General features: G+C 48.0%; 1 protein-coding gene across 3 annotated transcripts; it reads right to left on the bottom strand.

The window, feature by feature from the left end:
* Window positions 1-17,704: 17,704 nt before the first annotated feature.
* On the bottom strand, window positions 17,705-65,668 carry Gan (gigaxonin). Of its 3 annotated transcripts, XR_013051328.1 has the most exons (12): window positions 65,359-65,665; window positions 40,559-40,673; window positions 36,803-37,153; window positions 33,141-33,358; window positions 32,894-33,015; window positions 30,048-30,160; window positions 29,143-29,292; window positions 27,649-27,785; window positions 26,883-27,011; window positions 26,695-26,787; window positions 19,046-19,155; window positions 17,940-18,961 (listed from the first exon to the last, which is right to left on the bottom strand). XR_013051328.1 is itself a non-coding variant. In XM_006986344.4 (11 exons), the coding sequence occupies exons 1-11, from the start codon at window positions 65,523-65,525 to the stop codon at window positions 18,780-18,782; spliced, it is 1,794 nt and encodes a 597-aa protein (XP_006986406.2). In that variant the 5' UTR covers window positions 65,526-65,668; the 3' UTR covers window positions 17,705-18,779. The 3 variants fall into 3 exon arrangements, 2 of the variants coding, with proteins under 2 accessions (XP_006986406.2, XP_042133688.1); XM_006986344.4 differs by lacking the exon at window positions 26,695-26,787 and having other exon boundaries at window positions 17,705-18,961; window positions 65,359-65,668; XM_042277754.2 differs by lacking the exons at window positions 26,695-26,787; window positions 40,559-40,673 and having other exon boundaries at window positions 17,705-18,961; window positions 65,359-65,572.
* Window positions 65,669-71,483: the final 5,815 nt, after the last annotated feature.

Raw genomic sequence — 71,483 nt, 5'->3', positions numbered from 1 at the left:
GCTACTTGGCAAGTTCCAGGCCAGAGAGAAACCCCATTTCAACAACAACAACAAGGGGATGGTGCCTGAGGAATGATATTGAGGTTTTTTTCCACATCCTGGTACAGAAAAACACAAAAGCAAAAGTCAAGGGCCTTGGAGAGGTGACTCCGTGGTAAGTGCACTGGCTGCTCTTGCAGAGGATTCAGGTTCCATTTCCAGTACCCACACCACGACTGTCTGTAACTGCATTCTAAGGGATACAATGCCCTCTTCTGGCCTCTGTGGGCACCAGACATACACATGGTATGAAGACATACATACATAAAATAAAAATAAATAAATCACTAAAAAAAAGGAAGACCCAGTAGAGGCTTGGGGTGTGGCCCAGTGGTAAAGCACCCACAGAGAGGACTAGTTCTTGGCTGGGAAGACACAGACCCTCCAGCAGCATCCTTCAAAAACAAGTCCTTCTGGGCTGGGAAGGTGGCTCAGTGGGAGAGCGCTTGCCACATAGGCCTGGTGACCTGAGTTCCATCTTTGCGACAACGCTAACAGACCCATGCCCTTTCCATTAGAATAATCGTTGTTTTGCGGTCCACCCTGGGTTTCCAGATCTTTTTCTTTTCCCATGCTTGCACAAGCCTACTCAGACACAAGGATTCAACCCAGCTGCTATTTCTCAGCACTGGGCAATTGACTTTGTGGCTTTGTGCCTTGGTCTTCTTCTCAGCTATAAAACTGAGATAATGATAAGAGTGCTAACTCTGGAAGGATCACGTGATGTGCCAAGTGACTAATATTTGTTTGTATGAAGTTTGCAGAGCCTGCCTGGCATGGATACATAAAAAACAAAAACAAAAACAAAACAAAACAACGGAGGGTGCTCAGTAGTGAGTGTAGGATGCCCATCCTAGGACTCTTGCTTTAGAAGATGCCGACACGTGGGAGGCAGCCTGGAGGTCGGGTTTAATTGGTCTCCGGTGGAGCCCACGCATAGGTAGGTACTTCCCAGGTGATGCTGATATTCCAGGGTAAGAAGTCCTGACAGGCGTCTTGGGTCTCCTAGGGGGAGAGAACAGCGAGCGGATGGCACCTAGCAGGTGTCAGGAAGTGTGAGCTCTTGACTCCGCAGTGAGAAGGTAGGCATCACCCACCCAGAACAAGGTCAGCAGGCTGGTATAAAGCTGTGCTTTGTCCCTGGAGAGTCCCTGATTCTAGTGAAATCATCACGGCCCTCCCTCTCTTTGCCTGGGGCTGTGGAAGTTCTGCTCAGGACCCACCCAGATTCTTCCTAGTCACACCTCAACTACTGCTTTCCCAGCCAGGGCTACAGAACCTAGAGGGCTGAAGGATGCGGAGGCAGGGGGAGGCTTCTGTGCTCCAGCTGGAAGCTTGGGTCCACGCCTGCCCTCAGTCCCTGAAGTCTCTTTCCCAGAAACGATGCTAAGTGGCTGCTTTGGCCATTCACTGCCTAGTTCACAGAGACTTTGCTGGTTTGGATTCTAACAATGAATAAATGGCTGCTTTGAGTGTGAGCAGCGACCATGTCAGCACCATGCCCGTGGCTGTGATGGGGATTGCCCTGGAGGGGTCGGTCTAGCATCGCCCAGCTGGACAGCTGCATGGGTGGCATTGACCGGCCTAGGTCTGTCCTGAGTCAGACTTCTTTGCTAAAACACTCATGACTGGAACACAGAGGAATGCCTGGTGAATAATCCCCCCTTCCTTTAGGAGAGACCCGTTTGGATCTGTTTGTAGGTCCAGGGTTGAGCATCCTTCTTCTACCTCTCCAGGCTCTGGAGCTGAGGACCCCAGCATGGGAACCATGTCAGATAAAGTCTGTCTCCTTACCTGCAACCATTTTTTTTCCCAAACCTGCACTAGGACCCACATTTCTTGGATCTCTGTATGCAAGAGGGGTGGGAGGAAGTACACACAGGAAGTGCACGGAGGTGATCTGATGGGCCTCTCAGTAGTCTCTGGGTATGACCTCTGACGCAGACATGCTCCAGAATCCCCAATATGACATTCCCTTCTGCTGTTTGCATGCCGAAAAGGGATGTGGTTAGGGATAGGATGACCCGGGCTCACTCACAACCTCTAGCCTGGCATCCCGTGACAGAGGGCTGGCGCTGCAAATGCTGGTTGACTTTTTGTTTGTTTGAGACAGGGCCTCACTATGTAGCCCTAACTGTCCTGGAACTTATTATGTAGAGCAGGCTGGCCTCGAACTCACAGAGGTCTACATGCCTCTGCCTCCCAAGTGCTGGGATCAAAGGCGTGCACCACCACACCTGGCAGCTTGGGCATTCTTTAGTCATTCTTCCAACAAACATTTATCGAGTACCCAGTGGGTGTCGTTTGAAGTTCTGGCGACTGGCTGCAGTCCACAGCTGCTGGAGCTGATATTCCAGGGAACAAGTGGGAGTGGGTGGGTGGCTGAGGAAGAGATAACACAAACGGGTAAACAGAGATAATAAGGATTACGAGTTGGTCACTAGGCTGCATGACCAGCACCCTCACTCATTTCCTCCCAATCTCGCTTGGGGACTCTGCTCAGCTGAGTGCTTCTTCTGTTACTGCTCATGTTTGAGGTCCCTCCCGGCCTCAGGGGCAGCTGGTGGCTTCACTGGGCCTGGAGGGTTGCTGATGGCCTTGTTTACCTTGGCTGGCATGGCTGTTAGCTGGTCTCTCTGTGTGCTGACTTGTGACCCAAATGGTCTAACCTATAGGAAGGAGCTCATGGTCTAGCCTTCAGGCTTCCTCACAAGGTAGCCTCAGGGTTTCAGGAGGGCCAAGGAAAAGATGCAAGGCCATTTTAGGTCCAGGACAGGAAACTAGCATGACATCACTGCCATAGCCCATGAAATGAGATGGAAAAAGTACCAGCCTAGAATTAGGAAAATTAATTCCCATAAACCACATAATAGGAGACAGCAGGGTCAGAAATTGAACTTCCAGACTTTGCTTAGTTTCAACAGTGTTAGACTCTTTTTGTTTGTTTGTTTGTTTGTTTTTTGTTTTAAACAGGGCCTTACATAGCTAAAGCTGGTCTTGAACTTCCTACATAGTTAAAGATGACCTTGAACTTTGGATCCTCCTGCCTCTACCCCTCCCAAGTCATAAGTAAGTTTAAAAGCACTCTGGGCTACATAGCAATTACCAGGCCAGCCTGAGCTACATAGCAAAAACCCAAACAAGATAAAACAAAAAAGGATTCTGGCAAATGTTGAAACGGCTCATTGCAGGGCTTGAAATAGCAGGTGTAGCAGGAGACAGCTGCCATTGCTCAGGCCGCCCCCTCCCCCCAGCAGCACTGGGCAAACAGGAGCCATGGCCGTGGTCTCAGACCACTGCACTGCCCCACCACCTCCTTCCTGGCCACAGCTGATAAGTGCACCCACCCCGTGGAATATACATATATCCACTCTTACTGTGAAAGCTCAGACTGGGACTCGGGGCTCCTCTTCTCATACACAGTTTAGGAGTGGGTTGCAGAGAGAGAGGGTGAGAAGTTCCCCACCTGCACCCCAGGCTGGGAATTGCTAGGGAAGAGCAGGCTGGGCTGTCTAGGGCCAGTTTGAAAAATGGGTGTGTAGCAACTAGTGTTGACTCTGGAGTGGTGGTGGGGGGATGTTCACCAACCAGCAGTCTTCTTGTTTGGTGGTGGTGGTGGTGGTGGTGTGTGTGCGCGCGCGCGCGCACGCACGCGCGCACACACACACATACACACACACACACACACACACACACACACACACACACACACAAGTGTGTACTGCGAGTTGACATCAGGTATCCTCCTCAATCATTTTGCACTTTTTTTTTTTTTTTTTTTTTTTTGAGACAGGGTCTCACTGTAAAGTTCTGGCCGGCCAGGAACTTGCTAGGTAGATCAAGATGGACTCAAACTCATGGAGATCTACTTGCCTCTGCCTCCAGAGTGTTGGGATCACTGGCCTGTGTCAACATGCCCAGCTACCTTGATTTTTGAGATAGGGTCTCTCCCTGAACCTGGAGCTCCACAAGCAGGTTATACTAGCTGGTCAGCAAGCCCCAGGGATCCTTTCATCTCCGCCTCCCCAGAACTGAGAGTACAGGCTTATAGCACTCTGCCTGGCCTTCTGATGCCCGTCAGTCTTGTGGCAAGTGCTTTCCTGACTGAGCCATTTTTCCAGCCCTTGTTTGGTTAAGACAGTCTGACCATGTAGCCCAGGATGACTTTAAACTCAGGGTCCTTCCTCCTAAGTGCTGGAATGACAGATATATGCTACCATACCCAGCTGCCCTGAGTGTGATGTTGGGGTTTGGCCATGCCATAGTGGTTTTCTTTTCTTTTTGTTTGTTGTTTGTTTTGAGTCAGGGTCTCTCTATTATGTAGCTCTGGCTAGAACTATGTAGACCAGGCTGGCCTTGAACTCACAGAGATCTGCCTGGCTCTGCCTCCCCGGTGCTGGGATTAAATGTGTGCTCCACTACATCCGGGTATGCCATAGCGCTTCAGTACCTCTTTCAAGTAATGGGTCAACATTGTCTGTATGAACACAGCACAATTCCACGTGCTGATGTCTACACATTTACATTCCTTCCTCCTTCCCTTTCTTCGACAGGCTCTCACTGTCAGGTCCAAAAGAAACTTGGACAAGTGGCTATCTCTGGTGCTTATCAGCATACCAATGTGCTTCTGGCCTCCAGGCTCCCTCAGTATCACAACTACCTGTGGCTCTTCTCAGCTCTTCTCACCCCACCCCTGCCTTAGACCTCCAGCTCATGAGCTCCTGCTCTCTCCAGCTCATGAGCTCCTGTTCCCCAGCTTCTCCTTCCCATATAACCCTGCCACCTCAGCTATGGGCTCTCTTCTGTCTTCTCTTGGCCCCTCTCACTTGGTCTCCTTTGCCTCATTCTCTTATCTTCCTCTCACCCCATCCCCTCCTCCTCTCAGGGCCTGCTCCATGCTGCTGGCCACGTTCAACCCACTTTCCTTGCTCTGGGCTCTCCCGGATGCTGCTGGCTGTATCCACCCTCATATCTACACTAAAAACTTTCCCCTCAACCATACTTGGATGCGGCCATGTTCTCAGTTTACACACTCACTAATTAGCCCAGGCTAGCTTTGAACTCTCAGTGATCCAGCCTCTCAAGTGCTGAGATTACATGGCCATCTCCACCCAGCTTTTTTTCCTCTTTCTTTTCTTCCTTTCATGCGTGACAAGCAAGCACTCTACCAGCCAGTCATCCTCGACCCTTCTGTTAGAGTGAGAAATCTCATTTTTAATTATTTGTTTTGTTTTGTTTGAGACAGAGTTTCTCTGTGTAGTCCTGGCTGTCCTAGAACTCACTCTGTAGATCAGACTGGCCTTGAACTCACCATCACCTGGCTTCATTTTTATTTTTTATTATTTTTTTCTTGGTTTTTCAAGACAGAGTTTCTCTGTGTAGCCCTGACTATCCCAGAATTAGCTCTGCAGACCAGGCTGGCCTGGAACTCACAGAGATCCGCCTGCCTCTGCTTCCTGAGTACTGGGATTAAAGGCATGTGCCTCTACCACCCAGCTTTATTTTTAATTTTTTAAAAATAATTAATTTTGCATGTGTGTGAATGTTTTATCTGCATGTATATCTATTTGCCACACGTGTGCCACCATGTGGGTGCTGGGAATTGAACCTTGGTCCTCTGCAGGAGCAGCCAGTGTTTTTAACCACTGAACCATCTCTCCAGCCCCATTATTTTTAGTTTCTAAAGATGTATTTTTGTGTATGTAAGAGTGTATGCAGCCGGGCGGTGGTGGCAAACGCCTTTCTTAAGTTCCAGCACTTGAGAGGCAGACCCAGGCAGATCTCTGTGAGTTTCAGGCCAGCTTGGGCTTCAGAGTGAGTTCCAGGAAAGGTGTAAAGCTATACAGAGAAACCCTGTCTCGAAAGACAAAAAACAAACAAAGCAAAAGTGTACGCATAGGTCTCTGTGTGCGTGAGTACCCGGAAGCTAGAAGGGAGGACCTGGTGTCATCATCGCTCCCTACCTACTCCTTTGAGGCAGGGTCTCTCCCAAAACGTGGGGCTCATGTTTTCTCAGCTAGGCTGGATCTGAGTAAGCCCCATCAGTCCTCCTATCTTTGCCCTCCTCAGGGCTGGGTCACAGGATGCCTGGCTTTTTATGTGGGTGCTGGGATCTGAACTCTGGTCCTCATGATTGTACAAGTGTCTTAACCACTGACCCATCCCCCTAGCTCTAAATGAGAAGTTTTAAATTACAGCCACGGCAGAGTGTAAAGTATTCATCCTTCACTTTCAAAAGCAGTGCTGTCAGGCCACGTGGCCCGTGTCCATCAGGCTGGATGACTCAACAGGTTCCTTAGATTCTGTGCCCAGGTAGACTGTCCCTGCTCTGGTTCAGATGATGACATGTGTCTTAGGGTTGCTATTGCTGTGATGAAATACCATACCAAAATGCAAGTTGGGGAGAAAAGGGTTTATTTGGCTTTTTGTTTTATTTATTTTTTCTTCTTTTCAAGACAGGGTTTCTGTGTATAGCCTTGGGTGTCCTAGAACTCACTCTGTGTATCATGCTGGCCTCAAACTCAGATATCTGCCTGTCTCTGCCTCCCAAGTGTCAGGATTAAAGGTGTGAGCCACCACTGCCTGGCTCCAGTACTGCTTTTAAAGACTTTATTCAAACTGTTCACTAGCAACCTTCCTCAAGATGAAGGGGCTTAGAGCCCACAATACCAGAGAACTCTGTTAGGCCAGGTGTCCAGACCTACATGACACTGTGTGGTCCCAAAGGTAAATGATCCTACTTTCCACGACCAGGGTGAGTCCGAAGACTGTGTGTGCACAAACCCAGTCTACTTGGTTTGGCCTTCAGAGAGATTCTCTAAGTTCTTGATCTTGTGACATCAGTGTAGATATGTATTTGAATTGAATTTTTTTCTTTAGTGATATACATTGTGTGTGTGTGAGAGTGTGTGTGTGTGTAGGTCAGAGGACAACTTTCAGGAGTGGGTTCTCTCTTTCCATCATCTCAGCCCTTGGGACCTACCTCAGGTCTTCAGGCTTGGATGTTTTGTTGTTCAGTGTCCCTGATTGCTCAAGGGTAACTCTCTGTGGTCATTCATGGTTAGACTTCTACAACAAGTAACTAATGGTCTCAATGTCTACCACCCATGTGATCCACGGCAGAAGGCGGCCCTCTTTCAAGACTGGTCCATGCTGTGTCTCCAATGCCGACTGGGAGATATAAAACAAGGGGGCGTGGAGCTGGCTTAGTAGAGAAAGTGTTGCTTTGCAAGGATGAGGACCGGCACCCCAGGGGAGGCAGACAGAGATTCTGGGCTCACTGGCCAGCTGGCCTAGCCAGCTCGTTGAATTCCAGACCAATGAAACTTAGTCTCTCAAAATTAATTAATTAATAAGTAAAATATAATGGCAGAAAGTGCTTAAGAACAAAAGGTATCCAAGTCTAACCTCTGGCCTCTGCATGCATGCGTTCACACACACAAATAAATCACACAGTGATTCAAATATCTTCCCCATCAAATTATTTTATTAGGTTAATGAAACAGCTTGAAGACAATTCATTTTGTTCAGCACTCTTCTAGAAAATAGTTCAAGTTGTAAACGAACTTCCAATACATAAAACAGAATTACTTTACCATACACAAATTTCAGCTCAAAATACAACACTCTGTTTTCTTACCATTATAAAATCCAGTCAATACAAACTACGTAAAAAAGATAAAACACTTTCACTGATCCTCGGAACAAGAGAACAGCACAGTGGCCATATTTATTTCCCCAGGACACAGGTCTAGTGCTGGGATGAGCGACCCAACCCCACAGTTACTTACAATATCCAAACCCCGTAAACAAAGTGCTGCTACTTAATTTAAGAAAATTACCATATCCTTCCGCATCAGTGTTGCTTGTAAACCATAAAGTAACTGTGTAAGAAAGGTTACAAATTAGAAGATGACTTCGGACTTTGCTATAAACACCAGCAAAGGAATAGAAAATTCCACGGAACAGATACATTTGGCCCACAAGGCAGCAGACAGGGACAAGAAAACTCAAAATTTTTCTACTCTTCTACTGAATTTGGACAGTTTTCTAAGTTGCATCTTTCTGGCCCCTCAAATAGTTTTCACTTTTTAGAGAATGCATTTATGCATGCCCATTGCCAATGCCTGTTTTTCAGTGGGAGCACTGTGCGGAGAGTGTTCGGCTTTACCATACATTTCAGCCTGACCCGAGCACAGTCTTCCTGGGAACTTCACTAGATAGTTACAGTTGCAAGATTTAAATGAAAAGCGTTCTATAGGTACCATGCCAAGAAATACAGATGTGGTAATGAGACAGACTTGTGTTTGGAAAGGACAGATTTTGGTATGGTACTTTTGAGACCTGGTATTAAATGGTCTTTATGGAGTTCTCCGTATGGCAGGAGAAGCGTCAGAGAACAAACCAGCAGTGTGCTAGGAAGCAGCTCTTTCCAAGAGTGAGCACTGCAGGCCACTCTATTGAATGAAGCAGGGTCCCAAAAGGGCGGTCCCGAGCCTGGGGACAGACTGTCTTATTTAACTCCATTCACACTCTTTTCAATGGAGTTTCCTGTCCTAGCAGAAGAGAGACATGAGTGACAGGACACCAACAAATCGCCATAGTCATCGCGTGTTGTGGGTAGATCTTATTCACAGGTAGAAACAAAGGCCCTGATCACTGCAGAATGAGGTCTGCCTGGGCACTCGCCAGCCTGGATACTGACGAGGGGTGAGTGTGGGGCAACCTCTATGGCGGCACTTTCTCAACCTGGGTCTCGACCCCTCTGATATTTACATTACGATTCATAACGGTAAAAAAATTACAGTTATAAAGTAGCAAGGACATAATTTTATGGTTGGGGATCACCACAACATGAGGAACTATGTTAAAGGGTCACAGCATTGGGAGGGCTGAGAAGCACTGCTCTATGGGCTGGGGGCCCCTGGGCCTGTGGGCATGAACACCAGGACCCACTGTGACGTATGCTGAGCTCTTCCACCAAAGCCACCATCTTTATTTATGGCTGTCACAATTTACAGATAGGACAACATGGTCAAAGCAAGTATCGCCATGTGCTGCTGACATGGAGGTTTATGGGAGAGAGAATACAAATGGAAGCTGGGTTGTTCTGAGTGGGTTCAAAATGAAAGGACCCCATAGGCAGAAAAAGCCACTGATTACTAAATTAAGCCAGCCCCGTTATACAGCTTGTGCTTTCTGTTCTTTTCTATTTATTTAGTTAGTTGTTAGTTTTTGCTTGTTTTTTTCTGAGACCGGGTTTCTCTGTATAGCCTTGGCTGTCCTGGAACTCACTCTGTAGACCAGGCTAGCCTGAACTCAGAGATCCCCCTGCCTCTGCCACCTGAGTGCTGGGATTAAAGGTATGTGCCATGCCTGGCTTCTTTTCTACTCCCCCCGCCCCCCACTGAAGGCTACAGTGGTACAGTTCCCAACGTAAAGTTCTTCAGCCTGGAATTTAGATGACCTCTACATGATGAAGCTGAATTCTAAGGTTCCGTCCAGAAGCAAGTGTTACATGATAGACAGGGTGAGGTGAGGGCTTAGTTGCTTTTTAAAGCTGATGATACTTTTGCCCGGGATACCAGTTCCTACATTATTTATTATTAATTAGCTTTTATGTGTGTGAGAGTGTGCTATGTACGTGTGAGCACTTAAGGAGGTCAGAGAGGGTATCAGACCCCCAGGAGCTGGAGTTACAGGTAGCTGTGAGCCCCCATGTGAGTGCTGGCAGATTCAGGTCCACTGAAGAGCAGCAAGCACTCTTAACTGCTGAGCCATCTCTCCAGCCCTACACTGTTCATTATTGTTTTTATAAAGCCTAACAGTCAAGTTCAGTGGGTTATTCTAGGTTACAATTCATGATCATCCTCATCACCCTGGTCATCAATATCACTCACATATTTTCTTGAGTTTCTTTTGAAGCAAAAACCCTTGTGATGAAAATATGAAAACGTGGTCCCTTTCTCATTGCAGACAAGCTATTCCCATTTCTGATTACTCACAGTTTGGTACATTTAAGTCAGAGCTAAACAAGAGTGGAGGAGATGGAAGCCTGGCCTGCTCTTGGGAGCAGGCCAGGGGATGCAGGAAGGAATCCCACAGTGGTTTTCGGGCCAAGCTCAGAGGGAGGGGTCGGACAGCCTCTGTGAGGCGACCCCGGCTCTGAGTACATCTTGATGGACAATCTGGGACCACACAATGCTGTGACAGAGGCTAGATGCTGAGGTAGTATGTGTGGCCCGGTGCTGGCCCCGACTCAGAGAGAGTGCTTGGTGGCCTCAGGGCAGGTGTGGAAGGCTCCTATTGTCTCCAGTTGCTTGAGGCTGGAGATGGGTTGGGGCTATGCTGGGTGCTGACCCAGGAAGCTGCTGGGACTGGCTGGCAGGCGGAAAGAGCCAGCACAAAGGCATAGTCAGGGGCTGAGAAGGCACGCCTTCTGGATAGGCAGCGGATCCCATGCTCCCTGGTCCAGGGAGCAGCCAGAGTTACAGCTTTCTCCTTCCTTTTCCTAATTTTCCTTTTACATTTACTTATTAATATGTGTGTGTGAGTGTGTATGGAGGCCAGAGGACAACTTGTGGGAGTCGGTTTTCTCTCTCTACCACCTGGGTCCTGGGAATTCAACTCGGGTCGTCAGGCGTTACCTGTAGAGCCCCCTTACTGGCCTTCTTTTCCTTTCTTATTCATGACACAACAATTCAAGCGACCAGAAAACCAGGCAGGGACAAGTGTGGGAGGTGTGAAAACGGCAGGAGAGTGTGCACGACAGTGCCTCCTTCTGGACAGAAGGCCGCAGACTGCTGAAGGGAACTGCACGGGCTGTGGGAAGGACCCTGTCTTCAGACTCCTTCCGGCAGCATCTAGCTGGCCTCCGGGGGCCATGAAGACAGCCCAGGACACTGAGGATGGGGAGGGGAGCTGGGGGCTGCTCTCACCCGCTGAGGCTGCCCTCTTGGGACCACAGTGTTCCCATTTCTAGGTAGGGTTGGAGTGAATGGCCGAGGGTCTCTACAGCAGGCTTTCACCAGAGGGGAGACAAAATAGGAACCTAAGAATGGGGTCCCTAGAAATGTTTCACAAGAGGCAACCAAGATCCAGGCCAGCTCCTAGGGAATGTTGGCTGCGCTCATCAAGCACCTCCCGGGCAGCCAGCCCAACTTGGGAGGCACGGCTGTCATTTCCCAGCTTAAGGCAGAGTAGGCAGCAAAGAGTTCAAAACAAAAATGTGTGTCAACCAAAAATCAGGGTTCTGGCGGAGATTATGGCTTAAGGAAATCTCTGGAAACAAGACTTTTCTGGAAAGTTGGACCATGAGCACCCTGGTGAAGGAACTGCCATGGTGGCTGGTGGCCAGTGGCCACAGTCAAGGGACCAAAGGGATGACAAGCGGGGCAGAGGGGCAGGGCTTAGGGCAAAGCACAGGAGGGACACAGGGCTACTTCCCAAACCCTCGGAACGACAACCCCCCTTCACTCAATACACAGTCTCAGAGCCTCTGGCTGGCGAGAGCCCTGGATGCCAGGGCAGAGCACCACACCGACTGTCCTGTCTGCAGAAGGGCCCTTGGCGGTACTCACAGAAGCTACCCCTCGGTCCTGCAGAAGGGCCCCCGGTACCCCAAGGCTGTTCTAGCTGATGGGTCTAAAGATGACAGAAGAGCAATCCCAGCATTTGGGAGGAAGAGGCAGGAGGCTTAAGACCTTGTCTCACAAAATTCAAGAAAAGAAGAGAAACTAAATTAAATAAGAAAGCAAGACGATGAAATTCTGTAATTCTGCCTAGTGGCCTGAAATGTTCTGGAGTGTCCACACCTCCTTCATATGCTGACCACCAGGCCAGAACCTAAAGGCCTTTGTAGGGCCTGGTCACTTGCTAAGTGGCTAGACGGTCCCAGGCTGCTCAGGCCTCATGCCGCACGCTTGCCTAGACCCTCTGGGCTGGAGGCATGGCCTTCACCACGGACACAGAGGGAGCAGTTTCCACATTAACATCCAAGTTGAGGAAGCAGAAGCTTGGGTTTGTCACCTCAACCGGAGACGTAGAAACTACCCAGTTTATTTGGTCGCTCTAGATGACAAATTTGATATTTTGGTGAAAAAGAAAAGTTCCACCTTGGTAAAGGATTTTAAGGAAATTTAGAGGAATCTATTAGGCAAGCTCTCAACAGAGGGTGACTGACCACTTGTTTTTGTTTTTATTTTTTGAGACAGGGTTTTTCTATGGATGTAGCTCTAGCTGTCCTGGCGCTGGCTATGTAGACCAGGCTGGCCTTGAACTTACGGAGATCTGCCTGCCTCTGCCTCCCAAGTACTGAGATTAAAGGCTTAGCGCTGTGGATATCATTCTATATAAATAAAACACTGATGGCCAGTGACCAGGCAGGAGGTATAGGCGGGACAAGGAGAGAGGAGAATTGGGGAAACAGGAAGAAGGGAGGGAGACACTGCAGCCACCGCCAGGACAAGCAGCATGTAAAGATGCCGGTAAGCCACAAGCAACGTGGCAGGGTATAGATTTATAAAAATGGGTTAATTTAAGATAAAAGAACAGTTAGCAAGAAGCCTGTCACGGCCGTACAGTTTATAAGTGATATAAGCGTCTGAGTGATTATTTTATAAGTGGATTGTGGGACTACGGGGCTTGGGGAACCTGGAGAGAAGCCCTCCAGCAACAGCTTAGGGCACCACACTTGCATGAGGTTTTAAAATGTACCAGGATTCAGTTACTCTAAGCAGGCGGGGCTCTGAAGGGAGGGCTGGGACCCAGGGAGAGAGAGAGCTCTGAGGGGAGGGCTGGGACCCAGGGAGAGAGCTCTGAGGGGAGCACTCAGAAGAGTGCAGTACTCAGCATAGGGCTGAGGAGAGGGAGGGTTGGGCTCTGAGAGCATCATAGCATTGTTTTGGCCTCTACTGACTACCCAAGTCTTCCATTTAAGTAGGCTAGGTCCGACAGTGACCTGAGAAACGGCCATTCCTATGAGAACTAACTCCTGAAAGAGCGTCTCTAACTGTGGAGCTCCCTTAGCAACTCCATTCTGACTTGGGGACCAGGAGAGACCAGAGGCTGGGGCATTGAGAGTCTGTTACTGGTGGTGGTGTGGAGAAGGTATGAGCAGGAGAGTCCCCTGTGACAAATCAGACAAGTCATGATTTAAAAACAAAACAAAACGTGATTCCAGGTAGCTGGGTCAACCTCGATCTTGAACCTGGAAAACATCTGTTTCGTTCTGACATCTGGTGCTACCAGAACTGAAGGAAGAAAAGAATGTAGTGAGGAGCCAGTAAAAGAAAAGATTCCCAGGAAACGACAGCACCTTGCAAGAAACAGCAGCCTGGAGCGTCTACATTCCAAACACCATGTCAAATCACAGACACACGCTCTCTTCTCTGATCCTAACAAGGGCAGAAACTAAGCCCTCCACTTTACACAGCACTGCTGTGTGAATACACTACTTCTCCGCTACAAGAAAACATAGCCTTTTAAATGACTCTTTCAAGTTCAAGTTCAGTTTCAAGTAATCTCTTTGCAGTGGCCCCAGAAGAATTACCGCTCCTCCAGGTTTAAAGTGCCTATTTAGAAAAAGTAAGAAAATGGAAACTACGCCTTAGAGGACTGAACTTCGCAAGGCTGCTCACTGCTTGCTTCCAGGCGTTTGTTACAGGACAGAATGCTAAATTCTTTTCCTCTGCCAGGGAACCAAATGCAATGCTACATCACGAGGTAGCTGACAGAAGATTTGCTTTTCCCCTATAAACGCCAAGAATGGGATGACTACAAGGAATTCCCATCCAATTCAACAGGAAACGCCATAAAGTCAGCATGGAGACTTCCCTGGTGCAGCCTGAAGAATTCAGCACCAGGGTCTAAGGTGTGCCTGGTGGTTCTCTGTACCTGGTATGAAGCAAGGCCCCTAAGTCTCCTGTCAGTGCTAAAATGCTCAAAAGAAAAAACAGAACTCATGAGGCGGGAGGCAGAGCCACTCCGAGTTACAAACCACAGAGGAGCCTGCAGTTCAACTCCCCCGAGACCCGGCAGCAAGAGTGGGACACCCACCTAAGCTCAGGCTCCTCTGCAGTCGGGCCATAGACCTGCTCTCATCCCTGCCCCAGAACGGTACGTGTACATCTAAATGAACCATCAGGAGCCTTTGGGGACAATTCAAAAGGCAGGAAGACCCCTCAGCACGCCAAAGCAGTTTCCTTCCCCACTGACTGCATGGGGGCAAATTCAATGAAGTGTTAGCTTTAGTCTTTAGGAACAAACCCTGCCTTGCTTCCAGAAGACACCCAGTAAAGCCTGAGACTGTCAACAGCCAACAGGCGGGGAGAAGCAGAGGGTTTCCAGTTTCTTCAGCTAGAAAGGTTCAGTCTAGGAGCTGAAACCATATTACGAATGATGTACATCTTCCGACTGAAAAACACCTGCATGCCAAGAAAACCCAAGTTCTTGTTGGACTGGTGGGACTACCACCCTTAAGAGCCCAGAGACCTGGCTTCTGCTTTTGGCTGCTGCTCACACTCGAGTGTTCGCTGTAGGAAGAGGAGAGCACACTTACCCACCTCAGACGTGGCAAAGCTTCTAAGCCCAAGCAAGATGCCGTAATTCAAGCTGACGGTGACAGGATGAACATGATGAGGCACACTGGGCATAGGGCCTCAACTGTCCTACAGGAGCACATGGAGACGCAGGCATGCGCTAGGAGGCCACGAGGCACCTGGAATTCTTGATTCTGTTCTAGTTTCCTGCGCCACAGGAGGCCGGCCCACCTGTGTACAGAGCTCTTCACTTAAAGCTCAGCAGAATGGAGGCGAGCAGTCTCTGCCTAGGGAAAAGCATCCCGTTGAAGGCTAGGGTGCTGTGACTCAATGCCTACTTGCAAACCCAGACCAACTCACTCTGACTTTACAAGGCAGGAGGGAGGCCTGTGTCCCGCCTGCCTCCAAGTGAGGTTCTCAGAAATGCGGGCACAATTCTTGGGAGCCCCCCCAGTATTTGCTGGGTGATCCAGGCAGGCACTGTCATGCCTCACCCATCACTGGCTTCCTTAGCGCTCTTTTGGCTAAAGGGAAGTCATTGTAAGAAACAAGCCTTGCTCCACCTTCCAGTGGGTAAATCTCAGGCGGTCCTGGTGCCGCTAAGTTCATACAGTGAAAGCCACCTCACTTCTTCCCAGAGCACCCAACGTCTGCATCTGACCGCAGAGGGACTGTGCATAAGACAGCACTGTGGTGTTTGTCGCCCTCTCCGGAGGACTTCTGGGACCCTGGCACAGTGCACTGGGCAGGAGGTACCAGGTGCAGCCCTCAAGGAGAGCTGTTTCCCTAGATGACTGAGTGGCATCCTGTGAAAACCCGAGGCACCACAGCAAGGACAGCTCTACCTTCACCACCTCCACAAAGAGAATGTGTTTCGGAGACACCGCTGAGGGGTGGCCTCTCCCCACTTACACAGAATAAAATGACACTTTCAAGCCACCGGAGATGTAACAGAACACTTGCTCCAGCACAAAGAAGACTCAGACACAGCCCCACAGTCTTCTGGTTGCGGCATGGTGTGAATATCCAAGCAGAGCCATGACCCCTCAGAGCAATCCAACAGCAGCAAGCTCAACCCCTCAGACTAGCCCTTGCTAGAACCAACTGCTAGCTGGTAAATTAATACACTTTTTAATCCCGCTAAGGAAGAGAGATGCAAACCCAGTAAAAGTGACTACTGTCTACAGCAGTTCCACATTTACACACAATACATGTTTGACACAGCCCTGGAACTGAAGGTCGACAGACTCAAGGGTTTATCTGAAGCACCAGGAGACAGTAGTTTTATAGCTTGTGACTATGATTCAAAAGTAAACATATACAGACAGACTTATCAAGTCATGTGGCACAGCACGCACACACATTCGTTCAGCTAGCACACTTTTTCTTCTCACAGAACGTAAGCACTCTTGAGATTAAAAAACAACACTTCATTTTAAATTAAGCACTTAAATCTTTGAAAAATCTATGTTCAGATATGTTAGAGAAACAAACAAAAACAAACATATGAACAAACAAACCCACTTTAGACTCTAGCCTAGGAGAGTACCTTGGTTCCACCACTGCAGCCTAAGACAATGACCTTCCAATGAAAAGAAATTGCACTTCCCAAGATGTTTGCGTTTCAGATGTTAAGATCTAGCCTCAGTTGCCAAATACAACATATACCCAGTCAAAGTGCCTCACCGAGAAGGGAAGGACCACTCACTCCGACTTTACCAAGACACCAGTGGAGTTGTAGAACACAAGCCTGCGCCACGGGAGCTACAAGCTACTTCTCCACACTAAGAGAGAGTAGGTACAGGAGGTATGACTGACTTTGAAACGTCATAATAAAATTAATACAGCCCTGCTTTTCAACAGGATGGTTTCTCCCCCCCCCCCTCTCTCTCTCTCACACACACACACACACACACACACACACTCACTCACTCACTCACCTAAAAATAATAGTTTGGCACTTAGCAGCTTTTGTTGTTATTGCATCCCATATTAAGTTGCAAATTTATTTTATAAAACAATTTCTGCAGCTACAGTGTCAATGAACTGAACAACCTGTTTGTTTTTGTTTGTTTGTTTGTTTTTAAGTGAACTGACCAAGTCAACAGTCACTAGTGACATCACCATTGGACCCATGACTCTAAACTCTCTCTCCTTGGAGAGACCTGAAGCAGACTGAGAAGAATTTTAAAACTCCAGGAGTTCAAACAAACAAACAAATAAACAAACAAACATCAAAACCCAAAACAGAGCAGTTAGCCAGCTGTCCTGATATCGATTTCTCTCTGCTCTGCAGGTCATGGCTCTGTCCTATGCAGGTATTTCACCAAAGTCAACTTGTCCTTCTGGCAGTTTCTCTCCTCTGCAGCCATCACGGCAGCAACAGGAGAAAGTGCTTCCTCTGCTGTAGTTTCTCTGATGGAAGCTCCCCAACGGGGAGACGTACCAACAACACGGCTTATACGAAACACAACCCAAGCCTGACTTTGACCGGATGGCATAAATGTGTGGCATGTCTGACCTGCAGCAAAGGATAAAAACTTAGACCTTCTCCTGCCAAGTTGCTTCTGGCCAAGGCAGAGTGAGGGCGCCACTCCCAGCCCTCTTTACATCTACCCTTTGGCTTCTTTTCCCAACTTTTTGTAGTGCCAATCACTCAAGACAGTGTAGGAAAATCCCTGCAGAGAGGCCATGCCTTTTCAGGTCCACAGGCGGGAAAATAGGATTAATGCTTTATATGCATTTTCATTGTATATAAATATCCCACATAGGAAGTTTCTAGAAGAAATTTCTGTTCTCCAATTTATAACCAAAGGATGTACTTATACATTGAGCAGTCACTAAGATATAATGTTGCCTCTTCTAGCCATTCTCTAAAGAAACTTGTAGAAAACAATTAGAAATGAGGAACTCTATATCAAGTTGACAAGAAATTCGATATTGCATACAGCTCACACTATCAAGTAAGTAATGGAGTGCACTCAAGTCCCTGATTTCCCACCAAGGTGGCACAGACTGAATGAAAACAGACTATCTTACAAGATAAAGTCCACCATCTACAGAATTTCTTTACTATGGGAATGGGAAGGAGAGAAAGAGTAGAGGACACTAATGGGAAGAGAATGAAATTAAGTTGAGGTAGTTTATTCTACCAGCCAAACATTACTGGGAGTGAAATTCATCTAAAACTCCTACCAGTGGGAGCAGCCTGTCACACAGACAAGATTCTAAACACACCTGCATTCGAAGACAAGTCTGTAAGTTCTAAGCAGCAGTAAACAGGACTCAGTGTGCTTTCAGACAGAGTATATGAAGTTTTTGATCCCTATGTACATTATCTGGACAGCTTTGTTTTTTTTTTTTAAAGTGTTCCATTATTGTTAGTTGCAGCAGATTTCTATCATTTGCCCAACTCTACAATCTCCTCTGCGCTAATAGCCTGGAGTATAGAAAGTGGTTTTGCTTTTCCAGGTGGAAAGGAAGAATGGTACAAGCTCCCTCCCGAGCTGACAGTGCCCGCCTGGAACTCTCTCATGTCGCAGGGACTTTTACGGTGAGCGTTCCTTTAAGCTCACATCAGGGCTGCAGACTTGAGCTCCTCGGGTGACTGAGTCTTTACTAAGACAGACTGTGGCCAGAGAGGAGTTTTATCTCAGTTTCAGTTCATCAGAATATAGTTCTTCAAGAGTCTTTAGACAGCACTAGTAATGAATGGGAACTAACTGGCACGAGCCTCAGTTTACTGAGTGGGGACAGGCATTCTACCCCTCCACACAGTACAAGGACAACCTTGTCTGCTGGGTACACTGGTTTGCATATATGGATTCTGTTGTTTGTTTACCACAGCACACACACTAGGACACAGTTAGTAAGAGTTCCCTTCTGGGAAAATGCACCTTAGGGCTTTAACTTTGATATTTCCCATGACACCAACCCCCCTCTCCCTCCTCTTGACACTCACTAGCCTCCACGGTTTACCAATGCATCAGGCTGGAGGAACTGTTCCTCCCGGGTAGTTTTTCAACAGTTACATGGTCTCCAGACAAGAGCAGAAGGCCAAGCTTCTAAGCATTAAAAAACCACCGAAGAGTAACCATACTGAAACCCAGCACACAGCAAGATGGAGCTGCTTCTCGGCACTTGCTGACGTCCAGCCACGTGATGCGCTTGGGGCAGGATCTCGCTTTTGGCTCCTCTTCCTCTTCAAGGGGAATGGACCCGGATGCGGAACAAGCCTTGCTGCAGCTGCAGGCGGAAGAGCTTGCAGTTGGCTATGCGCAGAGCCGCACAGCCGGTGCGTCGGAGGTCGGATGGCAGGAGCGGCTTCGTGTGGTGCCAGGTACCCGTGCTTCTCTTAAACTCACGCACATAGTCATAGTTGGTACCTAAACCCAGAGAGGGAGCAGAGCTGAGCTGGTGCACCTGAGCCACCGGGAGCCGTTCCCAAGAAACCGCGGCAGCTTGCTCACCTGTGTCAAGGTCTCCGATAACATAAATACTGGCTCCTATGGGGACAGCTCCATAAACGAAGGACGAACTGGCAGGGATGCACAGGTTCTGATCGTTAAGATAGATCCACCTGAAAGCAAGGCCGACAGACACAACTCAGGGAACCAAAGGACGAATGGCATGCTCAGGAAGACAAAGAGGTACAATGCAACTTGGCACTGCCCCTCTTGACCCCACTCCACCTGCAGGACCCTTGGCTGTGGTTACTGTCCAGACGGACAGCAAAGGCTCAGACGTAGTGACGCCCACAGAGTGGGACTGCCTCTGCTGAGCACCACAGCTCCTGGGACTCATTCATGTGTGGCTTACATCACTCACATACTATTGCTCCCCCCAATTTAAAATTTTAATTGTGTGTGTATATCTGTGTGTCTGTGTGTAGGTATGTGCATATGAGTGCAGTGCCCACGGAGGTCAGAGGTCAAAGTCAAAACTCCTGGAACTCCCTGATGTGAGTGCTGGGAATTGAATCCCAGTCCTCTGCAAGAGCAGCAAACGTCTTAACCACTGAGTATCTATCTCTACAGCCCAGGAGTATGCTTAGTGCTAAAGTCCCATCACACTTGCTAGCATTCACCTGGACGCCTTCTGGCTTGGGCTGCTGTAGCTACAATGGTCAGGGACATTAGATGAGTCTTGTTTGGTTCTGGTTTTGGTGGACTTATAGAACTGCTGAATTCTGCAGACAGGGCATGTGCCATGTAAGTGATGAGAAAATGTCCCTCTTACCCCAAATACAATGCTGCTCTGTTTTCTAGTTTGTGAGGCCTGGGAATCCCAGCTGCTCGTGCCCACTGGGTCTTGGTGCCCTCAGTCCTTTGAAGACTGTGCCATTGTGCCAGTGAGAATTTCCTTAAAGTCTAACTATGCTAGGTATTTTGGCATGAGCTTACTGGCTAATTCATGTACCTTCTTTTGCAAAAATGTCCATTCAAATAAAAATAAGATAAGCCCTTAAAAAAAATCTAAAAAAAAAAAAACAAAAAAAAAAAAAAACCCAACCAAAAACCTGATTAACCTTCAAGTATCAAAGTCAGGAAAGACAGGGGCTATCACAGGCTAAGGGACAGCAAGGAAACACAGCTCCTGTCGGCAACTGGACCCCAGGCTGAACTGAGGCAAGGGACACGTTGGTGGAAAGCGGTGACACTGAGCAGTCTGTAATTCAGCTGGTACTGAACAGCGTTGACATCTGTACTCTGGTCAACGCGGGCACTGGCATTAGAAGTTACATGAATGGCTTATGGGAATGCCTTGACTTCCTGAAACTTTTCTAGAAGTCTAAATTACTGCAGGGGCTCGAGAGATAGATGGCTCAGTGGTCTAGAGCACTTGTTGCTTTTGCAGAGGATCCAAGTTCAATTTCCATCACCCACACGGTGGCTCACAGGCATCTGAAATTCCATTTCTAGGGGATCTGATGCCCTCTACTGACCTCCACAGGCACACATGGTATACGGATTACACAGGCAAAGCACTCCTAAACATAAATAAATATACACAACGACTGCAAACAGAGGTGGCTCAGCTGCTGAGGTGTCTGCTGCTCAGCCTGTTGCCTCAGTTTGATCCTTGGGAATCTACCCTGTAGAATCAACTCCTGCAAAGGCTGTTCTCTGACTTTCATGAGACAGATAAAATCCAGGCTTTGCCATGCAGTGATGTTCACTCAGGACACCGTGGCCCATTTCCCACTAATAGCTTACAGGCATGCCAAATCATAGCCCGTGCCTAAGCGGCCTTGAGGCCCCACTGTCCAGGACGGTGCATGCAGTTCGGTGGACACTTTGCCTACCCACTCTGCTGCACAGCAGCTAAAGAGCCAGGGTGGCAGGTGAGTGAACTCTGAGGTCAACCACCGACACAGAAACATCTCACATGGAGTATTACTCATTCCAACGAACGCTTCCCTGACTGTTACGAAACAGGTAGCTTCCTTATTTTGAATTCCAAGAAACAAGGAACCAAGTTAATGGTCCAAGATTATAAAACAAAGCTAAGCCCCCACCATATTTCCCTTCCCTCCCCTTCTCTGTCTCACCTTCCCTCTTCCTTTCTCTTTCTGTGAGACGGGGCCTCGGCTGGTCTCCAATGTGCTAAGCTGCCAAGGACGATCTTAACTTCTGATCCGTCTACCTCATGAGTGCTGGCCAACATCCCCGGTTTATACAGAGGATGGGCCTGAGAGCTCCATCATGCTCTCTTCTGAGCCACATCCCCAGCTTATGATCGGGTGGTTTGCTGGGGCTAGGAATATGGAATTTGGCCTCACACATTAAGTATGAATTCTCCTTGCTTAGCCATATCCCAGCCCAATGCCCGCTGCCATCCCTTGTCAATGACTATATACATTATTGCATTTTCTCTGTTTAGGTTGCTGGTGTGGTTTCTGCCTCCAGGCTAGACCGTGACTGAGAGCGATGAGGTCACGAGCAGGGTTCATGTCCCTACTCACACCTTCCCAAGTCTTACTAAGGCAGCTGAAGAACTCTGCTTTGCAACCATCAGATCCAAATGGGATGACATGGTCAGCAAGGGCAGGCAGTGTGGAGTTTCTACAGGATATCAGAATGACCAACACACGGTCATACATGGCTGCACAGGTGAGCTGCTGGCCCCACCTTCTAAGACTGAGGCAGAGGAACTTCTCTGTAGGTCCTTGCAAATAGGATGAAGAGAAAACAGCAACTAGCTCAACAGCTGCAGAGCAAGGCCTGGGATGAAAAGACACACCACATCTGGACAACCCAGGACACACCACATCTGGACAACCCAGGCACCCTAGAGAGCTGAGGACACTGCACACTGCCTTCCTCCCCGACTCTGCGTCCTAAGTTTTCAGTAGGTGTTGATGTTGGCTTGAACTAGAGGTTCTTCCGTTCTGGTCTTTTGAGTACCAGGGTTATAGTGTGTTCTACCATGCCCAGCCATTTCTACCTTCTCTCAGTGAACTGAACGGGGTGACAGGCTTCACACGCCTGCACTGTTTCTACCAATTCCCCTGGGATACAATGGGTTTCTCGTCTTTGGAGGGCAGGAGAGTTCCAGGGATTTACTTAGCCCTTCCTGCCACAATGGCCCTCAACCCGAGGTCCGCAGCAGCTGTCCAGGTGTCAAGCATCCCTATTCAACTGTACACTCAAAGATGAAAAGGTGGCGCCAGCGGCGGCGGCGGCGGCACACACAGCTTCAAAGGTAACACAAGGGTCACGTGTCAAGGCAGGAAACTCAGGCAGAAGCCAAAGGCCAGGACTCCCTGGGAAAGGAAGAGGCCACAGAGATGCCCGGGCCTCAGGCCACTCAGCAGACACTAAGCACAGCAGGGCACTCACCCTGCAGAAACCTGGGGAGGGAGAATGTGTGTGGAGCACTGCTCTGAGATGTGGAGAGAGTCCACAGCGGGGTGCAGAAACCTGGGGAGGGAGAATGTGTGTGGAGCACTGCTCTGAGATGTGGAGAGAGTCCACAGCGGGGTGCAGCAGGAGAGAAGGTGGGTGGGTGCCCAGGAGACCCCCTGTCGAGTGTGAAAGGTAAAATGTGGCAGTGACATGAGAGTGAGAGACCCGAGGGCACCTTGTCAGAGTGTGGGGACAACTAGGAAGACAGCAGAGAGACAAAGCAAAGGACACAGGAACTTCCAGAAAGAGAGAAGTCCCTGCTTTCCACATGTCTCCATGTGTCATTACCATGACTTGGGAGTAAGGTTTGGCCTTTTTTTAAAAAAATTCAGAAACCACAGAAAATAGTAAGATAGGGCATTTTTTCCAGGAAAGTTTTAACCTAAAAATAGGGAACAAAGACAGGAAAGACAAGAGATTACTTACAATCTGAATGGTCTGCAATCTAACGCAGACTGCTCGTCTGGCAGCAATTTCCACAGCATGCAGAGAGAGCTCACCCGGGAACTCGGCCCCACTGCTGGGCGGTGTCTTTCTGCCAGCATTTACGGGAACAGAGTGAGGCCAGTGGGGTGGGTACACTGGAGGACTCTGCAGCCAGGATGCCAGGTCTGCTGCATGCTCACCCCCCTGTGCTCTGGTGTCCTCCCACGGAAAATGGGACAGGGCAGTGTCGGTGCCTCAGAGGGGAACAGAGGAGCCCGGGCAGCGACTGTGCAGCATCTGGTTTTGCTCATGTTCAGTGTTTTACAAATGTGCAAGCGTCCTGTGTGTCACTGACAGGAAGTCTTAGCAGCTGCTTTACTGTTTATAAACTACACCGGGGAGCCTGGGAACGCAAAGGCTGCAGATGTATGCATTTTATCTGAAAACAACAGCAACAAAAACCCCCGTGAGACCGGGCTTCTCTGTGTAACAGCCCTGGCTGTCCTGGAACTCACTCTGTAGAGTGGGCTGGCCTCAAACTCAAAGAAATCCGCCTGCCTCTGCCTACTGAGTGCTATGATTAAAAGTGTGCGTCACCACTGCCTGGTGAAAAAAATTTTTTTTTAAGATGAAGGGTGTGGTGGTTTAAAAGAAAATGGTCCCCAAAGGGAGTGGCACTATTAGGAGGTGTGGCCTTATTAGAGTAGGTGTGGTCTTGTTGAAGGAAATGCGTCACTGTGGAGGTGGGCTTTGAAGTCTCATATGTTGAAGCCATGCCCAGTGTCTTAGACCACTTCCTGTTGCCTGCAGATGTAGGACTCCCAGCTCCAGCCCCAGCACCATGTCCCGTGCTGATGATAATGGACTGAATCTCTGAACTGTAAGCAAGCCATCTCAATTACATGTTTTTCCTGCGTAAGAGTTGCTGTTGTTATAGTGTCTTTTCATAGCAATAGAAACCCTAACTAAGGAAAGGGTTTTACTTCTTTTGTGTGTGTCTGTGTATGTATTCATGTGTGATGGCGTACTTGCACTTGTGTGTAGGTCAGTGCCACGCCTGGCTCTCATGCGGGTGCTGGGACAGAATGAAGACCCGCATGGTTGAGCAGAGAGCGCTTTGCTCACTGACCCGCTTCTCCCCTCAGCCCCTTTGAAATACGAGAGCGGCGTTGGGAAGGTGGACAGTGGTCAAAAGTGCCGACTGCTCTTTCAGAGGACCCGAGTTCGGGTCCCAGCACCCATATCTGGTGGTCACGACAGCTTCGGGGGATCTCACACCCGCTTTTGACCTCCCTGAGCACACACACAGAGCACACATTCACACAGACACAGACACAAATAAATAATAAAAAATAAATGTAAAGTCAGGCATGATGCAGGGGCAGAGGTAGACAGATCTCTGTGAGCTCATGGCAAGCTTGAACTGTACAGAGAGTTCCAGGTCAGTCAGAGCTACAGAGTGAGACCCTCAAGGAAGAAGATTAAATACAGAACAAACCAACCAACTAACCAACCAAACAAACCAAATAGAAATAAACACACAGGAACAAAGGAGCACTGCTTTTACTCACAGGGCCATAGTTTCGTACTGAGAACAGGTAGTCAAGTTCATCAACAACAGACATGCAGCAGCCTGACTGGTAGGAATACCAAGCATGTCCCGGGACAGCCAGGAAGCTGGACAGTCAGAATGGAGTCCCACCCCCGCCAACAGACAAAAAAGAATAAAAAACGTAAGCAAATGACTTCAGACAAGTTGCAGCTCACGCTAACTACACACTGAGTCAGTCGTCACGGAAAAGGTTTGTGTCAGTGTTTTATCAAAAGCCAAACATGCTGCCATTGCCTGCTAATCCAGCGGGACAGACTGTCTTACACTCATCTGGGCAAGAGATTAATACACCGTTTCCTACTGCGGCAAGCAGCCCCCACACTGGCACATCAAAGAAGAAACGTAACACGCCTCTCCTCTGACATCCTTTATGCCCTCCCCCACACAGCAAACACTGTCTAAACTGCCTCATTTTCTGTCTGGTAAATTCCCCTGACAGTCTACCCTAATAATGGGAAGTAAAAGCATCTCTGATCATATCCTAAATGGGAAAGCACGTGATGGATCAGGCAACATTTATACGATGTCTAACACCCTGTATCTGTTCATTATTCACCCCGAGCTCAAAGACAGGAAAAGAGCCGCTGTCTTATGGCGCCCCCCTTTGGTTACATGACGGAAGCACATAAGATCAAGCACGATCTTCCCCTGGGAAATGAACAGGCCACTGCAGTGAGAACACTGCCTCGTGCTTAGGAATGGGCAAGTGTGTGAGAGGAGGGAACAGGACCTACCAGAGAAGGACGCTGTGGCCTGCCAGGCATTTTTAAAAAGGTTTTTCTTAAGCTGGGCGGTGGTGGCACACACCTTTAATCCCAGCATTCGGGAGGCAAAGGCAGGCAGATCTTTGTGAATTCGAGGAACTCTATAGAGCGAGTTCCAGGACAGCCAAGACGTTTTTACAGAGACACCTTCGCCCCTCCCCTGGCCAAAAGGATTTTCTTTTTACATTTATTCATTTACTGTGTGTGTGTGTGTGTGTGTGTGTGTGTGTGTGTGTGTGTGTGTGTGATGACTGACAAGCTGTGTGGAAGTCAGAGAACAACTTGCGGGGATCAGTTTTCTCTTTCTATCTTGGGGGTCCAGGCAATTGAAATTCAGGTCATCAGGCTTGATGACAAGTGCCTTTACCTGCTGAAACATTTCTGGTCTGTCAGTGTTTCAGTATCTCAGACACCAGCTTAAGTGACATATGATGGAGTGTCTGATGCCAGCCAGGTTTGATGCTGGAGGATAATACGGCTGGCCACATGGACCTTGCCCTATATACATTCCCGGTAGCAGTTACACAGTCAGGGAGATGTTCAGAGTACTCGGGATCAAGGACTGAGGAGTGTGCTGAGCCTGGCAGATGAAGGCTTTTAACAGGTAAGCTGTCGTTTTGGAAAGGACCAAGTTAACCAGAAGGACAAGGGGCATTTCAGGCAGCCTGGCACTGAGCTAGCCAAGGGTTCAGTGTGGAGCCTCTGGGCGGACAGCAGCAGAAAAAGCAGATGAAGGCCCTGTCATAAAAGGCCACCTACGGACAGGTGTGATGGTTCTCGCCTTTAACCCTAGCACTTGGGAGGCAGAAATAGGCGTGTCTCTGAGTACTGATGCCAGCATGGTTGACATACTGAGTTCCAGGACAGCCTGGCCTACATAAAGAGACGCTGTTTCAAAATAATAATAATAATAATAATGATGATGATGATGATGATGATAATAATAATAATAATAATAATAATAATAAAAACTTTACCCTAAAAGCTAGTGACCAATTATAAGCTACTAAGGTCAAGTGTGTGCTAAGTTCCAGGTTCCATGATGTTTCTTTAAGTTACTATGGTAGTTTGAATAAGAATGGCCCCCTTAGGGTCATATATTTCAACACTTGATCCCCTGTTATTGGAACTGTTTAGGAAGGACTAGGAGGTGTAGCCTTGCTGGAGGTGGTGTGTCACTGGGGGTGGGCTTTTTGGTTTTAAAAGACTGGCCATTCCCATGCTCTCTCTCTGCCTCCAATTTTCAGATCAAGATGTGAGCTCTCAGCTGTTCCCACCACCATGCCTTTGTTCCACTGTCATGGATTCTAGCCCTCTGACACTGTAAACCCAATTAAATGCGCTCTTTTATAAGTTCCCTTGGTCATCATGTCTTATCACAGCAATAGAAAAGCAACCAAGGCACCTACCAACTTCTGAAGTCACTGAAAAAACATCTAACATGTACTGGTCATACTCCCGAAACAGAATTCAGTGAAGTCACTGGAAGCTGAGACACATCTCTGGAAGCACAGAGGGCCAGGACAGGTGTGAGGGCCTTGAGACTGTCCAATTCATGGAGGGAGAGAACCGGGGCGGAAGCCTCAAGACTGCTTACCTCTTAAATTCATCATGATAGAACTCAGACTTGCAGGTGACCATCTCGCTGCCCTGGATGTCCTCTCGACTTCTGACTCCTCCAAACACGTACAGCTCCATGGCAACCCCGCAGGCCACTGCTCCAAACCTGCAGGGCCACAGAACACAGGTGCTGGCTTAGACCTCAGGGCCTCAGCCCCAACTCCTTACTCCGCGTTCTTCCGTTGTTGGTCTTTTTGAGACAGGGTCTCATTACGAACTCAGGGTAGGCTGGAACTCACTGTGTGGACCATACTGGCCTTGAACTCACAGCAATCCTCTTGCCTCAGTAGTCTCTCAAGTGCTATGATAACAGGCATGTGCCACCATGCCCAATCCAATTGCTTTTGTCTTTATGTGTACAGGCACACGTGGAGGCCCAAGGCTGACGTCTGTAGTCATTCTTGGATTCCTTATTCATTAAGGCAAGGCCTCTCAATTGAACCCACAGTTTGCCAATAGGGCTAGTCCAGCTAGCCAGCTTTTTCAGGAACCCTTGCCTCTGCCTTTCCAGTGTGGGGACTGCCTGACATTTACTCCGGTACTGGGGATCTGAACTCGGGTCCCCACACTTGGGCAGCACACCACACACTTGAACACTGAGCCACCTCCCCAGTCTTTACTTCTTGTTGTGACTGCAATGCCATGTTATACGTGCATATGGGCCTTCTGTTTTCCGAGACGCCATACTCGGAGGCTTCAGATACATCAACAGTAGCACACTGACAGGCACACACTCGCCTCACCTCCTCTCTTTCAGTGGACAAATGGCAGTCCACTGCTGGGTCCGCGGATCGTAACACTCCACAGACTCAAACAGTTTTCCATATGATCCTCCACCCATGGCATAGATTTTCTTTTTCATAGCTGCATAGCAGCCAATCTGAAAGGAAAAAAAAAAAAAACAGTGGTGGGGAGAGGTACCATTTGTCATCAGAACTGGATGAACAGAGAGCAAGTGACCAGAGAGCAGTCACATGTAGGACAAGTTCCGACTCCTCACAGCCAAACAATGACGTCCCCTCTCATGACCCCCCAGGGCTTCAGAGATGGAAAGAACTGGTGATACGTACTAGAAATCCCCAGAAAAGGAGTCTTCTTCCATCTTTGGCAAAGAAGCCATAACTATACTTTCTTTACTTCTTGTGGGGCCATGCTGGGCATGGAGCCCAGACCCTTGAACATGGCAGGCCAGTGTTCTGCCATCACACTGGACCCCAGCCCATAATCCTATACAATATCTTTTTGATGGCTCTCTGCTTCCACCATGTAGATTCTGGCACCAGTACTCCAGTCATCAAGCTTGGCAGCGAGCACCTTACCCACTGAGCCCCACGTTTACCTCGTGATGTCCCCATAATCTAACTTTTCACAAGAGCTTTTAAACACCGGGGATGTAGACAGTGGCCCAGCACTAGCTTGGTATGCACAAGCTGTGGGTTTTGTACCACACTGGGTGAGACGGGGGAGTGAAGGGAGTTTCCAGAACTTATCTCCCTTAATCAGTATCTGAGCTCCCGAGAAATAAGAGTTTTGGACCAATAAGCTGCTCAACTGCTGTCACAATTGTCTAGTTGGATGGGTGCACAGTAAGAGAAGACAGGATATCCATGACATGAACCAGAGTCACAGCCAGATGGACTGATGGACAGCTCTGCCTGTAACCTGAGACTAAGTGAGAGAGGCTCGCAGGAGGCAGCCACGGCAATGGGAGAGATCAGGCTAGCCACCAAGTATCTTCTACAGACCCTGCAACACAGCCCTGCTGCTCGGAGGCAGACGGACACTCGCACAGGCTCTCTCCTGTGATGTGACTGCTGACGTGAAGTCGAGCTGCCAACAGAGAGAGCCAGCATCCTAGAGCCTGACCCTCCCAGCATTTTTCAAAGGCAGGCTTAGGAAATGAAGAGCTGTGCTGGGGAGCACTATGTGAGGCCCCAGGGGCGACCAATCCTTCCTTCCTTCCCACTGCAACAACCGAGCCCAGTAAGAGACACTGACTTTGAAGTCAGCTTGGAAAGAAGCCAGATGCAGCAGATGTTGCACTCACCTTTCTTTCTTTCTTTCTTTTTTTTTTTTTAAAGATTTATTTATTTATTATGTACACAGAAGAGGGCACCAGGTCTCATTACAGATGGTTGTGAGCCACCATGTGGGTGCTGGGAATTGAACTCAGGACCTCTGGAAGAGCAGTTGGTGCTCTTAACCTCTGAGCCATCTCTCCAGCCCCCTGCACTCACCTTTCTAACCATGGTCAAGTCGGGTTGCTTCGTCCAGGTTTTTGAATAAATATCGTAACACTCCATGGAAATCAACTCCCGGTCACCATCCTCCCCTCCGAGAATGTACAGCATCCCATCTATCTCCACGATCCCAAAGTTGTGTCTTGCCTGGAAAGACATCACAAACCTTTGTAGGAGAAAGTGGATATTCCACATGTACTAAATGTCACAGACATTGTTTTATTCCAGCATTCCAGCAAAGAGGAGCCTTCTTTATACTGTTTTTCCTTGGAACACCTCCTCATTATGTGTGGCTTCCTCAGCACCACAGACAGATCAGTCACTGCTCAGGACCAGGGACAAAAGATGCAGGCCCATCAGCAGAGATGCTGAGCTTAACCTACAGAACTCAGAAGAACGCCTACCTCCCAAGACAACTGACTCAGTGGCATTGATTCTGTGCAGTTATGGGCAGGCAGGAGACTGTGAGAGACAACAAAAGCCAGGTAGTGTAGACTATCTGTGGCCAGGATGGGCAGCATGGAGGACGGGGCATGCCAGATTATCAGGAATTCCAGAAGTATGAGGTGCTTATCATTCACCCGCAGCCCAAACAGAACCGAAACAATCCCTGGCTTGTGGAGTCTCTGTAGGAACATGAAAAACCAGCGTGTGCAGAGGTGGGGAACACCATAAAGAAAGGAAGGCAGTGGGCAACAGTAAGGGAGGTGGTGCTATGCAGGAGGCCAGAAGGAGGCGGGGGGGGGGGGGGGGGGGGGGGGGAGGCAGGAGAGGGAGATTAGGGGAAGCAGGGCTCCAGGCAGGCGCAGGCCAGGCTGCCTCTTCTTTCCCTACACTAGACCCACACCAATAAAAGTGCCAAGGAGAAAAGAAACACACCACGGAGGCCAGCTGCACCGTACCTCATTCATGGGAGGAAGAGCAGTCCATGTGTTGGCGTCTGGGTCATACTTCTCTCCCGAGCTCAGCGTCTGCTTATTTTCATCTTGGCCCCCCAACACAAACAAAAACCCTTCTGAAAAAAAGCACAAGGACAAACAGGACACCTTCAGCATGTGCTATGGCGCACTCAGAGCTCCCTCCTCAACCCCGACAGTCTTCTTGTTTCTCGGTGACAGATCCAAACTTATCAGTCACTCTGGCCATTCTACTTCAGTCAACAGTCTTTGAGGTGATTCTCACCCTACATGAGGAGAAGAAAGGTGATGCCCCTCTTTCGTCACAGGCAGCTCAGGGCCACCTCAGTCCATTACATTATTCCCTAGCTCTGTGAGTCTCAAGCAGCATAAGGCCTCCAGTCCACATCTATTCTCAGGATCACAGGGATACTCGGCACAGGGCACTTGACATTCAAAACAGAACACAAGACTCACTGTTGAGCCTGCTACTCGGGTAGTGGCGGAGGAAAGCTCAGTAATGGAGTACATGGCCAGCACAGACAAGGTCTGGAGTTGTATTCCCAACATTGTAAAAATGGGGGAGGGAAAGAATAAGTAAGTGGGCCAGCTGGAACCGGTACTCACTTGCTTTTTAAAATTACATTTGACACGATGCACACTCTCTCGGTAAGTGCGGCTCTCCCTCCCCAAAGCTGCTGCTGTCTGTGGCAGACAGAGGCTAGTGCAGAGAGCACAACTGGCCAAAACGCAGGAAGGAGATGATCGAGGGGTGCCCTGCCCTAACTGGGGCATCTACAACACAAGCCCTGCATCTAAGGCTCGGGGGACATCATGGAAGAGAGGGTGGAAAGACTGTAGGGGACAGGTGGCTAGGACAGCTGCTGCAAGGCAGTGTCTTTTAGACAGGACAGGGAAGCTGCACCAGTGAACTGTCAATCTGGTTGCCTGAACAAGACCACAGCAGTCCTCACGCCCGCCAGCATAGATGGGAAACATTTCGTAAGGCTCCACATGCTTCTAGATGACGCACTAGAGGCAGTCAATGACTACTGAGGGAGAATCCGTTTTCTCCAGGGATGAGCCCCTGAGAGGTTTCCCAATCCTAAATGGTCAACCCTAGACACATGTACATATTGACAACACTAACTGACTCAGGAGATTTTGTATATATATATATATATATACTTACAGAAGAGGTCATTCATTTGAGATGGGGTCATAGTGGGACATGGAAGAGTTGTAGAGAGCAGAGGGAAAGACAGGAATGTACCATTATATTTATATGTATGGCATATGTATGGCATTCTCAAAAAATTAAAATTAAAAAAATTTCAAGTGTGTGTGTATGTGTATATGTGTATGTGCACATGTCATGGATCACATATGAAGGTCAGAGAACAACTTGTGAGTCCCAGGGAACGAACTCAGGTCCTCGGTGTGGTAGCAAGTGCCTTTTCCCACTGTGGCCAGCTTAACTGACTTAAACCTCCTGCTTGTCTAGGAAATTCCAAGCTTGAACTCACTTTTGGAACAAGAGTATTTTCCTGTGACTATCAGAAACACCTGTAAAACCTCTACTGAAGAAAAAGAGCACCTTCATCCAAGCTCCAGACTACCTGTCATGTTGCAAGGCATTCATTATTCCTACAAATAGGAGCATCCAGCACAGCCTCTCAGGCACATCAAGAAACGTGCTCTCATGGAGTTCAGGAGCAAAAGCCAACATTGCTGCAAAGACCTGAAGTACTGGACAACCAGAGAAGTCAAAGCAGCAACACCTGCCACCACCCTGAAAACACACAACTACTAAATGACCTCACACCGAACAACCCCGAAAACACACAACTACTAAATGACCTCACACCGAACAAAGATTCCCAGAGAAGCAGAAATCAAAACATCCCATGGACGCAATAGTAGATTCTCAGAGCCAAAAAGTCACTGAAGATAAACCAAAAGCAGTCATTAACTCTGCCACAGAGAGACAAAGCCAGAAGCAGAGAACAGAGGGGAAAGGTCTGACGTGCCTGACGAGACTTCTAAGAGCAGAGGCAACATGGGGAGACAAAACAGATGAAGAAGAAAAAGAGCAGGCGAAATGCCTTAGCAGGTAAAAGAGCTTGCTGCAAAGGTTGACAACCTGAATCTGGTCCCTGGAACTCATATGCCACCATATCAGGTGGTGATGGAGCCCAGACCCAGGGCACTCTGCCATCTGAGTGTAGTGGGTAGTCATTTCAGCTTGGATCTGGAAGTTCCAACCCCCATTGAGACTCTGGCAACTGTCACGCCTACGATGCGGGGCCAGGGGAGGTGCCTGGAGACCCGAGAGCTGGATGGGCCAGCGCTCTCTCTGTGCGCTCTCTCTGTGCCGGGACCCTGAGCTGTGGAGGTGGACTGAGCAGAGCTCCAGAGAACACCGCTGGACTGTGATACATTTTTTCTAGACCCTGCGACCTACCTATCACTTAATTTGTGAGTTACACCATTAAATAAATATCCTTTTAACTACGTGGAGTGGCCATAATAATTTCACCAACATCTGGCACCCAATGTGGGGCACGAACCCACGACCCTGAGATTAAGAGTCTCATGCTCTACTGACTGACCAATATCTGAGCCATACCCCCATCTTTTTTTGGGGGGCAGGGACAGTATGCAACTACATATCCCTAACTGACCTAAATTTATTATGTAGACCAGGCTGGTCTCAAACTCACAGAGATCCTTCTGCCTCTGCTTCCCAAGTTCTGGGATTAAAGGCGTGTGGTACCACACCAGGCAAAATCACATCTGTGTTATCTGCATAACCCTGAGATGACATGTGACTTGGTCAGCGCATACCACACCTGCTGAAAGAACGCCATGGTTAATTCTTGGCATGCTCAGAGGAGCCAGTTCAATCCACAGCTGCCGATTAGGGTCGTAGAGAGGGCACATACATCGCATGGCGGCCGTGGGTTTCCGTGAACTAAGGAAATAATACATAATTGATGTTTTACAGTTCTGCTCATAACATCCACTGTCGAAGTCAGTAGTCTACAGATGGTTAAACACTTCAAAACACACCCCTCTCCCAAGGCCCTCCACACTCACACTCTCTCCTCCCCTCCAATGGTCACTATGCACTCTGAGTAGCCTCTGGGCTTGAAGCTGGCGAGCATGGCCTCCCCCTGCTGCGGCTGGCTCAGAGGGATGTTGCTGCACTCTTTGACGATCTCTCGTACCAAGGGCTCGTTCAGCATCTGCTCCCGCAGGTAGCTGGAGTCCAGCCCCGAAACCCACAGTGCTGACATGACATCCTTCATGTGGACCTGCAGAAGGGAGGAGAAGGGACAGGAGAGGGATGACACAGGTCTTCTGGAACACACTTCCTGACTCTCAGTAGATGGTGGCTGCTAACATCACTGCCTGAATATGTACACCAGCCTCCTCTTCTGCTTTTCTTCTTTTAAAAAAGAAAAAGACGGCTGGGCGGTGGTGGTGCACGCCTTTAATCCCAGCACTCGGGAGGCAGAGCCAGGCGGATCTCTGTGAGTTCGAGGCCAGCCTGGGCTACCAAGTGAGCTCCAGGAAAGGCGCAAAGCTACGCAGAGAAACCCTGTCTCAAAAAACCAAAAAAAAAAAAAAAAAAAAAAAAAAAAGACGACTTAATTTTATTTTTACTATTTTATGTGTACAAGTGTTTTGCCTGCATGTGTGTCTGTGCACCACACACACGCTGGTGCTTGAAGAGTTGGTAAGCCTCCATGTGTGGCTGGGAATCAAACTCGGGTCCTTTGCAACAAGTGCTCTTAACCGCTGGGCCAACTCTTCAGTTCCAAATATTTTGTGTGTGTGTGTGTGTGTGTGTGTGTGTGTGTGTGTGTGTGTGTGTGTGTGTGTGTGTGCGCGCGCGCGCGCGCGCAGGTTCCTGTGGGCCAGAAGAGGACATCCAATTCTCTGGAGCGGGAATTACTGGCTGATGTGAGCTGCCCAATGTGGGTGCTAAGAACTCAGCTCAGGTCCTCTGGAAAAGCAGCAAATGTTCATAACTGCTGAGCCATTTCTCCAGCTCTCCCTTTTTAAATAAAACAGTAAAATTTTTTACTTTTAATTATGTGTACAGAGCATAGAAGGGGTGTCAGAGCTACTGAAGCTGGAGTTACAGATGTGGCTGTGAGCCATCTGGCTGATGTGCGTGCTGAGAACCCAACTCTGGTCCTCTGTACGAGCAGCAAGCATTCTTCACTGATCAGTCATCTCTCCAGGCCCCTTCTTTCTTTTGAGACAGGGTCTTGTTATGTAATCTAGGTTAGCCTCAAACCCACCATCCTCCTGCCTCCAAGCCCTGGGATTACAGGTATGTGCCACTCTGCCTTGCTCTCCTTTTTAATTTTTCTTGTTGTCCACAGTCTCTGGGAATTAAGGTTTAATTACAAAAAAAAAACAAAAAAAACCCCCAAAAAAACAAAAAACAAACAAAACAAAAAAACCAAAATAAAATTCATTCATATCGCAAAGTTCCAAAAGCCTTCCACACACCGAAGGGCCCCATGGCAGTGGGTAATCTGAGTGAAAGTGGCCACATTGCTTTATCTCACTGTCTGGACGGACTGTGACTAAGCCACACTCACGGAAGTATCAAAGTAGTGAGTACAGTATGGTAAACTTGGAAACAGATCAGCATTAATATTGTAAGAAAATCAGCAAAGCCAAAGGTAAGAAAAAAATATCCCCAGAATTGTGTAATAATTCCTGCAATGATCACGGTTCAAAACTATCTCATAGCTTTGGGTATTTTGGGTCTCAGGGGCCATCTCCAACACTTGGGCATGCTCTGGGTGATTCTGGCCAGAGACTCGATCTCAACCATCCAGTGGGTAAAGGTGACACCCTTGAGTAACTCAGAACATACTTTTCCATGCTTAGGGAATGGTCACCCTGAGCACCCTGAGCAAGAAGACCCTGAGCAGTGTCTCCTAGTGGCCTGTGAGTCTTTCCCTTCCTCAACTACCTAACATGGAGCAGGACACGAGGAGGCCTGACCGCAGCTAAGACCATAAGCGTGGTTTCTGAGTGTACACCCTCACAGGCTTACAAAATTTAACAACTATGAGATAATCACTAAGAACTGAGTCAGTCATCGCCAAGGACAAAGAACAGTGTAATCCTGCATCCCAAAATCTACTCTCTGAAACCAACCCAATACATTTCTTATTTGAAACAGGTAACTGGAGAGAGAGAAGAAGTGAAAACAAGCTCTATTCCTGTTGGATCCCAACGGGGACCTAAAGGCTGATGTTCTCGAAGACTCTCCCCAGGCGTCACTCCTGGACCTTCTCCATTCGGTTTTTGTTGTTATTTGTTCATTTATTACTTTTTAGACAGAATCTCATATAGCTCCAGTTGTCCTGGAGCTTACTCTGTAGACCAGGCTGACCTTGAATGCAAAGAGATCCACCTGTTTCTGCCTCCTGAGTGCTGGGATTAAAGGTATGTAATGCCTGACTTCCCTGTTTAACTTTTTTTCTTTATTAATAATTTTTTAATTCATTTTACATACCAATCACAGATCCCCCTCTCTTCCCTCCTCCTGCCCTGTTTAACTTTAATCACAATTTATTTCTTTTCTAAAAATTAATTAATTAATTTCACATCCCAATCGAAGCCCCCTCTCTCCCCAAATCTACTGTTTCTGTTCAGAAAAAGGCAGGCGTCCCATGGGTGTCAACAAAGCATGGCACATCAAGTTGTGGTAAGACTAAGCATTTCCCCGTGTATTCAGGCTGGGCAAAGTGACCCAGGATGAGGAATAGGTTCCCAAGAGCCAGCCAAAGCATTAGGGACAGACCCTGCTCCAATTGTTAGGAGTCCCACAAAGAGATCAAGGTACACAACTGTCACATACCTGTAGAGGGCTACGATTTATTTCTGTTAAAATCCAAGGCTCTCAGAGATCCTAGGCCTGACAACCATAACGTTAGCTCACCTCTGCAAGAGCTGAGAGTCAACCTCTGAGGCCCTAGGAAGCTGTAACAGCTGCAGGAAGGAACACTGCTGCCCACTGCTGCTAGAAGCTAGGATTCTAAAGGCTGTCAAAGGCCAGGACCACTGGTAATTAAAGCCCAAAGCAATCAGCCTCCACCCTGAGCATCTGAGCCACAAGTCTAACTGACTAGCCTGGACAAACAGACCCCTGGCTCTCAGGGCTGCGAATGTGAGCCTTTGGGTCTGTCCAGTACCTAGGCCTTGGGCACCTGAGGACCTGGGATTGCCAGCACCTGGGAAGAGCAGAGGATCTCAGTCAGATGACGGCTAACAGTCTGACAGCTTTAGCACTAGACGGAAGATGTTTTCTAGATATCCTTTAATTCACAGCTTGGTGAGTCTTTCAAGATGAAGAAGACAAAACTGCTATGATTTGTGATAAAATAAACAAAGGGCTGGCTCAGTTAGCGAAGTGCTCGCTCTCCAAGTGTGATGACCTGAGCCCCAGCTCCAGAATCCATGGAAAAACGCTGGGCGTGGTAATGTGCACCACGGCTGGATCCCAGGGCTGGATAGGCAGAAGCAGTGGATCTCTGGGCTTGCTGGCTAGCCAGTCCATCCGCATTGGTGAGCTCCAAGTTAAGGAGAGACTCAAGAGCTGGCTAGTGTTCCTAAGTGACATCATCGATGGTTGGCCTCCGCCTTCACACACACCCCTTCCATCACACAAAGTAAACAAACGCATTCATGAAAAGGGAACCCGAGGCCATGTCCTGAGTGGCAGGTACCTTTCTCATCTCTGTGTCATGTGCTATCCACCGAATCACTGCCTCGAACACGTATCTTTCATTGCCAACGTTCAGCTTCTCAAGGGAGATCACTTCTTTGAGCTTCTGCGGACTCAGCTCCAGGAACTCCTCTGTGTTGCTGACGTCTCGGAAGTGGGTCTCCAGGTACTCCGTGGCCAGGTAGTGCACGTGGTGCAGGCAATAGTGCAGCGCAAAGTCGCGGATGCCGATGCAGTTCTCTGCGGCAATGCAGCCCTCCAAGAACTCACAGCACAAGGTTTTCAGGTCCGTCAGCAGCAGCAGGTCAGCTGCCTGGACAACGTCCTGGATCGTATCTTCATTAAGCCTGATCTGTAAGAGTACCATAAACATTTTATATCTGAATGCAGACATAAAACCCAAACCACTAACCTAGTTCTGGTCCACAGGAAATTTCCAATTTTTTCTTTTTAATCTTTATTTTAAAAAATTTTTTTCTTTTTAATCTTCAAAGACTTATTATTAATTATGTGTATGTGCACACGAGTGTGGGTACCCAAAGGTCACAGGCATTGGATCCCACTGGAGCTGGAGTTACAGGTAGTTGTGAGATACCAACAGAGGTGCCAGGAACTGAACTCAGGTCCTCTGCAAGAGTAGGAAGCACTCCTAACTACTGAGTCATTTCTGTTGCCCTCAAATTCCCAAAGTTGTAGGTCAAAGACTCCTGGCAGTGTTCACCATACTGCACATCTTTCAAGAGTCTGAGGCATCAAGGGGCCTGCCTTCTCTCACAGCAGATGTGTGTAGCTTTTAGCCTGCCCACCTGTCCGGGCCTTCCCTCCCGTGCCAGCCAGCATGACCTACACTCCTCCCGTTGAGGAACCTGCCGTGTGCTCACATCTGCAACTCACACAAACACCTGACTGAGTGTTGAGGAAAGGCACTACTATTAGTGGGAATCGGAGTTATCTCCATATACATCAAGGTTCCTGTCTGCCAAGTGCTATGCCAAGCGGGTGCAAGCCACCAAAGCGGTGGCTTTGTACCTCCTCGGCAGCCTGTACTCAATGCCAAAGCATAGGGGCCTCCAACCACCTTCTGGAACAAATCCCTAATGGATAGGTTTCCCTCACTCGAGTCTACCTCTGCCCGGTTTTCTCCAGTGTCCTCACTGATGCTTCTCTCCCTGACTCACGCTTCTCCGTGCAACCGTAAGGCAATGCCACACCACAACTGAGCTCCCCGAGGCTTTGCGCTTTGCGGCTTTGGAAATGAGAGCTAGGGGTCCAGCACGAAACATTTTACCACATTCTATACAGATTTAAATAAGTGTTATTACCAATTGCCCTAGAAACTGAGCACAGAACTGTGGGAAGTAATATACTAAGTGAGGGAAATTTCCCGTGCTGGGGACATTACTTTTTCTTCTTTTTGTATCTTTGTTGTTGTTGTTGTTGTTTGGGTTTTTTGTTTGTCTGTATGTGTGCTGGCTTGTTTTATGTCAACTTGATACAAACTAGAGTCATCAGAGAGGAGGCAGCCTCAGCTGAGAAAATTCTTCCATAAGATCAGGTCACAAGCAAGCCTGTAGGACATTTTCTTAATTAGTGATTGATGGGGGAGGACCCAGCCCATTGTGGGCGGTGCCATCCCTGGGCTGGTGGTCCTGGGTTCTGTAAGAAAGGAGGCTGAGCAAGGCATGGAGAGCAAGCCAGTAAGCGGCACCCCTCTGTGGCCTCTACATCAGCTCCTGCCTCCAGGATCCTGCCGGGTGTGAGTTCCTGTCCTGACTTCCTTCATTGATGAACTGTAATGTAGAAGTATAAGTCAAATAAACCCTTTCCTCTCCAAGTTGCTTTGGTCATGGTGTTTCATCACAGCAGTAATGACCCTAAGACAGTGCGTGTGTACTTGACATCTCTGCGTGGGTGGGTGCGTACATGTTAGGATACCTGTGGAGGTCAGAGGACCACCATGCAGGTTCTTCAGAATGAACTAGGCTATCAGCTTTGGCAGCAGAGCCTTTACCCACTGAGCCATCTGTCCAGCCCTCCTCCTCCTCGGCTATTTCTATTTCTATTTTTTTTTTTTTGCACTGCTCGGGATGGAACCCAGGGCTTCCTGCATTCCAGGCAAGAGCTCTACTACCCAGTCACATCCTCAGCCCGAGAATGTCAAATTTAGTCAGAAGACAGGAAACAACTGCAGATACAAACCCATGATGAAACACTAAATCACATCTCATAAACCAAACAGCTAATTTGGAAGTTTATCAGAGCTTGAGTTGCCACCTGGATTCTAAAGTTTAAACGGGGACAAATTCTAGCAACCAGTCTGCAGACAGTCCCTGGGCTGCAGTGGACGCCTGCACAGAGCACGCCCTCATCACTGCTCATAACTGCGCTGACATCACCCTGCAAGTCAGACCTGGCTGGTCAGATACCCGGCTCCTTGCTGTTGTGGAGTGCTTCTAGGATCTCAGGGCCATGCCAAAATGACTCTAGCTTCGTTCATTTTAACCATCACACACACATGCACACCCACTGCCTTGTGCTTAGGGAAAAGAGTTTCCCCTAAACCATGTTTCCCTAATACTATGAAATCACACCACACACTTCAACAGGACTAGAATCTCCGAGTGTGTGGATAGAACAAATGCATTTAGAAAAGACAAGCAATTCACTCCAAACACTTAGAAAACTACTGGGAAAAACAGACCTTTCAGAAAAGGGGAGGTGGGGAAACAGAAGCGATGAAGAAGGGTCCAACGGAGAGGACAAGGTGTAAGATCTTGGAGAAAATGTGGCAGAACACACTTTCACACACCTACTCTGCTCTCTGGCCAATATACCAGAGACTCAAAAGAATCTTCTTTTCTTGTTTTTGTTTGTTTTTGTTAAGACAGTGTTTCTCTGTAGCCCTGGCTGTCCCGGAATCCCCTCTGTAGACCAGGCTGGCCTTGAACTCACAGAGCTCTGCCTGCCTCTGCTTCCTGAGTGCTGGGATTAAAGGCGTGCTTTTTTTTTTTTAAGATTTATTTTTATTTGTGTATGTGTGTGTGTGTGTGTGTGTGTGTGTGTTTGCACACGGAGGCCAGGAGATCTCCTGGAGCTGGAGTTCCAGATGGTTGTGAGCCACCGGCTGCAGGTGCTGGAGAGTGGACGAGTAACAAGCTCTCTGTACCTTCTCTGTAGCTCTGCTAAGCATCCTAAGAGTCCTGTGCTAGAACTTCAGTTACAGAAAGAGGAAAAGAAAGCAGTCCAGTCGCTTCCCACTTCGTGCCTGGGTGTTATCACATCTCCAGAAACAATGCGGCACAGAGAGGAGAGGGAACGCAGGAAGACAGGGCAGGGGAGGGAGAAACGCAGGACCACAGCGAGTACTAAAGGGTGGGTTTCAATGTAAGGTGCCTTTCACGGCAATGACCCACAGGAAACTGTTTCTACAGAACAAGTCCCAGTCCCCAGAGAAGCTCCTGTTTCCATGCAGACAGAGAAGGTTCTGACAGGGTGGAAGCCATGTGAGGTGAGATTCAAGACATGGTATCAAGAGTCAGCAGTGAAGGGTGCATCATGTCCTTCGACTCTCAGCCTAGAGGGTGGAACTCAGACGAGCATAAACTGGGATTTTTTAGGGACAGAGTCTGGAAGAACACGTATGTGGGGCCATCGCCGGGAAGATGCCAACAGATGCCCTTGATGGCAGATGACGTGACAGTACCGCTCTGAAAGCTGGGAAGCCTCTGCTGTGTCTGGACCCTGGGTCTCACCATACCTGCCCACTGAAGATGTAATCCAGGATCTCTCTCATAACCATTACCGATATCCCTTCAAGTTCAATCTTATAAGTGGATCCGTCATCTTTTGGAGGATTATAGTTTAACTTTGTCCTAAGAAAGGGAAAAAAATGTAAAATTTCTATGAACCAACAGAAACAGCTCTAAATATTTATGCACTAAACACTATAATACAACATGTACTGAGCAGTAAGTATACCTCCACTTAAGGAATTTAGCTTCAGATCAATACACACAGCTTTAGCATTGGTCCTAGTATATACATGTTACTTAATATTTTTAAGGGTTTATTTTTAATTATGTGCGTGTGTATGTGTGTCCACATGTGCAGGTGCTCATGGAGACCAGAGGCATCAGATCATCCGGGGCTGGAGTTCCGGGCTGTTCTGAGACAATTGATATGGGTGCCAGAAACCAAACTGAGGTCTTCTGCAAGAGCAGAAAGCCAGTGATACACAATGAGACACTGTCTTTAATTAAAAAAAAAAAAGTGCTGGAGAGCGGGCTCAGTGGTTAAGAGCACTGGCTGGCTGCTCTTTCAGAGGACCTAGGTTTGATTCCCAGCATCCACATGGCATCTCATACCATCTGTAACCCCAGTCCCAGGAGAGTGGAACCCTCTTCTGGTCTCTGTGGGTACTGCATGCATGTGACACACAGACATACATTCAGGCAAACATGTATACACATAAAAGAAAAATAAATAAAATCTCAAAAAAAGAGAAAAAGTTTAAAAAAAAGGAGAGATACATTAAGAAAATTAGAAGATTAATTCAGAAGGCTGAACATTTAAGAATAGGACTGCCTGGGAGTCAAAGAAAAAATACCTAGTAAGTACTCATGAGTGGAGAAAGACAGACTCAATCCAAGAATGCTGGGAATGGGGATGGATTCTTACGAGCTCTAGAAGGAAAACAGGCCACAAGGGAAGGAATGGGGGTCAGAACGGCTTCCTACTTTACAAATAGTAAGATGTAATACCAGAGAAAGCTTCAAGATTCTGAAGGAAAATAATTTCCAAGCAAGATTTTGACAACCAACCAAACTGTCTAAATGTGAGAAAAAGCCAGATGTGGTAGCACAAACTTCAAATCCCAGCACTTGAGAGGCAGAGGCAGGCAGATCTCTGAGTTGGAGGCCAGCCTGGTCTACAGAGTGAGTTCCAGGACAGCTAGGGCTACACAGAGAAACCCTGTCTCAAAAAAAAAAGACAAAACTGCAGGATAGAACAGAGGCATTTCCAGGTACACATAGTCACCAAATAATTTACCAACCTTCCTGAGAATACGGTTGGGAAATATGTCCCAACCAACCAAAGTAGTCAACAAAGAGAGAAGACACTGCCTGACAGAGACACGATCTGCACCGTGCTGGTGTACTGCCTGCCTCTCAGCCCAGGAAAGTGAAGGAAGCAAAGGGTGACTGTGACGAGCAACCCCTGGGTCACAGCCAGGTACCAGGACAGGTGATCTTCAGGAAGATGGAAGGCATGTATGTCTCCCAAGCACATAGAAAGCAGGTATTTGGACACTTTCTTCTCTCTGGCATGGAAATCCCTGACTACTTACTGATTCCAGTTTCTACTGAGCTAAGGATTTCCTGGGCCTCCCCTTGTGACACTGTAGAGTCTATCTGCATGCCTGGTACTAAAAACGAAGCTTCAGGCAATCTTCAGGCAAGAGATGGTATGAATAATCCCTAAGCGCACCATGTGCAAGCATGTCTCCTAGCAACCTTTCACCTGGGATGTCATGACTACCGACATCTGTCGGAGTCACTGTGCTGGTGGCACTGCCACTCAGCTCCCAATTCACCCTCTTTGCCCGCTCTGTGAAAGTGGGTCTGGGTCTCTTCAAGTGTTTTTTCCCTCAACTGGGGTAATGGTCAGCTTTTCAGGAGAAGGTGGAAACGAATCAACAAAAGTAGAAACAAGACTGTAGGACAGGAGAGCTGTGCTTCCTGGTTCTGGGGTGTCACCTGGGAGCCCCTGCGGTGCAGGTTTTTCCTGGCCTCTGGATCCTGCTTTGCCAGGCTATCCAGGGGCCACCTTTAGTCACCTCCCCAGAGCAGCTTTCTCAGGCACCTTAGAAAACCAATTTCCAGCGAGTTCCATCAGTGTGGCTTTTCTGTCTTGCAGTGAGCCTTAGGCATGCCTTACACAGGTCGGCCAGAGGCTGTGGCTGCTGCTTGGATCTGTTACTTCTATATTTTAAAGTTTCCTTTTTGACTAGCCAACCCATGGCTACCCTGATCTCCTGTTACAGTGAATAATTCTTACATTAAACTTTCTTTGTTCAGGGCCAGGGAGACTGCTCAGCAGATAAAGGAGCCTGATGATCTGGTGGACAGACAGAAATGACTTCTTCATATTGTCTTCTAATCTCTACACGTGCTGGGGCACACCCGTTCACCCATTCTACCTCTCCCCAAATAAATAAAATGAAAAAAAATAGTAAAAACACAACCCCCTCCCCAACAAACAACAACAAAAACCAAACCAAACCAAACTAGAGCATTTAATTCTCTTGCAAAGGACTTGGTTCCCAGTTCCCAGCACCACATGGTAGCTCAGAACAATCTGATCTATTAACTCCTATTTTAGGGGATCCGATATCCTCTCCTGGTTTCCTTGGGTACAAGGCACACACACTGTGCACATACATACATAAAGGCAAGGTACTCACATATAAATAGGTACTTATAAAAGTAAATAAACCTTAAAACCCAAACCAAAACAACAACAACAACAAAAACCAAAGCAACCCCCCAAACTTTCTTTTTCAAATTACTGTGTTGTTTCTCTCTCCTAGCTGGATGAGCACAGGGCTATTAAAAACCTGCTTAGCTGGGGGGAATTTTCCTCACCTTAATGTAATGTCCAAGCAAGGCTTGGCTGTGCTGTGTGCAGCAGACACAGCAGGGCGAGAGAACTGGGCTACTAGCCCCCCACAAACCACTGTCCCCCCTTTTACAACCTATTTTAAAATAACTCTGTTACGTGTTTTCCCAACAAGAGGGGATCCATTTTAAACTGTGTCATGTTCTCCCAACAGGTGGTGGGAGACAGATGGCTAAAAGGGAGAAAAATGACAGCTGGAATGTGAGCTATGCCACTTCAGGCTTTTTAACAATTGGTCATTTCCAGAACCCATGACAACTGAATTGTGTGCTCTACACATCTGGAGGCTAAGGAACAAAACCAACAGTAACTATGGTGTAAAGTCACCTGTCCTCCTGTCCTCTATCTGCAGCACCAGCTGAGCAGACCCGATTGCTCCCTCCTGAGAGACCAGTTCCCAGGGCAGCTGCTCCACAGCCACAGATTCACAGAGCCTCCTCCTGGGACAGGCAGCACCGACCCTCACCAGGACACACAGAAATATTCCCTTCACTGTGACAGACACAATCAAGTTCAAGTTCTGGTGTGTGCATATGTGTATGTGTGCCTGTGCACATGTGTGTGTCCCCTCCCCTCCCCGTGGCAGGGTCTCATGTACTTCTAGCTGGCCTCAAACACAAAGACAACAATCCACTTCTGATCCTCCTGCCTCCCCTTGCTGAGTGCTGGAATCCTACGTGTGCATCACTCCACCTACCTGACTTAGGTGGTGCGGCCACCCAGGGCTTGGTGCACGCTAGGCAGATACCCTGTCAACCGAGTCACATCCCAGCACCTCTGCTGAGTCCCAGGCCTGAGCAAGTCTTCTTCCTATCACTGTAACCCTACTAGGAAACTCAGCAGGTTTGGGAAGAGAAAATGATGCTCTTGACTGTCCCCCTAAAACTCATGTGTTGAAGGGACAGTCTCCACTGTACCCAGTCTCCCATGCCTTTGGGAGGTGACTGGATCATGAGGGCTCTGGCCTCATGGGTAGCTGAACCATTTGTGAACTCAGATTGATGGCTTTGGAGTGGGAGTCTTTCTTTGGCTTTGCTCTTACGAGCATTTCTTCTTGACATGCAGCCTCAGCAGACTTAAAGCCACCAAGGCCTAAAAATATGGGCTCAGGCAGACCTTCCTACTAAGTTGATTTTCCTGGGTATTTTATCACAGCAATTGAAGTGTAACCAACACAATACTCAACAATTATTTGTAAAACATTCTGAACTGTGAGCTGCTGTTAAATAGTTGATGTGCGGCCACAAAACAGACCACTACCTGATGATTCCAGGTGCAACAGAGCTGAGGGAGAATCAGCCATACAGACAGGACTTTCTAATAATTTGCTCTGAAGCCCTCTTCCGACCTCTGCACACATGTGGTGCACATACATACATGAAGTCAAGACCCACATAAAAGCTATGGAAGGGGGACAGTGTCAATGGACAGTGACAAGCAGTAGCTCTAAAGGGCTTTTCTTCTCTGCTGATGCAGACACTCGCCTCTTCAGGCAGAACACAAGGGAATGTACTGTCCAAGGAGTCAGGGCATTGCTATTTAGGGTGATTCAGGGCATGATTCACATGGTTGCGATGATCTGTGTCCCCTAGAATTCTGCGGCTATTAAGCAAGCGTCTGAGGAGCTCAGAGACAGCCTGTGCCAGCACTTTTTACCCAAGGCTAGCCATTTATTTACTGGGGAATTTATTTAACAGGTGACACTCCCCACACACTCCTTTTTCTGTTGTTGTAAGTTCCCAAATGGTTTAGGGCAGTGAAAGTCCTGTGTGTGACACTGTACTGGCAAACGTGTATTGACACATTTGTGCAAACTCACAAAATACACTCCCACCAGATGGAGCCCAATGTGAGCCATGGTCTGGGTTACCGTGCAGTGTCAAGGCAGGTTCGTAAGATATAACAGATACATCATTCTAGTGGGGATGTGAGGGTACTGGGCGGGGGGGATATGCGAGCTCAAGGAAGATCCAGCATTCTCTGTATCTTCCTCTCAATTCTGTCCTGAGCTTACAACTGCCTTAAGACATGGTCCAGTTAAAAAAATTTTTTTTAAAGTTGTGTCTGAGCGTAGCTTTGTGCACATTGAGTGCAGTGCCCACAGATGCCAGAAGAGGGCACTAGATTCCCTGGAACTGGAGTTAGATTGTGAGCTGCCTGACTTGGGAGCTGGGAACCAACTCAGATCCTCTGGAACAGCACTCCACACTCTTAACCGCTGAGTCATCTCCCCAGTCCCTAAAGGCTGTAATTTTTTTTTTTTTCAAAGATCTTTCCTAGTTAACACTTGAGCCAGTATCATTGCTGCTAACTTATCAATCAACAGATGGTACCCTCTGACAGACCTTTGATAACACCGTCTCCAGGAGGAACACAGCAGCTAGCCTCACAGCTCCTCCACAGATGCAGGAGCAAAGCATCATGCTGAGGTCCCAGGAGTGACAGAGCTCTCAGAGGGAGGCCTATGCAAGAGGGGGCCGTGCACTGGGAGCTAGAGACCCAAGCAAGCTTCAAGCACAGGCCCACCACATCTAGGCAAACCAGGGGATCTTAGCATACTTTCTGTAGCCAAGCCACAAGAAGGGGCTCAAAAGGAGCAACAGGAAGTCTGGGGGGCTGCCCATGCAACATTAAAGAGGAGGAGGGGAAGAAACTGCACCAGGCTACTGGACTCTGAATGTCATTTTTATAAAACACTTACGTGTGTGCACCTGTGTGTGGGGAAGTGCATGTACATATAGGTGCCTGTGGGGTACCGAAGAGGGTATTGGGTTTCCTGGAACTGGAGTTACAGGTGGCTGTAAGTCATTAGACATGCGTTTTGGGAACTGAATTCAGATTCCAAGTAAGAGCAGCAAGTGCTCTTAACCACTGTACTGTCTCTGCAGCTGCCAGATGTGTTTTAAAGGGTGACATCCCAACGTCTGTGCTGCCCCTTCACACTGATTCTCTTCCATCCATTCGCCTTTTTACCCAAGAACTATGGTGCTTACTTACTTTCAAAAATTTCCCTCATACAGATCCTGGAATGACTCATACTTTGAATGACTTTACTAGTATTTCCCTGGGCTGACTTCCCGGAACCTTCTAGAGAGCTGCTATAGACAATCAGATATCTGGGTCTCATCCTAGACCAACTAGGTCAGCCTCAGATTACACAGTAAGTGTAAGCCATCCCCTGGCTCATCTGGCCTGTTCCTGCTGCCTGGAATGCTTCTTGGGCCTCTCCCCCACACCTGCATGATCTGATTCTTCCCCCACAATGCTTTGATTTTCTTCACAGCACTGATCATCTCCTAATGAACTGTATCTGCTTCACATCACCTGCCATGAAAACAAACTGCTCGCATCTGGCCTGTGATGTCAATACAGCCAACTCCACAGGATCTAAAATTATTTAGATTAGGTTAGCCCCCAGGAATGCCTGTGAGGGATCATCTAGATTAGGTTAATTGAGGTCGGAAGACCCTAATTCTGGGTGGCACTATTCCACGGTCTGGGGTCCTGGACTGGATAAATTGAGAAAGTGAGCTGAGCACCAGCGTTCATCTCTGTTTCGTGACTGTGGATGACATGTAAGCAGCTGCCTCAAGCTCCCACCACCCTATCATGCCTCCTCTGCCATGACTGACTATAACTTCAAACCATGAGCCCATGTAAATCTCTCTTTCCTTCAGCCGCTTTGCCAGCAACAGGGCAATTACCTAACACACTACCCTACCCCACACCACTATTCATGGTACTTGACACATAAGAACTTGACATTAAGCACACAACCAGAGTGGGAACTAATGAATTTGAACCCTGCAGAACCAGTGACGGAAATAAGATGAGCACAGCTGTTTGGACAGGACATGAGCGGCCAGCAGAGCAGCCGAGAGCACTCACCACCACGTGCCAGAAGGCCAGACACACTGTGAAGTCTAACGTCCAAACACTCACTATCAGCCGGGCTGGTGCCCTCACATGGAAGCTGCATGTAAGGCTGGGTGAGAAGGAAGTTTGTATTTGTGAGTTAGCAAGTTGGACCTAATCTTTCCATGCTTCCATGTCCCATGCTCATCCTCACTAGTGGCCTGCTGAGAAACCTGAACTGAAAATGCAAGTGAGACTCTAAAAGGCTTCTAGAGCCCAGGCCTCAGCTCAGGTACTGTCCTGAGGAGGATGAAGAGGACCACTGGATCCTGTAGAGGTTCAGAAGCAGCTCCTGCCACAGCTGAGGTCCCACCTCCTCTGACACTCTCCCCAGGCTGTGGCACAGGCTGTGCTCTGATGCCACGCAAGATAAATGTTTGTCTTTGAGAGTCATGTGACTTGAAGGAAAATGGAATCAGGAGGCCATGTTTTCTGGAGACTGGGATTGCAGCATGTATTACAACTTAACCGGGAGTTGGGGAAAGGGTTGTTGGTAAAGTGTAGACCGGGAAGCATGAGAACCTGAGTCTGGATCTGAGCTCAGCACCTCTAAGAGGCCATGTGTGGTCATGCATCTGGGAGCCTGGTGGAAACAGGCAGATTTCTGAAGTTCGATGGATGGCCAACCTACTAACGGGTGAGGCTGAGAGACTTTGTCTTAAAAAAAACAACAACAAAACAAAACTAACACTTTTAATTTATTCTTTGACAATGCCATATACATATACAATGTAGTTTTTAAAAAATTTACTTATGTGTATTGGTATTTTGTCTACCTGCTGCCCATGGAGACCAGAAGAGTGCAGGATCTCCTAGAACTGGAGATGGTTGTGAGTGGCCAGATGAGTGCTGGGAACCAAACCTGGGTACTCTGGACAAGTAGTAGTTCATGCTCTCAACAGCAGAGACATCTCTCCAGTCCTGTACAATGTATCTTGATGGAATCCACCCTCATATCTCTTTAGACCCCACAATACATGCTCTTCCCACCTTCATGATCTTTCTAAAAAAACAGTAACCCACTGAGTCCAATGAGTGCTACATGCATGAGCACAGGCAACCAACCAGGGGCCACATCCCTGATAGACATGACTCCTCTTCCCCAAGCAAACAATTGCCTCTGGCATTATTGACAGGCTTGGACTTGTGCAGGTCACCACAGCTGCTGTGACTTCGTGAGTGCATCAGTCTGTTTAGTCCAGAAGACAGCACTCCATAGCACTTCTCGAAATCCTCTGGCTTACACTCTTTCTGCCCCCTCTCCCGCAATGGTCCCCGAGCCTTGTGGGAGTAGATATAGATGGAGAAATACTATCTGAAAAGGTAGGGTGGATTGCACATGACATTGACCTCTGGCCTCCAGAAGCATGTGCACATATGTACACACACACACATAAACTACACGTGTGTATATACACAAACAGGACAGCTATGGAAACATCTACAGTGTATTCAGGAGTTTGGGGACAGAGAGGTAGCAGGCAGCACACATGGTACCACAGGAATCATGGGAATGAAGATTCACAAGAGACAATGACCTCCAAGCAGAAACAGGCACACCCAAAGAAAATGACACAGCCTGTGACCCCAACAGTACAAACAGTTTGCCTCAGTCTTGTGCAACTGACTCTTCCTTGTCTCAGGGAGAATGTGAGGTGTTGACAAACTTCAGAGAACCAGCTGCTACTTCCCTCCCTCTAGCCGCTATGGCAACGGCACTTCTAAACAAACAGTGTCAACAAAATCAAATGTGGCCTCAACTCCTGGAGCTGGGGTTTGAACTCACTCCTGTCAAACACTACAGTCCACAACTCTCTTTTTCCAGCCTGCTCAAAGTCTATCCTTCCACTGGATGATCCCCTTACTAAATGGTACTCTTTCTATCCAGCTGTGTAAGAAGAGAAACTAGCCGACACTGGAGGAATCAAGACGTTACAAACTGGGTGGATGAGGAAACTAGCAGGGGACCGTGGGTACGTACCCTTCCCCAGCTCTGCTTCCTGGACAAAGAGAAAGAAAGCTGCATCAGCCAAACGATGTCTCCACCTGCGACCCAACTAAAAACTGCTGGTGCTGGGACACCGCTGACATCATGGGGTTCTGATCTGCAACACCCAAGAGGGCATACTCTCATCATGGCATGTCACCAGAGGTTAACCTCTGCCCAAGTTGAGGGGCACCCTATGAAACAACTGACTCATTCCCAGCCAGCATCCAAGTCCAAAAGGAAACGCTGAGGACTGCCACAGACAGACAAACCCACCAGGGACGCTCCCCATCTTTTGTCCTTTAACTGTGTTCCTATGTATGTATGTGTGTGGGGGCGGACACCCACAGAGGCCAGAAGCAGGTGTTAGATCATCTGGAACCAGAGTTATAGGCACTGTGTGCTGCTTGAAGTGGGGGCTGGGAACTGAACTTGGGTCTTCTGCAGTAAGTGCTGGAAGCTGAGCCATCTCTCTGGCTCCCTTTTCTTGTCTTTCTTGACTCCAACTCTGCAGAGCTGGCCAGTTACCTTGTATAGCACCCTTCAAGTCAGGGCTGGCTAGTTTGCATGGTCACACTGTGGTTGTAGGTTTGGGGCAGGAATGCTATGGAGGTCCCCTTATCTACTGGGGAGAACCTGTCTCCTACTGGTCACTTGGCTAAATGGTTCTGATAGGGTTCTCCATGGCAAACACTAGTTTTCCTTTCATAGGTAACGAACACACCGGAGATGATTTGGAAAAAATATCAACATACATACTGAGCTCTTTTAGGTTGCCTAGCCTGGCTCTGAACTCATGATTCTCTTGCTTCAGCCTCCTTTAGTGCTTAGCTTCAAGGTGTTCTAGTCCAGTCACTGCCAGAAGTTAACTGAAATTCCTTTGTAAGAGATGTATGGCATCTCCTCTCTCCCATTTGTCAACGTATTCATTCATTCATTCACTCATTCACCCACACATGGATGGCTGTTTACTTTATTCTGAGTATAATCTAGCACGGTTCTTTGTTGCTCAAACTGCTGTAGCTCAGCCACTGGAGTCTTTCTGAGGCTGGCTCTTTTTGGTCCCTTCCTACTTTCTGGCACAAAGCACTTCAGGCTTATAGAGTATTTTTCCTGCTCTGGCTCCAAGCCAACTAGGTCTCCGAAGACATTAGAGTTTTAAATGTTATGTGATTCCACTCTGGAAACCTCCCTCTGGCAGCAACAGGGTGGAAGACAGATGGGGACTGGGTGGGGAGGAAGACAGGCCAGTGGGAGCCGACACAGCCTAGAGCCAATGGGAGTCGGAGCCTGAGTGGGCAGTTATGGCGTGGAGGAGACAGACTCCAGAGATGGGGTAGAAGGGATGCCTTGGCATTGATTAGATGCTGAGGAAAACAGGGGAGGAGGCCTTTCTGCCAAGAGCTCTCAACTCCCTCCTGGGAAGTCTGGTGTACATCAAAGGCAATGGAGGGACAGTGAGGTGGCTGTGGGTTTGTGTGCAAACCCCGATGACCGACTCCATCCCTGAAATTCATATCCAGGTGGAGGAGAGAACCAACCACACAGAGCTGTCCCTGACCCCCCCACACTTGCTGTGGCCTGTGTACCCCCTCATCACATACACACCCAGTAATAATAAGAACTGTGAACTTGTTTTAAGTTGGAAATAAGGGTCTGCAGAGACGGCTCAGTGGGTAAAGTACTTGTTCTTAAAGTAAGAGGACCCAGCTCAAATCCCTAGCACCCGCATAAAAGCTGGACACGGGTAAGCCCAGTGTTTAAGGGCAGAGTCAGGTGGATCCAAGGACCTGGCGGGCTAATCCAGTCAAAATGGTGAGCTTTGGTGTGAGAGCCTGTCTCAAAAAACATGTGGGCAGCAACAGATAGCAATGTCTGATACACTCTTCCAGCTTCTGTGTGCACACACTGGTGTGGCCCACCCCTACCCCATACACAAAAGGGACAGGGGAAAACTCACTTGGAAGGAAGTGTGACCCCCAGGGTGGAAGGGGGCCATGCACTGGGTAAACGACCTTCAGGCTGGGGATGGGGAGGGCAGCAGGGGTTTTGGCACAGACAGCGCTGTTGTGGGGATAGAAGGTCGAAGGTCAGAATGTTAGGCCTGACTACAGTACAGAGACAGGAAGTGAGAGGGCCAGAAAGCTGACCATGGGGGAAATAAGACAAAAGGTGTCACCGGAGCATAGAGAGATCAGCTGTCAAGACAATGATGGATAAACAGCGATAAATAGGCCAACTGAGAGAAATGTGTTAGTTTTCTGTTGTGGGATAATCTGTACACTGTGAAAATGTGTCTTTGCCAAGGCGCCTTCTGATTGGTTTAATAAAGAGCTGAATGGCCAATAGCTAGGCAGGAAGAGGTTAGTTGGGACTTCCGAGCAGAGAGTGAAAGAAGAGAAGAGATAAATCTAGGCACAGGAGAGACGCCAGAGGACACAGAGAGAAAACAGGAGGTGCAAGATGGAAGAAGTAAAAAGTCACGAGGAAAAATGTAGATTAATACAAATGGCTTAATTTAAATTATAAGAGCTAGTGGGACAAGCCTAAGCTATAAGCCAAGCTTTCATAATTAATGAATTATGTCTTCATGGTTTTTTTTTGGTGTGTGTGTGTGTGTGTGTGTGTGTGTGTGTGTGTGTGTGTGTGTGTGTGAGAGAGAGAGAGAGAGAGAGAGAGAGAGTTAGTTGGCGGCCAAAAGATAAATCTGTCTCCAGTTTTCAGTGGAGATTACATTCAAAGAACGGGTTTAGTGGAGCCATAAGAAGCAAACCTAACTGCAGAATGAAGACAAATGGGAAGTGGGGGGACACACAGCAAGAGAGCTGGTTCTTCAAGCCAGGCGCCCATCAGAGGAGACACAGAGTCACTTTGCTTTTCACTGAGGCACATCTGAGGTCAGGCAGGGGAAGACTGAGGCAAGCTTCCCTGCAGAGAAAGGGAGCCAGCAGAGAAGGAAAATTAAAACGACAAGAAAAGGAAATAGATAGAAGACAGACCAGGAGGCTTGAGGAAACAGAGGTCCCATGTAAGTGAAGGAGAGGGGGTTGTCCAGCCCCGACAGCAGAAGATGGTAAGCATCACACAAACCAGAATCAACAGACAGCCTCGGGCCAGGCCACAGCGAAGTAAGTGCTTTCCACACAAGTGTAAGGACGGGAGTTTGGATTCTTAGAACTCATGTAAAAAGCTGAGTTTGGGGAGACAAGTACCTGATATGCCAGCTCTAGGAATGTGGAGACAGGAAGATTCCTAGAGCTAGCTGAACTGGGGAGCCCCAGGCTCAGTCAGAGAACCGGTCAAAAATAAGGTGGAAAGAAATAGAGGAAAACAGCCAAAGCCAACCTCTGGCCTTTGCATGGCACACCAGCTTGTGTGTGTACACACACACCACACACACACATACAAACACACACACACAACCACATCACAAATAAATATGGGAGGGAGGGAGGGAGGGAGGGAGGAAGAGAGGGAGGGAGGGAGGGAAGGAGTGAGTGAGTGAGAGAGGGAAGGAGGGAGGGAGGGAGGGAGGGAGGGAGGGAGGGAGGGAAGGAAGGAAGGAAGGAAGGAAGGAAGGAAGGAAGGAAGGAAGGAAGGAAGGGAGGGAGTGACTGAGGAAGACACCTGACATTACCTCTGGCCTCCATGCTCATGCTGATACATGTATAGGAATACTGCACCTGGGGACATGTACATATACAGATAAACAGAGAACTGTGCTTACATTTCTGTCCAAATATTTAAGGCTCTAACCCTGTAGCAGAAAGGGCAGTGGATTCCATCCTGCTGCCTGTCTCTATAAGACCTTTGAATGAAGCAGTTTTTATGTCTTACAAATGTGTTAGGACAAAGAGCAAGAATATGCAACAGAGACCACAGGACATCTCCAAGCCTTCAACATTTCTGACCCTTACAGAGAAAGCCTGCCAGTCACTGCTTTGGACACAACTGCCATGATTTTAAAATTCAGTCTAGCGGAGGCAAAAATCATGATTTTGTAAACTCACTTCCAAAAGTGCTAAGTAAAGGTGACAGGTCTTTTGGTGGTGGTGCTGTTTTTACAACATGGTGTAGTCTCTCTGGACAGTGGTTATACTTCATACAGCAGAACAAACCAGCCCAGCTCAATCGTCTACCCAGAACAAAGGTCCTCGAGGATGGTTCACCTATGGTATACCACAGGATACAAAGCAAAGCGAGTCCATGTGTTTTCTGACTGCTTTATAGGGTCACTATTCAGGAGGGGGGAAAAACAGAACCATCAACCAAGAGAATGGGAAACAAATGTACGGGAAGCCGTGTGCTATGATAGACAGCATTGGGAAGCGGTGTGAGTCGGCTGTGGTGGCTCATGCCTACCAGGCGGATGAAGCAGGAGGACCGCTGGGGTTGGAGGCCAGCCTGGCTATGGTGTGAGACCCTGTCTCAAACCAACAAACCACCCCCGCCAGGGTTGTGGGCATTTTTATTGAGATGGAAAGATCTGATGTGGAGTGAGTTCCAGGGAAAGTGTGAACACAGAGTAGGCACACAGCCGGGATTGGAGTATCTCACTAGCTCACCACTCACTCAGCAATGAGTTGAGCTGGACTCTCTCTAGTGACAGCTCCCATTTTTGCATGGAAAATACATTTTCTCAATTGAAGCAGTTTTTGTAATTTCCAAAGCCAGTCAGTAACATTTACATTTTCCAAGGCAAAGCTGAAAAATGCATGTTGAAATTTCAAGATGAACTCAAAGGTAGAATAATGATCCAGCAACTTTTGAAGCAAATTCTTCAAGAATGAAACAAGCCAGATTCCTTGCCTTGGTCACACCCTGACCTTTTGAAAACACACAAAAGAGATAGATTCATGCCGAGACATGTCAACACTTCCAGATTTTCTACTTGGGAATTATTTCTTTAGATGTCATTGAAAAGTGACTCCTTCAATGACCTTGAGACCTCATGCAAAAGGTCATGTCAAAGGCACACCCCTTTGTTTTGGCTACTGTGTATATGACCTTTTTTGTAGTTCTAGAGGCCAAAAGGCTGAAGACAGGTGCCAGGATGCTCAGGCTCCTTCTGGCTTATCCATGCAGACTTACTTGTCTTTATATAGCAGAGACAGAAACGGAATGGGGGTCGGGAGAGATGTGGGCTGTTCCCTCCCTCAGTAAAAAAAGCTCACGGGCTCTTCTTGGCTACAGTAAACAAATGGTACTAAATACTGCAGACACTCCACAACCCTTTCCATTTTCTTTCCAAATGGAACAGTGGGGAGGGGGAGGGGGAGAAGGAGGAGGAGGGCGAAGGGGGGGGGGTGTGAGGAAGAGGACTTAATGGCTTTTCAAACACAGCAAGCCTCCTGAATAAACACAAAGGGACAGTAGGAGTTCCAAGAATTCATCCTTTCAAAGAAGTCCAAACCAGAGCACTACGTGAGCTCTAAGGGGCTGTCTGTTTTGCCTTTTTCAAGGAGCTGGTCTGTCTGAGCAGGATCAACAGCAGCTCCTGCCTCACACACTTGGAGGTGGCTCCAGGATCAGCTTGCATTTAGCGGCAGGCACTGTGCTCCAGCTCCGGGCCACTTCCATGCTTCTGGCAGCTCCTTCATTTATAACCCGCTGCTCTAACTGTCTCCAAACAACTTGAAGCTGCTCATGGCTTTCCAAAGTGTTGTCAAGGGAATGAATGCTTCTCCACAAGCCCCCAGGCCTGCCAGAGCAACGGCAGCCACTGTTTCTGAATAGAGTCTGGTCTCTTCTCCCAGGCCTCTCGCACCAGAGCAAGGGCACACCATCAGGACTCCCTCACTGGTTACTCTTTGCGGTACTACGGCTACTCCATCCTTTTCCCTCCACACTAATATATACTCCCCCATGGAGTGAAATGTTTTGGCCAAATGTTTCATCTTTTTAAAGAATGTATCTATTTGTATTTTATGTGCACTGGTGTTTTGCCTGCATGTATGTCTGTGTGAGGGTGTCAGATCTTGGACTTACAGACAGTTGTGAGCTGCTATGTGGGTGCTGGGAATTGAACCCAGGTCTTCTGGAAGAACGGTCAGTGCTCTTAACTGCTGAGCCATCTCTCCAGCCCTAAATGTTCCATCTTATAGGGTGGTACACACAGTATCTAGAAGCCCAGCACCAGCATTTACAGGTTACTCCTCTCTAACTCATCATGCACCTCTAGTCTGGAGATACAACACGATGGGCCTTCAAAGCAGCCAGTCCACTGTCTGCTCTCTTCTCCTGCTTTTAGGTGGGTGCTGGGATCTGAACTCAGGTCCTCGTGTTTGTACAGCAAGCACTTCACCCCCTGAGCCATCTGAAGCAGGTCTTGAAGGATGGACATAAACGTACCTGCTTGAAAGTAGCAGGAGGTCCAGAAAGGCAGAGACAATCAATCACTCCTGGACAGGAGCCATGCACGCATGAGAGCGAGGCTCTGATGCACTATTATCTACTAGTCTCCACTCCTGTTCTCTTCATTTTGTTTTAGGTTTAGCTCCCCACCCCTGTACTGACTTCTCCTCAGTCCCTGACATCAGCCAAACTTGGGGCCTCCCCCTTGTCCTGGAGTGAGGACTCCACTCTCCCCCTTGTCAGGCCTCACAACAGACAATTCTCCACCACATTCCAGGAGACGCTCTGTAACAACAGGACTGAATAAGGACCGAAGTCAAAGAAACCTGGCCTTCTAGAACACTTCACCTCCATATGCACCCCTCACATTACCTGGGCCCAGCCACATGTCTACCACCTCTACCCTGCATGGCCGGCCACACACCTATCCTGCCTGATCTCCCCACTCTCCACACCTTGCTCACACATGGCTTCCTTTACCAGTGGTCCCCGGGAGCAGTTGTCAGACCTCCTGCAGCTGGAAGCCCCTCTGTGGTTTAACAGGCTTTGTTTCCTATCAGGCAGACCCCACCCTATAGAGAGCCCTGTAAACTCGACCCCAGCATCAGTGATGTGAGCACTTTTCACAGGTGGAAACGAAGTCGTCAGCAAGGCGGGGTGAAATGGCATCCTGGTGCCTTTTCCCTCTCCACTAAGTCCCAGTGCAAATATCACCAGTCCAGCCCCTTCATGCCAACTCCAGAGCCCAGCCCTAGTCTAGGGCTGGCTTCTACCTTCTGAGTAAGCACAGTGGCCTCGCAATTGGCTCCTGCTTCCACCCAGACTCCTCTACGCTGTTCTAGAGTGACCTTTAAAGAAATGTGCAAAACAAGACCATAGATTATTCTCTTTCCAAGAACCTGCCAGTGCCACTCACAACCCTTCAACAAGACTTCAGCTCTAGCACGAACTGAGTGATGCCATGAGTGTGTTCTTTTGTCCCTCCCTCTAGTCAGCTACCTGCCAATACAGGGAAGGTACAACTTTCTCTAGCAGTGTGACACAGTGTGCATCCGGGACCAAGTCATGTGCGGCCCTCTGCTCTGCTCTGAAGCCCCCCTGTCCTGATCGCTGGTTCCGTGCCCAGCACCTGCCCCTGCGCTTCTGCTTAGATGAGTGCTCCCTCAGATCGGCTCCCGAGCACTCCCAACAGAACGTGCTCCTTGCAGCAGTTCCCACAGCACCCACTCCCTTCCTCTCTGCAATTACCGGACCTCGGCACTGTGGCTTCTCAATAGAGACCCCACAGATGCTGGACCGCTGCCTGCCTGGCTCGGGGCAGAGCTGCATATAAACACCAAAGAATCGGTGAGCGGGCCTGTTACAGAACCCCAAGGCAGGAGTCTCCATAGATGCTTCTGTTATATGCGGACCCCACAGTGGCGGGTCAGTGTTTAGAGTGTGACTTCAGAAGATCTGCCTCGGCCACAGAAAATTGTTTCCTTCCCCATTCCTGACCTCCTGGCTTTTTCCTAGACACTGGGACCACAGTATGAAAAAAAAAAAGAATGCCCCAAATTATTTTAAAGTCTTTAGATACACAATTATTTTCTTCACAGCCCCTCAGAGGTAGAAAAATAAAGAACCAGCTTAGGTTTCCAGGTACCCCGTTAGCTTTGACCCTGTTTTGTGGAGGGCAGTGAATACCCACTCGAATGGCAGGCAGGGTGACCCTGTATGCCCTAGGAGGGCAAGGACCAGAACACTGCAGCTTCTGCAACTTGGGATAACCCCCAAGTGTATCTGCTGATAGATGACTAGCCCAGGCTTCAGCCCCTGAACAGCTGACTTGGATACCACAAGGCCCCTTCCCATGAACTATACCAGATAAACAGTACACAGGACACTTCAGCAACTTTGGACAATGCTCACTCCCTCACTGTGATCGAAGATCGGCAGGAACAGCCCTATCAGCACATGTGCAAAGGCCATGATGACCTTTCTGAAGAATGTCCTGACTGTGATGGTGGTGAACACTGTCCTCAGCCCCTCTTTTTACCCACAAGGGGACAGAAGGAAGCAGCTGACTTCTTGCTCCTGGGCCCCACTGCAGGAGGAGACAGTGGCTGACATCTCCATGCCAATAACATAGGTTCTAAGTTTTATGTAGGGGACAGAGTTGGTATCTCTCTGTCCAACCAAGACAGTAGCTGTTGAGAAGGCAGGCGGGGGAGCACAATGATGAGCCACCCACCAAAGACTAAGTCTGGAAGCTGCTGCTCTAGGTCAAAGAATCCACACCAGGAGGGTGGAGTTACATACCTGTAATCCTGACACTTGGGAGAGGGGGCCAAAGAAGCCTAAATCTGGGCTACTCTGGGCTCCAGATCTGAGATCCCACCTCAAACAAATAAGCAGGGGCTGTAAGGATGGCTCAGCAGTCAAGAATGCCAGCTGCTCTTCCAGAGGACTGTTCTGAGTTGTTAGCAATTCCAAGGTGGGTGGGTGGCTCACAACCACCTGTGACCCAGCTCCAGGGGCTCAACGCATGCGCGCGGGGGGGGGGGGGGGGGGGGCGCACAGAGAGAGAGAGAGAGAGAGAGAGAGAGAGAGAGAGGAAAATAAATCTTTTTAAAAAACTACAACAAAGCAGTCCTGTATCAGCTCCCTGTAGGAAAAACTAGAGCACAGCAATGCTCCCTTTACTAAGAGACAGAAACCTATGTGGGGAGCCAGGGTTCCTGCTGCCGCCGAAGGACAGGGCAGACACAAGTATCAGCCACTCTCTCAGGATTCTCACTGCTGTTTGAACCCCACCATTAAACTTCTGACCTCACCTGTCACTCTCCACAGGTCCGAAGAGGCACATCCAACCTCACGTCCTGAAGGTCGGAGTCCAGTGCAGAGACTGGCCAACATAAACAATCCAAACGACAGAAGTGTGGGAGTACCCTGAGCCCCACAGTATAGACTATATTCAATTCTTCAGAGATAGAGGCAGCTGGTCATGATGAATGCAAATATGACTAGAAAAGCCAGGTTTCACAATGTATCAGTTTATTAGTGCTGAATTCTCTTTCAAGTTGTTCCTAAAGACAGAGAAATGCTTCTTGGTAGAGAACCAGGAACAACTAGGAACAAAATAGCACAGTGGAGAGTCTGCCTCCATCATCATGCAGACTCCAAAAAGGAAAATAAAAGATGGCACCCCTCAGTGCTTCTTAATTCAGCAGATATTTTAAAGCCCGTCTATCTATATTCCACTCAGGATGCATACTGCCCAGCAAAGCTGTTTTATTCAGTGTGTGTTCATGTTGTGTGAGCTGCTGTGGTGCGTAGGGGTCTATGAAGGGCAGAGTTCCACTCCAGGTACCTTCCTCCGGCTCTAGGTATCTTCTCTTTCTTCTCTTAGTCATCACCTTGCTTTTTAAGAGAGTATCTTACACTGAGCCGGAGTTCACCATTTCAGCTAGAATGGCTTGTCAGCCAGCCTAGAGCATCATCCACCTTCCTCCCCTAGCTCCAGCACTGGGCCACAAACGTGTGCTGCCACACCCACGTTTTATGTGGGTGCTGGGAATGGGAGGCCAGGTCCTCAGGCTGGCACAGCAAACACTCTGACCCACTGCACCACCCCCCAGCCTTTGGGGCTCGCTCCTTCACTTCCTTCCTTCTTTTTCTTTCTTCTTCATGAAAGCTCTATCTTTTTACACAACACCACATTCACTGTGCCAAAATCTCACTTCACCTATGTATTCTTTTCCTAACAACTCTAATCAGAGAAAACAAATGACTTTTTCCTATGGTGGAAAATGGAGAGTAAGAAGTGAGGAGTACAGCTTGAATTTCCCTCAGTCAAACAGTTGAGAAAAGGAAAACTTCCAGATTTTTGAATTTTCATACACATGACATATCTTGGGGATAGGACCCAAGACTAGCAACAAAGTTCACGTAATTTTATATTATTTTTATTTTGTGGATGGAACCTAAGACTAACAACAAAATTCATGTAATTTTATATTATTTTTATTGTGTCTACGTTTAACTCTGACCCATAGACATGAAGTCAGGGGTCAGGCTTTAGAAGTTCAGATTTTTCAGTCTGTATGTTTCCCACAGTGACTTTGTGCCAACCTGGGACTTCTGTCACTGACTCCCATGGGAGACAGGAGTGGCAAACACCAGCCCATTAGTCGTTTTTGCAGTAAGGGCTTTGGAAGACAGCCCAACTCTGTTCTGCAAGCAGGAGGTCAAGGGCACTGCTGGAGGATGTGCAGCCTTCTCCTCTGTGAAGACAGGCCTGCCACCTCCACCTGAGCCTTCCTTCCATCATCCCCTTCCTTCTGAAGGCTTCTGTGGCTCAGGAGGCAAAGAAGCCATGGGAAGCACTTAAGTTCAGAGCTGTAACCAGAGCCTGCCATTTGTCACACCCTACGCCCCCACATCTCCGCCCTTAACCCAGAATCCTAACTTGCAAATTATTCATTTATATTATAGCTTCAGTACACAAAATGATAGCCTTTCCCTCTGGAAGGATGAAGCAGCTCTCAGACTTGCTGCCTGCTACTGGAACCAAATGCCTCCTCATTTGTCTTAATTATATTTTCTTTATGCATTATAAAGAGGTTGTAGGTCCCTCTTTGATAGCATGAGAAGAAGTGATTAACACTTCACATAATAGGTGATGTGGTTCTGACTCCTAAGGCCTCAGAGTTCCCATGTGGAAAAGTACTTGACTTGAATCTCAACTATAAAATGAGAACTGCTGTAAGAATGATAAGGAGACTGATGGGAAAATCCCAAATATAAATAAAGGTCAAAAGAGTCGGGGTAACAGAGGACAGATCAATCAGACAGACAGACAGACCAACTCCAGCAGAGCTGTGTCACTAGACTAAACAGTACCCCACACTGGACAACACCACTTCCCTCTACATCCCAGCCACAGTCTAATGAGAATCGTATTGATTTATTTCTGCATTTGAAACCTTCCTCTCTAATCAGGGCCTTCGTAACTACAACTGTGACAATCACTGCTGAACACAAACAAGGGATGAAACCTACAGACAGCATCTGTTCACAAGTGCTTACTGCCATGGAGACCAGGATGCTCTGGCCATTTGAAGGGGATCCGAAGGGGCTCACAGCTATACTATTTTCTTTGAAACTCACATATAAATGGGGTTTAACCAATTAAGATGAAGAAAGAGCACTAAAGATTTTTAAATCACCTCTGTTCATTTATCTATGTGTGTGCATGCTGTTGTTCATGTATCAGAGCATCTGTGCTGAGATCAGAGGCCAGCTTTTAGGAGTTGGTTCTCTCCTTCTTCCATGTGTGGGTCCCAGGGACCAAACTCAAGTTACCAGGCTGGGTGACAAGTACCTTCCTCTGCTGTGCACTGTAGAACACTTCACTCTAAGAGCTTCAGGACAGACGTACTCTTCCAAGGAAAGCCTTAGAGTAGGCAGATAAAAACTAACAAGACCTAGATCCATCAAAAGACAAAGGCTCAATTGATTTCCCACCACTACAAGATCCTGACAAGAGATGGGTGGGGTACCGTGAGTCTTCAAGAGTGGTGCAGACTCAGACAGAGCCTCAGAACCTAGCCTACGGGAAGAATCCTAAGAAATGCAGCAGGCAAGCCTGGTTCCTCAGAACCCTGGCAATCATTCAGAAGCTGCTACCAACTCAAAGTGCAGGGAAAAGATGAAAATATCAAAGAAATCAAAAGACTGTGCAGAGAGCATTGCTCTGCAATGTCTGTGGTTCACAGCAAGGACCTTAGTGGGTGTGGCTCCCTGGGTGGCTCAGCTTCAGCATCAAGGAAACAAAGACAGATTAAAGGTTACTTAGTTATTAGTGTAAGTGAATTAAAAACAGGGCTTTGGGAACTAACAAGATGCTCTGTATATAGTGAACAACACTAGGGATAGCACTTGGATCCTAGTGACATTAAACTTTCAGACATCCCTAAAATGGATGTGGACAATTTCTATGCTACTATGAAACTTGGCTCTCCTATAGAGCTCATGTTAACTTCCTTCAGTATTTTCCTCCATACTACCTATAAGCCAAATCTTAGATCTAAATGGCAACACGGGATTGTCAATAATTAGGCCTGGAATGTACCCAAGTTAACAATATGAAACAAATGCTCCTTACAATACAACGATCCTAGCTGCATTCATACAGAACAGCAAGTCCTGTAGGGTTGGAAGGGGCATTTCAGCATCAATGTACGCATAACGACATATACAAGACTGGAAAGAGACACTCCCCCCGCCACACACACATGTAAAGCAAAGCAAAAGAGCCACACTGTTGCATATTACATGGACTCTGGCCTTGTGTGGCACAGTCAACTTCACCTCCCAGATAAAGAAACCAGATCCTAAAAAAGTTCAGATGTCCAGACTTCTCATTCCACCCTCCCTAGACCAACTGGAAAGCAAACAAAGCCATTTCCATTGCTAGCTGACTCACCAAAGGATTTAAACAAAATTATGGGAAACTCTGTGCTATCCAGGACTGAATGCTAAGCAGTATCATAACAGTTTCCCAGAATGTGTAGAGTCTGGAAAGTGCACACAGGGCCAGGAACGTGTACACAGCCACTTTAACGTCACTCCACAAGCACAGAAAGAGTCCCTTCCAAATCCCTGTCGCTTGCACCATCCCCAAGAACAGCTCAAAAGGGAAGGGCAAAGCTTCCCATCAGATCAGAAGAGCCCCAGTCAGGAAGCAAGGCAAACTCCACAGTATTCCAAAGAAATTTCCTATAAGCCCAAGGGGCCATTCCCGGGGAATCAGAGTTGCTGAGGAAGAAAAGATGGGGGAGCATTATGTCCATGAGTGCAGGCTTATCATTTTCTAAGGCTCTCAGTTGCACTGGGGTCTAGTTTCCCCAACAAGCTATAAGTAAATGACAGTCAGGGATGGGACTTAGAAAACAGCCTGCTGGAATATAAATGCTTATATTCATTTTGTTTAAATGTAGTCTCTAAAGTGCCATTTTGACAAAGCTACATTATCAAAGTTCAATAGCACTGGTGTCAAAAATTATTAAACTAGAGAGCTGGAGAGATGGCTCAGTAGTTATGAGCACTGGCTGCTCTTCCTGAGAACACAGGGCCCATAAGGCAGCTCACAACCATTCACAACCATCTGTAATTCCAGTTCTAGAGGATTCTATGCCCTCCTTGGGCTCTGCAGGCACTTCACACATATGGTGCATAGACACACATGCAGGCAAAATACCCATACATATAAAATAAAAATAAATAACTCTAGAAATTATTAAAATGCAAGATCAAGACACATTGCATAAGTATGAAATTATCCAAATATTCTAAAATAAAATAAAAAATAAGCTGTGTTTTAAGTAGTAATTTAGATATTTTGAAATACACTTGAAATTGATAATCTAAAAATACCACAAGAATCTTCTAGCATTTCAGTAGTCAAACTTAACACAACTGTTAATTAAAAAATTCTGTCAATTAAAAAAATTCAATTTATTTATATTTTTAAAAATTTGACTTCTTGATAAATGTTAACATTGCATATACATAATTATGCAATATATACAATATAGACATGACATTTACATAATATTAATATAAATGTTAACCAATTGCAAAAAATGATTGAAGATGAAAATCAAAATAGGTCTATGACCATGCTTGACAAGCATTTAAGTGATAACACATTAAAAAACATCTAGCTTGATTTTATCCAAAGTACATCCAAATACAGGCCATGCTGTCATTTGGAGCAGTAGGAACAGGAGACTATGCGCCATGAACTTCCATTCAAATTCTAGTCAACCACTAAGTATCAGTAACCTTGACACACAAGTTGCTAACATCCTCTGAGATGCTATTTTTCTACTTGGAAAGTGACAGACAGACATGGACCACAGGAGATCTATCCTTTGTTAGGAAAGTGACAGACAGACAGACATGAACTACAGCTCTTTCCTAACCAGTGGACAGATTTGTGTGGAGCCGTAGAATGCCTGAAACTCATTTCTTTGTAGGTGCTTCAGAGATTAAATGACACAAAAACACACTGTGCCCCTCATTTGTCGTATTAGTGAGCTGGAGCCAAGACTAAGTCATCCCCAACAACTCACAGCTAGGTAGGAAAGATTTGAAACATGAATTAAATCTCAAACACCTAGCCCAGAGCCCTAGTCAACCAGCTAACATGGAAATATAACAAAGCCAAATCTCCAATGTCCAACGAAAGGAAGGTGATCATTCATTCCATAAATTTACCCTGGCACCAGGCACTATTTCCTCTGTGAAGGGCCCAGCAAGAATCAAAAGAAAAATCCTTGGCCTGAGTTTACATTGTGGTCGAGAAAGATACACCAAGATGAGCAAAACACAGGTTCTATTATAGTAGTTAAGTGTCATGAAGAAAGATGGAGACAGCAAGTGTTTCAGGATGTGCAACTTTAGAGGCAAGTGCCATTTAAGGGTTTACAGTACGGAATCCACTGTAGTTTTCCTAAGCATTTCCCAAACACGGACTACTCTGGATACGGGAAAGGTCTGGCTTGCAGATCCAATTTGATTGATTGCCCTAACCTATGAACTGCCAGCTATGAGCTGTCATACTGGTGATCTAAATTTCATATTAGCAAAGACATCTGACCCCCCAGTCCACAAAGAGCACAATGTTACAAGGCAAGGCTAGGATAGAAGCCAGAAGTTTCAAGGGCACCTGGACTGCTTCTGAGTTCGAACGTCTCCAAAAACAAAGATTAAAGTACAGCGTTATGTGTCGAGTTCTGCTGGGACAGAGCTCTCAGAACGGCATAATTTTCCTTTTTCTGACTTGCCAATTCTAGTGACATTGTCTACCATTAGTCTATATTTAACCAGCTTACTGGGCACTTTCTCCAGCTTTTAGCCCCCCACCCCCACCCCGCGATATTAAAAGAGCAACCCAGTTTGCCTGAAGCAAAGTTGCTAAAGAAACGACAGCAGCTTCCTTGCAAATTCTGACCCGATGCTGTAAGCTGGGTCTGAACCTTTTCATTAACCCGGTAAACTGGGCTAAGGTTTGTGTCGCTCAAGTTTTACGGTGCCCTCTACAATCTCTGGGTCCTCGACCCCAACTGTATCCAAAGAATGACGGTTGGTCTTTTCAGATTCGCAACAGTTTAACCTGTTTGTAACAATGGAGTGGCAAATTGACAGTTGGGCTTGGGGGTGGGGGTGGGAATGCCCCACCGAGATCTCACAGAGTGCTCCTTCTGCCTACACCGCGGGTGTTGGTTTGGCTTCCCCGCGCAAAACCCGGCCCAGTCCACTGTGCCATGACTCGGAGGTAAACTTCTGCGGGGCTCGGCTGGCCGGGCGGGGCCTGTCGGGGCGAAGGAGCGGCTCTTCCCGGAGCAGCCCCGCCCTGCTCGCGGGTGCGGGTCCCAGGACCGCCTATATACCGTGTTTGGGGCTTCTGCTGACCTCCCGGGGCTCCGGGGCCAGGGCGATCTTGATGGGGAGGGGGCCTCCGGGAGAGGCCCATGGGGGCCCGAGGGGCGCGGCGGCCGAGCCACGGGAGCCGCGGGCGGCCAGGCCAGAGGAAGGGAGGAATGCGGAGGCGATGGGCGGCGGTGCCCGCTCACCTGATGTACGGGCTGGCCGCCGCCAGGATGTTCTTCTGCACCGGGATCTCCTCGCCGTCGAGGACCAGGTGAGCGTCGCAGAAGCGCGCCTCCTCCCGGAACGAGCTGAGCGCCCGCAGCAGGCGCGCAGCGTGCTGAGGGTCGGACACAGCGCTGCCCTCGGCCATCGCGCCTCCCGCTCCTCCGCAGCCACCCGGCCCGCCCGCCCGAATCCCGCGCGCGTCCCCGCCGTCCACTCCTCCGCGCGTCCGCCTGCTCGAACTCAGTGTAGCGCTGGAGTCAGAGCTGGAGGCCCGGCAACGCGCCTGCGCCATCGGCGGCGCGTGCGGTCGGCGCCTTTAAGGCCCCGCGACATTGCATCATCTCTCCGCGACGCCCCCCACGTCCCGCCCTACCTCGCAGCGGCCAATCAGAAGCCTCCTTCCTCCGGGGCTGGGCTCGGAGCCGCGGGCGCACCCAGCGGTGGCTGGAGTTCGAACTGGGTTCGGGAAGGAGAGCTCAGCGGATCCGCGGAAGCGAATTCGAATCCGAGCCTCGGTCATCTGAGTACTGTCATTGTGGACGGAGTTGAGATGTAGATTGAAGTCGAGGACTTACTCCTTTCGCAGGAGCTAGGCCCTGCTAGGTTCACGTCCATTATTCCCGGGCAGAGCGCGGAGTCTGCAGGAAGCCTTCACCGAAGTTGTCGCGGGTGAAGCGAGAGAAGCGCTTCAGTTTTGCAAGGCTGTGGCAAGGAGGTTGTTTTCCTCCTGCAGGGTCTGCGGTTGGGGACCAGAAACAATGGACGGGTTTTAAGTGGGGCTGTAGGGGTAAGGGTGTTACGGACGTCACTGAGAGGCTGGGTGGAGAATAAAGTCTGGATGCTTGAAGCCGATCGATGCGAAGATTAGATGGTGGCCTGGATCAAGGGCTCTGTGCGCGGAGATTACAGTTGTGAAGGAGAGGGGGATCCAGTTAACTGCAAGGATGTCAGTTCCTAACTTTCAGGGAAGATAAAAAACTGAAAGTCTGGGAGGTATAAAGGCCAGGTGTTCAAATGGTGGGGCCAGGCTTCCCATACAGGCAAATCAACTCTGGGTGAGCTCACCCTACAGAGCAAGCAAGCCTCATACTGTCTGAAGTTTCACTGGAAGTTGCTGGAGATGCTTGGGAGTGTTGGAAGTAGCTGCCATTTTGTGCAAACATTAGGTGCTCAAACCTCCAGAAAAAAATTTTTCATTGTTTTTGTTTTTATATTTCAAGATAGGGTTTCTCTGTGTAGTCCTGGCTGTTCTGGAACTCACTTTGTAGACCATGCCGGCCTTGAACTCACAGAGATCCTCCTGCCTCTGCCTTCTAAGTGCTGACTAGGTTAAAGGTGTGGGCCACTGAGCCCAGCTCAGAAGATTAAGTTTTATGAGGACCAAGGATCAGAACATTTGGGCAACATTCCAGGTAAGGCAGGATGGAGCTTTCATTGCACCACACAGCCTCCCTTAGTCCAAAGGCCCCAGGAAGTTTGGGGTCTTCACTTTGGAAGCAGCCAAGGCTTTGGAGTCACTGGCAGGAACCAGAGTATAAACTACTCTCAGGGGAGGGGGCCGGATAAGGTAAGGAAGTTACTAGTGGAAGACCCACACATTTCCCCTTCCCTCCTCAAACACAGCTCAGTATCTATGGGAGCAGTGATAAAAAATATCTAGAACCCGCCAAAACCAAGGGCTGGGTAAAGTAGAGGGAAGTAGAGGTAAATCACAAGGGACTGTGAGTTACTCATTAGTAAAGCTGGTAGTGGGCTGTGGGCATGTGTATAATACTATCCTCTGCTGTGTCTATTGAGAAAATATTGTAATAAAGTAGTGCAAGGCTGTCTTCTCTAGAATACCAGCCCAGTGCTCCTGGGCACAGTCAACATTCCTTTGTCTAAGCAGTTGCTGTATTTTGAACATTGCTCTGTGAAGACACTGTAATGATCTTTTTTTATCCACGTGACTAGCTAACTTCTGTGTGTATTGTAGCTTGGTAAGATTTCCTGGTGCCAAGTACTTTGTAACAGAGTACTTGGTACACAGTGCTACTTACTCAGGGTTGGATGGATGGTGGGTGGTGCTTTATTTTTTTTTAACTGTGAATACCAAGCATTAAATAAATATGTCTTGGATTGTAGTTTTTGTTCTCGTTCGTTTTCTCTCAACCGGGCTCAGTCTATAGAGCGCTTGCTCTGCAAGCGTGAGGTCCTGGGCTCCTTGGCATCCAGTACAACCAGTGTGTGACCCTAGCTGGGTCGGGGCAGGGTGATGGGCAAGGACATCCCCTGGGCTTGCTGGCCAGCCAGGTTAGCCAGAATCGGGATCCTAAGGACCCCTGTCTCAAAAATAATGTGGAAAAGCAATTGAGGAAAGACACCTCACGTCAGCCTCTGGCCTCTTCAGATGCTTGCACACTTCCTCCTCCCCCTCCTCCAAGTGACACATATGACTAGGAAAGCTTTACACTTACAGGCATTTGATAAGAGTGTATCAGTTGCTTGCAATGGTGGTCTGCTCTTCATATGTCAGAGGTTCTGGAATAAACAGCTCTGATAACAGACGGTCAGTTAGCTGAGGATGGGAGAGTTGTCGAATAGAAGCGGCTGGGAGTGGGGGAAGGTTAGGCAGACTCTTCCTGGTAGAGATGAACTTCCAGTGTTTCCATCAGGAGGAAGGCTTGAGTTGGGCAGAGGCTCCTTCCTAACAGTGACTGTTAGTCGGAGGCAGGCGGTGACTGGCCGGAAAGGTGCGCCTGCACAGCAGGACACACACCACCTCCACTGTTCCCAGTCTTCCCCACCACTCAGTCTGCTTGTTGAACTCTGAGTCACCCTTTGAAACTCAGCTCAAACATGACCGGCGATAAGCCTCCTACTAGCTTCCCAGGACAAGGCAGGCAAGTGCTGTACTTATCACACTGTGCTTTATTAATTTGTTGTGGTGCTGGAATCCATCTCGGGACTCTGTGCATGTTGGGCAATGGCTGCACCATTGAATCCAATCCTTCTGGACTCCTGGTATACTTTTCACTGCTGCAATTTCCTCTGCTGGGTTGTGAGCATTTCTAAGGAAGGGTCTGTGTTGGCTGCACCTGTGTTCTCTGGGACTTAACATAGTGCCTGATGCCTCGTAGATGCTCCCATTTCATGATTTAGTTAGCAAATCAGGTGAGAGGGTAGAGTGATGTAGGGTGCCAAGATGAAGGTCACATCCCTTCAACTCCAGCTGATTGTCATATAGGAGTAAATGACAGCAATTCATTCCATTTAGGGGGAATAGTCTCATGGGTCTGCAGCCAAGATCTGGCTTTAATCCCTTCTCAGAGATCATCAGAAAACCATGCCCAGAGAGTTCGTGATCCACTGATGCTAGGCTGACAATAAACCGTGTCCAGTTGAGTTCTAGTGTCCCAGAAGCATTCAGCCTGATGTGTTGGGGTAGGAAGAGTCCTGGGGGTTGGAGGAGCACTGCCCCCCCCCACTCCTGGTTGTGCCTTGGAAAGCTTTGCAGTCATTCTTAATACTGTTCAAACTGATCTGTCCTTGATATTAGTAACGATCATTGAAGCTGTGCATATGATGTTATTGTTTTTCAGCATTCCATAACTATCAGATAGCAGTTATTGTGAAACAGGACATCTGAGAGATCCCATACTGCCCAGTTTCAGTCTCTGGTGACTACACTGAGTTCACAGCCTGCAGAGGAAGGGCTTCCAGGGTGTGTGTGTGTGTGTGTGTGTGTGTGTGTGTGTGTGTGTGTGTATACCTGTTTGTGCCTGTGTGTGTATGTGTGTTTGTGTGTTGTCTACAGACCAAAGAGAGTGTTTGCAAGGTAATAATAATAGTTGGTGAGCAGACCTACTTTAAAGCATTGGCTGCCTGGTCCTCAGAGCAGGTACAGTGATCTTGAGGGCAGAGATGCTTTTCTTGGTAGTTCTTTATTCTCTGCACTGCCCTCCACCTGATTTCTTCACTGACCATGTATCATATTTACAGTTGAGAAAAGAACAATTTCCATTTTCAAAAAAAATATTAAAAGCTTTCTTCTGTTGAAAACTGAGCTCTCAAGGAAGCATCCCCTTGGGGATTTGGGCTTTTATTTTAAAATAACTGTTAGCTCAAGACAATAAATACTGTAACGAAAAGAAACAATCAGGAGTTTGAAAACATGGGATGGGATGGGCTTACTTTATTGAAGAGAAAGTTGAAGTTCAGATGAGTTGAAGGCTCCACCAAGGTCATTTGTGAGTTTGACTGAGGCCAGATCAGACTGAGGTCAGATTTCTGCCTTCCAGCCCTGTAAGCTTTTCCATTCTCAAAAGCTGGCTCTTTATAAATACTCATTTGGTTGAGACGGTCTCTTCTGATTCATTTTAAGGTAGTCCTCAGACATTTTATTGGGTAAATCTGTCATTTGTCCAAATCCATAGATAGCTCTTTCTGAAAAGCCTAAGTGCTTCCCAAATTGCTGAGTCAGAGAACAGGTCAGTATTTATGATGCTTGAGAGTTGATTCTATATATTTCACAGTGCCCAGAGAAGTGTCTCGGAAACCAGGGAGCTAATTAAATTGTAACGAAACTCCACAAAGGTAGAAGTTGTCCTTGCACCCCACCCAGGATCCATCACAGTGCCTGACACACAGACTAGGTGCTCCGTACAGATTTGCTACGTGAATAAATGTTAATAGGGATGATGGATATTTTCCAGTCCCTACCAGGTAACTTCGGGTGCTGTTTCCCACAGTTTCCCATTGACCTCCAAACTGGCTTACTTAATAATAACTGCCTGACACCCTGGCATAGCTAATGGCCACCTGCAACTTATGCGGGTCACAAAATAAACTCATGAGAGCTGAAGAGATGGCCCATCAGGTAAGAGCACTGGCTGCTCTTCCAGAGGACCTGGGTTCTGTTTCTAGAACCTACACTGTAGGTCACAACCATCTGTATAACTCCAGTTCTTGGGGATCTGACACTTTTTTCTAGCCTCCTTGGGCACTGCAATGCCCTGGGTGCACAGACGTACACACAGACAAAACAAAAACAAAAACAAAAAAAGCCACTCATAAAATAAAAATCAAGCCAGCCTGGGCTACCAAGTGAGCTCCAGGAAAGGCGCAAAACTACACAGAGAAACCCTGTCTCGAAAAAACCAAAAAAATAAAAAAAATAAAAAAATAAAAAAAAAATAAAAATCAATAAAACTTTTAAAAATTAAAAAAAAAACAAACCTGATTTGACCTTTCAAACCTAATTCTAATTCCTCCCAAGCATGTGGTAGTACATTGATAGTATTTGTTTACACAGTGCAGAAAATGGGGGTCTTTTTAAAGGGGTTGGTGCTGGGGATGGAACCCAGGATCTTATGCAGACAAGGCCAGTCATATACTTGATCTATATCTTTATCCACTGACCTGTATCCCTAACTGTGTCTGGGGCCCTTCATCCCATTCTCCAGTAAACTCCACAAGGTCCAAGGCAGACTGTTCTGCCTCCAGCCATTTCAGCTTCACCGACCATTCCATCCACGCCATCTAGTTCTCCTGCTTTCCCTCTGCCCTTGGGAAGCCTTCCTCCCCAACAAGGAAATCAAATAAAGCCACTTCCGGTTTCTATAGCCTCTGATGGCCTTCTGTCAGACTTAGGAAGAAAAATGTCCAAAGCCCTTCTTTCTCATGCAGTACAGAGCCCCGAGTGATCCACAGCCTCTATCCTATGACTGCAACCTCTAACGTCCGTTCTCGGTGCACACTAGCCTCCCTGGCCATCTTGCTCTTCCTGGAACAACCCTAACTCACTCCCCACTTCAGGGCCTTGGTATCATCCTATTTCTCAGTCAGGGAGTCCACTGCCATTTTCATTTTGCTCCTTCATTCTTTTAGAGCTCAAAGATGACGCCTCCCTCACCTCACTTCATCTTTCGTCGTGTATTCAACCCCTGCCTAAGTTATATACGTGTATGTGAGCACTGTGTTCTGGTTGTCTATTATAAAGGCCTTCATGAGGCTTCACAGGTTTATCTTTGAGTCACTAGACCCTAAAATGAAGGTAGAATTAAAGCGCATACCTCTGAAAAGCTTACTTATTGGCAGACATCCTTTTTTCTCTCCTGCTCCC

The sequence above is a fragment of the Peromyscus maniculatus genome, chromosome 5 (assembly GCF_049852395.1).
Source record: "Peromyscus maniculatus bairdii isolate BWxNUB_F1_BW_parent chromosome 5, HU_Pman_BW_mat_3.1, whole genome shotgun sequence".
NCBI classification, from domain to species: Eukaryota; Metazoa; Chordata; class Mammalia; order Rodentia; family Cricetidae; genus Peromyscus; species Peromyscus maniculatus.
Note: the sequence above shows the minus strand (reverse complement) of the source record. Positions and strands in the feature narration are given on the sequence as shown.

What these genes read in the sequence shown, in the direction of transcription:
- Gan (XM_006986344.4), bottom strand. Translation starts at nt 65,525, where the DNA reads ATGGCCGAGGGCAGCGCTGTGTCCGACCCTCAGCACGCTGCGCGCCTG. An exon ending in GCGGCCAGCCCGTACATCAG is followed by an intron (nt 40,674 to 65,358) that starts GTGAGCGGGCAC and finishes TCCCTTTCTTAG; the next exon opens with GACAAAGTTAAACTATAATC. An exon ending in CTCTTCCTCCCATGAATGAG is followed by an intron (nt 29,293 to 30,047) that starts GTACGGTGCAGC and finishes ATGTCTTTCCAG; the next exon opens with GCAAGACACAACTTTGGGAT.